The sequence below is a fragment of the Ahaetulla prasina genome, chromosome 4 (assembly GCF_028640845.1).
Source record: "Ahaetulla prasina isolate Xishuangbanna chromosome 4, ASM2864084v1, whole genome shotgun sequence".
In the NCBI taxonomy this organism is placed as follows: domain Eukaryota; kingdom Metazoa; phylum Chordata; class Lepidosauria; order Squamata; family Colubridae; genus Ahaetulla; species Ahaetulla prasina.
The window spans coordinates 15,052,362-15,109,923 of NC_080542.1; the positions used below are offsets into that span (position 1 = coordinate 15,052,362).

General features: G+C 38.4%; 2 protein-coding genes across 2 annotated transcripts; both read left to right on the forward strand.

Annotated features, from left to right (window-relative positions):
• The first annotated feature begins 1,927 nt into the window (after positions 1–1,927).
• Positions 1,928–44,776, forward strand: LOC131197978 (vomeronasal type-2 receptor 26-like). Its single transcript, XM_058182486.1, has 7 exons — positions 1,928–2,103; positions 6,754–7,045; positions 9,397–10,257; positions 26,583–26,852; positions 30,733–31,587; positions 40,948–41,074; positions 43,875–44,776. The coding sequence occupies exons 1-7, from the start codon at positions 1,928–1,930 to the stop codon at positions 44,774–44,776; spliced, it is 3,483 nt and encodes a 1,160-aa protein (XP_058038469.1).
• Positions 44,777–48,449: 3,673 nt separating this feature from the next.
• Positions 48,450–55,826, forward strand: LOC131197979 (vomeronasal type-2 receptor 26-like). Its single transcript, XM_058182487.1, has 4 exons — positions 48,450–48,734; positions 49,237–50,082; positions 53,924–54,050; positions 54,931–55,826. Exons 1-4 carry the CDS (start codon positions 48,450–48,452, stop codon positions 55,824–55,826), a joined length of 2,154 nt encoding a protein of 717 aa, XP_058038470.1.
• The last annotated feature ends 1,736 nt before the right edge of the window (positions 55,827–57,562 follow it).

A 57,562-nucleotide genomic window follows, 5' to 3' on the forward strand; every position in this document is an offset into this window, starting at 1 on the left:
ATTCACCATTGCCTTAAAGATTAAAAAAAAACCATAAAGAGCAAATCATAAAAAAAATATTGGGAAAGGAGAGCCAACCTTTTACTTCTTTTACTTCTTTTACTTCTTTTACTTTTTTTTCACTTACAATATTAGAATGGCACCAAAAAAGCATCAAAAACAGAAGAAAAAAGAATAGGTTCATTACAGCAGACTACAGAAAGAGGAATTATGCCAGAGGTGTTGCAGAAAATGGTGGAGGATTTGAGAAAGAAATTGTCTGATCAATCAGTCTGTGGCTCAGACTGCTAATGCAGTCTGTTATTAACAGCAGCTGCCTGCAATTACTGCAGGTTCTAGTCCCACCAGGCCCAAGGTTGACTCAGCCTTCCATCCTTTATAAGGTAGGTAAAATGAGGACCCAGATTGTTGGGGGCAATAAGTTGACTTTGTATATAAATATACAAATAGAATGAAGACTATTGCTAACATAGTGTAAGCCGCCCTGAGTCTTCGGAGAAGGGTGGGATATAAATGCAAATTTAAAAATGAATTAATTAAGAACTCCGCAGAACTCCACACTGTTAAGACTGAGTTGTGATCTACATGAGGCATTGCGACAGTAGTGAAATTCATTTTTTTTATTACTGGTTCTATGGGTGTGGTTTGGTGGGCGTGGTGTGGCTTGGTGGGCATGGCACAGTAAGGAAAATCTCCGTCCCCACACCACTCCAGGGGAAGGATACTGCAAAATCTCCATTTCCACCTCACTTTGGTGCCAGCCAGAGGTGGTATTTTCTGGTTCTCCAAACTACTCAAAATTTCCACTACCAGTTCTCCAGAACCTGTCAGAACCTACTGAATTTCACCCCTGCATTAGGAGAAACCAAAACTTCTTCAATGGATATTGTTAGGATATTGGAAGTCTATTCTGCAGCATTACTAATGCCTTTCCAAAAATAGGCATAGACAGCATTAAAGACAGGGGTGATCTGGTAGCGATGGTGGCGGGTGGTTCAGAGAACCAGTAGCAAAAAACCCTCCCCCCCCCATGCCCAGCTGAGCAGGGCGATCATCAGAGATTTTTTTTTTTTTACTTTTAAAATCATTTTTTCTTTGGCCAAAAAAAATGCTTTTAAAAGTTAAAAAAAGCCTCTGATGATCGTGCAGCTCAGCTGGGATCATCAGAGGCTTTTAAAAGCCCTTTTTTACAACCACTTCAACCGAAGAGGTTGTAGAAAAAATGCTTTTAAAAGTTAAAAAAAAAAGTTGGCCACGCCCACCCAGTCACATTACCCCACCACCACAAAGCCACACCCACGGAACCGGTAGTAACAAATTTTACATTTCGCCACTGCTTAAAGATGATATTTGGCAATTTGTAATGAGTGTAATCAGTTATAATCCTAATCCATACCACTGAATCCTGACCAGTTCAAACCCTTTTTAAGTGGGAATTGGCTTTCTCTCTGAAAAATCTTGAGGGATTTGAAGGATGGAAATTTTAGTATCCCTTATGTGCCTTTGCTATTGGACAGTTCTGAATCATACTTCTAAAGTTCTTATATTGAAATGTATGTTCTGAAAATGGTTACCCATGTTTTCTTTTTTTGACATTTTATAAAGAAGCCATGACTTTAAGTATGCCATTATCGCCCCTGTAATTATAGAATTAAGTATAATTCTCATTCATCATTCAAGGGAATTCAATAGTTAGATTAAAATATTACATTGATACTTGTTCCGAAACCACAGAGACGGAGGTAGAGCAAAAAATTGGATTCAGCTGCATGAACTCTTCTTTATTTTATGTTATATTAATGAGTTGCTGATTAATTCAGGCTCTGTTAGGATGGGAGATACTGTTGGTTGCCCTAAATGCAAAATTATTACATTTTACATTGAGGTGCTGATAGTCAGTGCAGTCATTTTAGAGTTTCTTCCGAAGATGATGTGCATTTTTACTTTCCCCATTTGCAACATCACTGGGCCTCTTCCAATTGTTCACAAGTATTATCAGTCTGGATATATCATCATTGCTGCCATTATTTTTCAGCTCTTTTTCCTTTCACCTGAAATCACTTTCCAAAGTCTTCCTGCTCATGAATTGCTCGATCAATATCTGTAAGTGTTTTCAACATTACCTCCTTCATCGTCTTCATCATCATTATCTTCTAGGTGATATTTTTTCATCGTATTTGGTTTCTTTCACATTTTGTGCTCACTATGTTGTACTACTGCTATTAGCGATTGCCTATTTAGATGCCTCTGAATTCCAGATTCTTCCAATGTTTTCACCTAAAATGGAACCAATAGCTTGGTACACTTCTTTGCCTCATTTTCCCCCCTGAATATGGCCAAAGGAAAATGGAATCATTATAGTGGAACATCTCTGAAGGTAATCCATAAGGATGCCATAGATAAGAAATGAAAGAGTTCTGTAAAATTGCGGATGAATATCTTCAACAAGACCTAAGTTTAACTCACAGAATCATCTATTGTAATGTCCTTCCTGTCAAAGACTACTTCAGCTTTAATTGCAATAATACTAGAGCAACTAATAGATTTAAACTTAATGTCAACCGCTTTAATCTAGATTGCACAAAATATGACTTCTGTAACAGAATCATCAGTGCTTGGAATACTTTACCTGACTCTGTGGTCTCTTCTCATAATCCTAAAAGCTTTAACCAAAAACTTTCTACTATTGACCTCACCCCATTCCTAGAGGACCATAAGGGGCGTGCATAAGCGCACAAACGTGCCTACCGTTCCTGTCCTATTGTTTTTCTTTTCTTTTTCCTATATATATGCTTATACCTTTATATACTATATAACCTTTCTGTATGATAGTTACATATATTGTTGTGACAAAATAAAAAAAAAAAAATAAATATCACCATATCCCCATCAAGATTTCTTGGGTAGGACAAAATTAAGGTGAATGAACGTTACTAAGTTGTATTACGTAGTAATATACAAACTTACTTGAAATTGTTTGAGAACGTTAGGATCCTATAGATATCTGGGTGTATGAGTTCCCATATCTTTTCTATTGTTGGAAAGCGGTGGCTCAGGGGCTAGGACGTTGAGCTTGTCAATCGAAAGGTCGGCAGCTTGGTGATTTGAAGCCCTAGTGCTGCCATGTAATGGGGTGAGCTCCCGTTACTTGTCCCAGCTTCTGCCAACCTAGCAGTTTCAAAAGCACATAAAAATGCAAGTAGAAAAAAATAGGGACCACCTTTGGTGGGAAGGTAACAGCGTTCCGTGCGCCTTTGGCATTGAGTCATGCTGGCCACATGACCACAGAGATGTCTTTGGACAGTGCTGGCTCTTTGGCTTTGAAACGGAGATGAGCACCACCCCCTAGAGTCGGCAACGGCTAGCACGTATGTGCGAGGGGAACCTTTACCATTATCTTTTCTATTACTTTGTAAAAAAGGTTTTCTTTGGTTAAAAAAAAAATCTTGCAAAAATCAAATCAAATGAAGAAACAGCTGCCAAACTGACCTCCTTTGACATTGGCATTTACATCGAGACAAATATTATTGATTTTATACATGCAATTATATGATATTTTTCCCACGGAGAAATTAAAATTATTTTATATAGTCTTCCCTGCTACCTTATTCATAAATTGATGATGCATACCGTGCAGATAACCTCAAAGTAATTTACATTTTGATTCACCCCAGGTTTTCCTTTCTTTGATCTCATCAAGAAATGAAACAGAAAACTCTCAGGTGCATTTGAGAAGCAGGTGTATGGTGGGGGCAGGGGGGGAAGGAGGACACGACATCTGAACTGATGTACAATCTTTGAAATCGAGACAAAACTCTAATTCAAGATAACTGAGGAATGCTATGTTCTAACACAGTGGTCACCAACCAGTGGTCCGTGGACCACTGGTGGTGTGCGAGAAAATTTTGGTGGTCCGCAGGAAAAATTATTTGCATTTTTTATATTGCACTAAATACTATTTATCTTTTTAAAAAAATCATATTAGTGGTCCTCGGGATTTAAAATTATGAATTTAGTGGTCCCTGAGGTCCGAAAGGTTGGTGACCCCTCTAATCTAACATGTAACTGCTTCACTTCATTCTTCTTTGGGGTGTTATTTCAAATGTGGCACCCCGATTTTTATCGTGAATTTGAAATTCACCAAATTAAGAATGATAAAGCGATCACAGAACAGGTTGAAAAGGCTCTCTTTTCTTAACAGCTAGGCCCGTTCTTTGAATCTCATACACTTTGATTATGATTGGTAACCACAAGAGTTTAAGTGTCCACAGCTACCTGTAATGTCAAGCACAAAACTAAGTATGTTGGTTTGATTCTCCCAATGGTGCTTTTCAAAAGGCAGTTGGACTCCCCCGGTTTATTTAAGAGTTAACAGTAACAGACATGGAAGGGACCTTGAAGGTCATCTAGTCCAACCCCCAGCTCATGCAGGAGAACTGTACTAGGGAACTGCCGAACTGCCGACTTTTCTGATCGACAAGCTCAGTGTCTTAGCCACTGAGCCACCGAGTCAGGTTATTCCTTGAAAACATTTTGCCTCTTAGCCAAGAAGCTTCTTCAGTTCTGACTGAATGGTGAGGAATAGAAGAATTTATATTTTTTGCAGTCATCTGTTTGTTAGCACTCTGAAGGTCAGTCAGAATAGTCACTGAAGTTCTACCTTCAGAGTAAAAGGTAAAGGTAAAAGTTTCCCTCGCACATATGTGCTAGTCATTCCTGACTCTAGGGGGCAGTGCCCATCTCCATTTCAAAGCCAAAGAGCCAGCGCTGTCTGAAGATGTCTCCGTGGTCATGTGGCTGGTGTGACTCAATGCCAAAGGCACACGGAACATTGTTACCTTCCTACCAAAGGTGGTCCCTATTTTTCTACTTGCTTTTTTATGTGCTTTCGAACTGCTAGGTTGGCAGAAGCCGGGACAAGTAATAGGAGCTCACCCTGTTTGGCGGCACTAGGGATTCGAACCCCTGAACTGCCGACCTTTTGATCAGGAAGCTCAGTGTTTTATCCACTGAGCCACTGTGTCCCTACCTTCACAGTACTAACTAGCAGATGACTGCAAAAAATATAAATCCTCCTATTCCCCACCATTCAGTCAGAACCTTATTGGATGAGAAGTGAAATGTTTTCAAGGGAAAAAAACCCCCAAGAAAGTCCAGTTGCCTTTTGAAAAACACCTTCCGGACAACCATGACTTGGATGATTGAGAATTTGATATAATGAAAGGAACAATAGGACAGGAACGGTAGGCACATTTGTGCTCTTATGCACGCCCTTTATAGTCCTCTTAGGAATGGGGTGAGGTCAAAAGTAGACAGACAGTAGACAGTTTGGTTGAAGATTTTGGGATTTTGAGTAGAGACTATGGAGTCAGGTAATGAGTTCCAAGCGTTAACAACTCTGTTACAGAAGTCATATTTTCTGCAATCAAGTTTGAAGCGGTTGACATTAAGTTTGAATCTATTGTTTGCTCTTGTATTATTGTGATTGAAGCTGAAGTAGTCTTTTACAGGAAGGATATTGCAATAGATGATTTTGTGTGTTAAACACAGATCATGTCGGAGTTGGCGGAGTTCTAAGTTTTCTAAACCCAGGATTGCAAGCCTGGTGGTATAAGGTATTTTGTTGTTTTCGGAGGAGCGAAGAACTCTTCTAGTAAAATATATCTGGACGCATTCGATTGTATTAATGTCAGAGATGTGGTATGGGTTCCAGACGGATGAGCTGTATTCAAGAATAGGTCTGGCAAATGTTTTGTATGCTCTAGTTAGTAGTGTAGAGTTTTTGGAAAAGAAGCTGCCTAAAATTAGGTTTACAACTCTTAAAGCCTATTTTACTACGTAGTTGCAGTGGATTTTGGCATTAAGGTCATTTGATATGAAAACTCCAAGATCTTTGACGGTGGGGGTCGTCAGTAAGGTAATGACCATCAAGTTTGTACTTGTTGATAGGGTTCTTTTTTTCCAATATGTAAGACTGAGCATTTGCTGGTTGAGATTTGGAGTTGCTAAGTTTTAGACCAATTGGAAACAAAGTCGAGGTCTTCTTGAAGGGTAGAAGTATTGTTAGTGGTATTAAATAGTTTGACATTGTCAGCAAAGAGAACACAATAACTAGAGCTAAGGTCACAGAGATCATTTATGTATAGTATGAAGAGTGTTGGTCCAAGAACACTACCTTGGGGAACACCACATTTGACAGGAACAGGAGTTGATATAGCGTTGCCAATTTTGACCACTTGTTGTCTGATGGACAGGAAGGCATTTATCCAATTGTGAAGAGGTCCTGAAATGCCGTAGGATTTTAGTTTGAGGAGAAGTTTATCATGTATTACTGAGTCAAAAGCTTTGCAGAAGTCTATGTAGATTGCATCTATTGCTTTTCCTTGATCAAGGTTGGTAGTCCATATGTTTTTGCAATGGAGAAGTTGCAAGTTACAAGACAATTTTTTTCTGAAACCAAATTGTTTATTAGAGAGAAGGTTGTTTGTTTCAAGGTAGAGTATAATGGATTGGTTAGATTCTATTACTTTGCATGAGACACAACATAGAGAGATAGGTCTGTAATTTTCAACTAGGCTGGGATCTCCTTTTTTGAAGATGGGGATGACTGTGGCTAGAGACCAGAGTTTTGGAAGGGAACTAGTTGTGAATCTCCATTGACATATTGATGAGACTGTATAAAACAAGAGAATGGAATTGTTTTTGGGTTCTAAAGAAAGCATATACCAATATGTTTTATTACTCTTGCTGAAGGTTCCTTACTCATAATTACCAACACACATTGGCTCTGGCATTTGCTATAAAAGAGATCAATGAACATACTAGAATTTTACCCAACGTCACCCTTGGTTTCCACATTGCTACTGACAATTCTGAGGAAAGCTCAACGTATCTTTTAGCAATGGAACTTCTCTCTACCAGAGACAGATTTATCCCAAACTACAAGTGTGATATCCAGAACAGTGCAGTAGCTGTGATAGGAGGACCACAGAGAAAGACCTGTCTCAAGATGGCAATTATGCTGTACAACTATAAATTTCCGCAGGTGAGGAAAAAATGTGAAACAAAATTAATTTATTCTTTTCTAAAAAAAACCAACTTTATTGTTAAAACAAAAATTGGACATGGTGGAACCATCTTGGTGATATCTCCGCCATACAAAATATAAATGTATACAAATCATGGCCTTATATTATTATTATTATTATTATTATTATTATTATTATTATTATTATTATTATTATTATTATTATTATTATTATTATTATTATTATTATTTAATTTGTATACCACCCTTCTACCGAAGGACTCAGGGCGGTTTACAGCCAAGTAAAAACAGCAATCAATGACATAATACAAATAAAACAATAACTAAAAAACTTATTCAAATTTGGCCCAATTTAAAATACATTTAAAAAAACCATAAAACCTAACTAAATATTAAAAACCCAATAATAAAATTTAAAAATTCTATGCCAGTCCTGCACGGAAAAATAGATAGGTCTTCAGTTCGCAGCGAAAGGTCCGAAGATCAAGGAGTTGTCGAAGTCCAGGGGGAAGTTCGTTCCATAGGGTAGGGCATAGGGCATATATCTTCAATATACGTTACTACTTATGAATTCTATACACATACTGTACTTAACTTCTTTTACATATTTACAGATACATACTATATTACATATATTACATCTTATTTCAATCTATACCTCCTTGTTCTTATCTGTTGGAAGTCTTCTAGTCTAACCTCCTATACCAATCTGAACAAATGGCTGTCCAGTCTCTTCTTAAATATCTCCAGCGATGGAGCACCCACAGCTTCTGGAGGCAAGTTGTTCCACTTATTAATTGTTCTAACTGTCAGGAAATTTCTTCTTAGTTCTAAGTTGCTTCTCTCTTTGATTAGTTTCCATCCATTGCTTCTTTTCCTGCCTTCTGGTGCTCTGGGAAATAGGTTGACCCTTTCGTTTCGTGTATCATTTCACACAATTATTTCAGATGCCATTTCAGAAAGCAGCATGGTAGAAATGAAGTATTGTAATGTTTTTGTTCTTCTGAAAATTCTTGGAATGTTTCATTAATATAATACAGTGGTAGTCAGCCTGGTCCCTACCGTCCACTAGTGGGCGTTCCAGCTTTCATGGTGGGCGGTAGGGGTTTTGTCCGATATTGAAGCACTTTCCTTTTTTTTTAATTTAATTGACTTTTTAAAAACATTTCATAGCATTATTTAAAAACATTTTCATTAGGTTTTCATAAAATTCCCCGTGACAATTTAAATTTCTGAAAATATACTATTTGTATCGCCCGCGCATAAGTTTAGTTCATATTATGTAAGTGAAACTAAATGGCACTATAGTACGACCGCAAACAAAAGAGCCTCATCCCAGAATAGCTCACGCATCTCCCCCCACACCACCCAGCTGTAACAGACAAGCAGAACTGGTAGCCGGTGCCCCCCACAAACCCAATCCACGATGCATGAGAGGCATGCACAGATGACGATACATGGTGCATTACTGTGGAACCAGTGGGCGGTTAGAAAATTTTACTACTAACAGAGATACAAAAGTGGGCAGTAGGTATAAAAAGGTTGACTACCCCTGATATAATACATTCCTCTTGGGATGGAATAGGCCTCCTACTTCTTTCATTTAGGACTTCAGTGCTCAGTTCTTTTCTGTCTTTTTCAAATTCTTCTTCCAATGTTCTCTCCTCCCATACCACACTGCTCATTTACAACTACCAATGGTCTTCATGATACCCTTTTTCCCAGAAGTATTTCAAATGCATAGACTGATGGTAGGATCAATTTATAAGTGGGAAAGAAATATGCTACTGTTTTTAATGCTCAACATACAGCCTTTCCAGATCCATACTGTAAAGCTGATAAGGAGAAGTTTGGTACCAATCCCACTCAAATTATTAACCCAAAATTGGGTTATATAGAGATGTGGCTCAGTGGCTAAAACGCTGAGCTTGTCGATTGAAAAGTCGGCAGTTCAGCGGTTCAAATCCCTAGTGCCGCATAATGGGGTGAGCTCCTGTTACTTGTACCAGCTTCTGCCAACCTAGCAGTTCGAAAACACACAAAAAATGCAAGTAGAAAAATAGGGACCACCTTTGGTGGGAAGGTAACAGCGTTCTGTGCACCTTTGACATTTAGTCATGCCAGCCATATGACCACAGAGATGTCTTCAGACAGCGCTGCCTCTTTGGCTTTGAAACAGAGATGAGCACCGCCCTTAGAGCCGGAAATGACTAGTACATACGTGTGGGGGAACTTTTACCTTCTACTAGAGGTTCCACATATTAAGCCAGAGTCCCAATAATCATGCAGATATTCAAATTATTTCTTTGATTATCTTTGTTTGCCTGTATTATTATTTTTTAATTTAGATCTCATATGGAACAGTTCCATCAATGAATAATGAAGCAGATGCAGTTTTCTTCAGCTGGATGTTCCCAAATGAGATCTATCAGTTTAATGGAATACTATATTTATTGTTACATTTTGAATGGACGTGGGTAGGGATAGTTTCCATGGATGAGGGCAATAAACAGAAGTTCATTCAAAATAGTCTTCCCATGTTTTCCGAGAAAGGAATCTGCTTTGACTTTATAGAATCTTTCACTAAAATGATGTATGGTAATGAAGCTGCTGAAATGATTGAAGAGGCAGATAAATTATATCAAGTGATCATGAGGAGTACTGTCAGTGCAGTGATCTTGAATGGTGAAATCTGGACCATAACAACTTTGAGAATTATGATCTACTTGTTAGACTCTGAGGATATTCCCAAAGAGAGAAAAACCAAAATTTGGATCATGACAGCTCAGATGGAATTCACCTCCATTCTGATGCAAAGACAGTTGCCCATTGATTTTCTCCATGGTACACTTTCCTTTGCCATTCATTCAAAGGATGTGATAGGGTTCCAACAATTTATTCAGAACAGAAACCCAAACTTTGAAAAAGAAGATGGTTTTATTAGAGAATTCTGGAAAGATGCATTTGAATGCTCATTCTCCAGCGATGTTACAGATGGGAATGCTGAAAGGATCTGCACTGGAGAAGAGAAGCTGGCGACTCTTCCTAATTCTGTCTTTGAGACCACCATGAATGGACATAGTTACAGCATCTACAATGCAGTCTATGCTGTGGCACATGCTCTGAAGGCCATGCGCTCCTCCAAACTCAAAGCGGGCCGAATAATTGATGACAGGAGATGGAAGCTCTTCCTTCAATCACCATGGCAGGTAGTGCTAATTTTGCTAATGCAAAATTTCAGAAAGACAGAATGCAGCAAAAATATAAATCAGGGAGAAAAAGCTGCAATCTTAAACTGGTTAAATCATAGTCAAACTTTTAAAAAAGAGTTATATTTTTTGCATATAATATGAAATGTAATTTTGAGTGCCACCTGGTAATGTTACATGAAATATACACATATATGCATATAGTAAAGGTAAAGGTTCCCCTCGCACATACGTGCTACTCGTTGCCGACTCTAGGGGGCAGTGCTCATCTCCGTTTCAAAGCCGAAGAGCCAGCGCTGTCCGAAGACATCTCCATGGTCATGTGGCTGGCATGACTCAATGCCAAAGGCACACGGAACGTTGTTACCTTCCCACCAAAGGTGGTCCCTATTTTTTCTACTTGCATTTTTACGTGCTTTCGAAACTGCTAGGTTGTCAGAAGCTGGGACAAGTAATGGGAGCTCACCATGGGTGAAATGCTCCCGATTCGCACCGGCTCTCCCGATTAGGTAGCGATGGCAGCTGTTGGTTCGGAGGACCGGTAGCAAAAATCCCTGGCCCCGACCCCCCTGCCTCTGCTGAGCCCCACCATCTGCAGAGAATTTTTTTTTAACTTTTAAAAGCCGGTTTTGCTTCAGCCAAAACATACCTTTAAAAGTAAAAAAAAAGCCTTTGAGGATCCCGCCCTCAGCTGAGATCGGCAAAGGCTTTAAACTTTAAAAAAAATAAAAATTTAAAGGCTACTCTGGGGATCTCACCTGAGTTCCACATCAGCAGAACCTTAAAAAACATTTTTCTGTGGAAAACATGTAGAAAACCTCCTTTTAAAAGAGTCTAAGCCACTTACATGATTACTGATCGACCTGTAGGATAACGATCTGTAGGATTTTTCCTTTTGTGATGGAATCCTCATCTGAAAAGTTGTCAAGTAGTGTAGATTTGACTGGTTATTGTTCATTGAGCACAGACCAAACTGAGAAAAACCAGTGTGCTAGTGATGAAATCCTCTATGGATTGCCATTCGTTGCCCACGCATGTGCGGTGTGTGTCAAAAGCATGCTGCACAGGCTTATGCATGGGTATGTGCCAAAAGCACTCTGCGCACGAGTGCATCTGCAGTGCATGGCAAATGCATGCTGTGTGCGCATGCACAGTATGCACCAACTGCATGCTGCGTGCATGTACATGTGCAGTGCACACCAAATGTGTGCTTCCATGGAAAAAGAAGGTTTCAAAGGTAAGTAGAACAGCGAAGGAGGGCGTAACAGCTGTGCTGCATGATTTAGATTCACTAGAAAGCAGCGAATATAAATTGTGTGGCACAGCTGATTGTCGGAAATACCAGTTCAGATGAACCGGGAGCTTTTTTTTTTACTTCAAGTTCGCCCGAACCAGTGTGAACCGGTAGCATTTAGAATAGAATAGAATAGAATAGAATAGAATAGAATAGAATAGAATAGAATAGAATAGAATAGAATAGAATTTTTATTGGCCAAGTGTGATTGGACACACAAGGAATTTGTCTTGGTGCATAAAAGAAATTTGTCAGTGTACATAAAAGAAAGGATATTTCACCCCTGATCTGTGCTATTCAATGAATCCTGATATATATATATATTTCATTCAGCTACACCATTTTTTGAGGCAACTCTCCTTCAACAACAATTTTGGAGAGCAGGTTTCTTTTGGTCCTAATGGAGAATTACTGACTGGATTTGATATTCTCAATTGGGTCATTTTCCCAAACAAATCATTTCTGAGAGTCCAGGTTGGAAAGATTGACCCCATGGCTCCCCCAGAGAAGTTCCTCACCATTTCTGAGAAGGAGATTATTTGGCCCCACATATTGAATCAGGTGTGTTTCATAGTTTACTTTTTGTAACCATTGATGTTGTAAATGACGTAAAAAAATATCTTAATTGTTTAACAGGCTAATTTTTTTTTATTTGCATTTATATCCTGCCTTTCTCCAAAGACTCAGGGCGGCTTACACTATGTTAAGCAATAGTCTTCATCCATTTGTATAGTATATACAAAGTCAACTTATTGCCCCCAACTCATCTTTCTTTTGAATGAGATACAAACAGAACCAACTGTTGTTAGGTCCACTGCAAAACTCTGCCAATCTGCAGGTTTATATATTTTAAGACATTTCTACATGAAACAATCCTTCTGTTGAAACAGAATTGGATGTTTGGATTTGGATGTATTGAAATATATTTGCAATAAAAGAAAGTATCGTTAGAAAAGATTTATTTTTATAATTTCTCTCTCGCTTAAGTAATCCAAGTGGTGCAGTTTTTTAAAATGAACATTATTCTTAACATGACAACATATAATTCAATAAAAAACTAGGAAGCAGTGAAAACTAGGAAGCAGATTTTTTTTTAGAAAAATAAAGAGAGACATATAAATGTGGGAAAGAATATGGCAAGATGATATGTTTTCTGAACTTTTCCTAAGGGAGAACCCTGTAATGTTTATTTATACATTTATTTCTTCTTAATAATTATTATTGATTATTATTTAATATTATTTCATAATAATAATAATATATACATATATTCATATAAGAGCCAAGGTGGAACAGTGGTTAGAGCGCAGCACTGCAGGCTACTTCAGCTGACTGCTAGGTGCCGTTTGGCAGTTCAAATCTCACCGGCTCAAGGTTGACCCAACCTTCCATCCTTCCAAGGTTGGTAAAATGAGGACCCAGATCGTTGGGGGCAATATGCTGACTCTGTAAACCACTTAGAGAGGGCTGTAAAAGCATTATGAAGCGATATATAAGTCTAAGTGCTATTGATGTGTGTGTTTGTATGTGTGTGTGTTAATGAGGAAATCATTGAGTGTTGTACCTTATGATTCTTGACGAATGTATCTTGTCTTTTTATGTACACTGAGAGCATATGCACCAAAGACAAATTCATTTTGTGTTCAATCACACTTCGCCAATAAAGAATCCTATCCTATCCTATCCTATCCTATCCTATCCTATCCTATCCTATCCTATCCTATCCTATCCTATCCTATCCTATCTTATCCTACCATTCAGAACAGAAGAAAAGTGTACATTTCTGTTCCAAGTCTCTTTTTTGTTTTTTGCTATAATTGTATCAAGGGAAAAAAAACTTTTCTTTTTTTATATATCACATTTCTAAACCTCCCATCTCCCTCAAAGAGAGGCTCTGGGCTCTGTACAATATAATATAATCCTGCAGATTAGCAGACAGTTGCAGACAGTTTAGCAGACAGATTAGCAGACAGTTGGGTAGCTCACTGTGGAAAATCAGATGAATGTCATCATTTCACAAGACTTCAGATAAAGTATAGCTTATAATTTCTGTACCGTCTCTAGAAAAATTACATAGGAAATATAAAGTATTAAAAGATTCATCGTCCCAACAATTATTTATCAGTAACATCAATGTGTATATTTTATTAATAAATATATATTTTAGTGAAGATCCCTATCAACTTAAGCATTTTTCTTGTTATTTAATCTGTATTTAATGTTGATTTCTTGTTACTTTGTTTGATAATGACTATTGTATAAAATTGTTTTTAAAAATAAAAAATATGAGGAAAACAGCACTTTAGAGTTCTAAAATTAATAATATTTCAATAGATGAGTAGAGCCAGCATTTCAGACAAGTGGTTATTTTTGAAGTGGCAAGAGACTAGGATAAAGTTACCTGAGGAAAATTTACTTCTCAAAATACTATGCGGCATAGGCCATTTTTTGAATGTGTGAAAACCAATACTGCTGTTAGACTGGACCAAAGAACAAGCATTCTGGTATATATTTGTCTTCAAGAATCCATTCATTACCATTAATCTGATTATTAAGTAAAGCAAGTGCATCTTGGAGATAGAAAGAGGCCAGCTTCCTTTACTAAATAGCAGAGAGGTGCTGTGTTCACAATCACACTAAATGCATATGATACTGAGGAGATCCACAGAAAGTAGCTTCTGATACTTCCAGATTTGTTTTAAATATAGCATGCTGTATCCAGTGGTGGGATTCAATTAATTTAACAACTGGTTCTCTGCCCTAATGACTGGCTGTGTGGGTATGTCCATGGTGGGCGTGACCAGGGGGTGTGACAGGCAGCACTCAGCCTCCTACACCCCCCTGGGAGCAAAAACGGGCCACGGAGGGGGGATGTGCCACCCCTCCTGCCCCATTTTAGGCCTAGTAGGCCTCCCTGCACTTACCTGGGAGCCAAAATGAGGTGCATGGGGACTCCTGGAAGGAGAGAGGGAGGGGAGGGGCCAGCCAGAAATTTAACTACTGATTCTCCTGAACAGCCAGAACTGGATGAATCCAACTACTGGTGGTATCCATGCACCTTGGCATACAGTCATGCTGGCCACATGACCGTGGAAATGCGTTTGACAACACTGTCTCTCTTGGGTAGGAAATGGAGTTGAGCAGCAGTTTCTAGAGTCAGACCCAACTGGAGAGGAGAAACCTTTCTCTTTTTATAGCAGGCCCCAAGTAGGATATATTCACACATGATAAACCTAACCAGGATGACTTAAACAACTGCACTAAACATTGAGCTTGCTAAGCAACACAATCACTGATTCTGCGTGAACTTCATTGCAATGCACTATATCTAGAAAGTATTCTAGTAAGAGTAGAACCCAGTCACAAGTTTCTTTTAACAATATATATTTCCAATATCCAGTATCAGATTAAGTTCACACTTGATCTTCCCTGTATGGAAATCAAATTAAATATGGATGTGTTCCAGTGGTGGGTTCCACTTACCTTCGCTACTGGTTCATAATTGTGACCATGATTGTCCATGATGATTGTCCATGATGTTGTCCGGGCAGGTGGGTGGAACCTCCCACCACCGCCACTGCCAGTTTGCACAAACCAGGGTGAACTGGTAGAAACCCACCACTGATGTGTCCATTCATTGATGAAACATTTTAAGATAACATCTGTGAGATAATGGTTAAAGGATTCAGTGGCAAAATCTTAAAAAAGAAAGAGAACTGGAAAATGATTTTTCAGTGTTGTATTTACATGCAAACATTTTATTTATATAGATAAAGAAAAGAACAATCCCCAAATATCATTTATTTATGGGAAAGAATTCCAAATATATATATATATATATTTTATTAACAGGCATTGCCTCTTTCCATATGTAATGACAAATGTCTCTTAGGCTATAACAAGATAAAAGTGGAAGGGAAATTATCTTGTTGCTATGACTGTGCGCTGTGTCCAGAAGGGAAAATTGCCGACCAAATTGGTAAGAGAAAGAAAATATGGATTATTTAATTAATATTACAGTAACTGCAATCTTGAGTTTTGCATCATGCTTATATAATTCAGCTTTTCTTAAAAAAAAAAAAGATCCGTAATTGTTTCTAGTTCAGTGCTAGAGGTAGTTGATGACAAAGCCAATGTGATTACCCTAAAATATGTTACCTTTCTTAAGGATTATTGGATTCAGATGGTTCTTCCTTATGTTTTCCTGGAAAAGAAAGTATTGTAAGAAAGCAATATTTATTAGTGGAATATTCAGAATGCTTCCTTTGTACCTTCCTTTCAGAGGTACAGTTTTACATCAGACTCAATTCCTAGTAATTTTTTATCCACGCCATTGCTTGCAATTACATTAATGTTTTGCCACTGCTTTCTACTCAGATTTGTTCTTACTTCCTATTGTATACATTTTCTCTCTATTTGTTAAATAATTTAAAGCGGTGATGCGTTTCAATTTAGAGATAGCTATACAAGAGCTTTTTAAAAATTAAGAATGTGTTCTGTCCTCCTTCGCCTCCATCCGAATGATGGCTTAATTAGCCGTCACTATCAGCTCTGGCAGCAGAATAGCCAGCGTCTGCCAAGAGCCTCCGTTACCTTCCACGACGCTGGTGAGTCACCTAGAAACAAACTTCAGCTCTTAATCAGTGGATTTGCCTGTTACAAAGAGACACAGCAGCTCTTGCTGCCTTTTATATCCTGTGGGGTGTGGCTCCATGACTCAGCACTTCCTAGGCCTGCCCCACCCTTGCTTCTGTTGTTCCTTCCTCTCCTGCCTACGAAACCAAGCCTGATTGCCGTCAGCTGGGTCTGCAGGCGTGGCCTTGTGGGGGGGGATGGAGGCCTTGTTATCTCTTCCACCTGGCCTGTTTCTGGCTCCTGGAGCTGAGCCAGGCAAGCCGGTGGGCCCGAGATAAGTCCTGACGGCTCTTCCCCCTCACTGTCCAAGTCACTTTCTGGCAGCAGGCCTGGCTCGGGGAGCACAGACACAACAGAATGGCAGCACATTATGAATTGTAATTTGCTCTAAAATAGTCTTTAGAAAAAGTTTAGAAGGAAAATATATGTGAGAAGAATTTAGGGAGACAGAACGAATAGCCACAGACTATGCAATTGTCAGATTAAAAAAAATAATAATACAAAAGAAATGGGAGCATGGCAAATAACTCAGAAAGAACCTTCCCCGGTTTCTTAAATTGTGAATGCAATGGCTTTCCCCATAATAATGTATGACTGTGAGAGTTGGACCATAAGGAAGGTTGACTGCCAAAGAATTTATGCTTTCAAATCAGTGGTGGGTTGCTCCCAGTTCAGTCCAGTTCTTGCGAACCCGTAGTAATGGCTGCAGGAGGCTCTGCCCACCTGCCTGGATGTCATCACGAATGATCTACGTATGCACAGAAGCTCCTATTGCAAACCAGTAAAGGTAAGTGGACTTTTGAGAGTCCCTTGGACCGCAGTCAATCAGTCGAATCAGTCAATCCTAAAGGAAATAAATCCTGACTGTTTTTTGGAAGGACAGATACCGAAACTGAAGCTCAAATACTTTGGCCACCTATTGAGAAGAAAGGATTCATTGGAAAAGACCCTGATGTTGGGAAAGATTGAAGGCAAAAAGACGTCTTCGAACAGTGCTGGCTGTTTGATATTGAAATGGAGATGAGCACCGCCCCCTAGAGTCAGGAACAACTAGCACATATGTGCGAGGGGAACCTTTACCTTTATAGATGAAATGAATCCAGGATTTTAATGGATTTTTTTATTTTTTTATTTTGTCAAACACAACAATATATATAAATATAAACATGAAATAACCACACAAAATGAATACAACCAAAGGGAACATTAGGACAGGAATGGCAAGCACACTGATGCTCTTATGTACACCCCTTACAGACCTCTTAGGAATGGGGTGAGGTCAACAGTAGACAGTCTTAGGTTAAAGTTTTGGGGATTTTGGGATGAGACCATGGAGTCAGGTAGTGCTGTTACTGAAGTCATATTTTCTACAATCAAGATTAGAGCAGTTCACTTCAAGTTTGAATCTATTGTGTGCACGTGTATTGTTGTGGTTGAAGTTGAAGTAGTCTTCAACAGGAAGGACATTGTAGCAGATGATTTTATGAGTTATGGTCAGGTCATGCCTAAGGCAGCGTAGTTCTAAATTTTCTAAATCCAGAATTTCAAGTCTGGTGGCATAAGGTTAATAAGATTAACTGCATTTAATCTTTTTATGGTTAAAATTAATAATGTTTCTATGAACAGGCTTTTGTTTTATTTTTAGATTCACATGACTGTTTCTCGTGTCCAGAGGACCAATATCCAAGCAAAGACCTGGACAGATGCCTTCAAAAAAAGATACAATTCTTAAATTATCAAGAGCCTTTGGGGATTTCTTTGGGGATTATTGCAGTCTCCTTGTCTTTCATTTCAGCTTTAATTCTGGGGACCTTCATTAAATACCAGGACACTCCCATTGTCAAAGCCAACAACAGGAACCTCACTTACACCCTTCTCATTGCTCTCAGCCTCTCCTTCCTTTGCACTTTGCTTTTCATTGGGCAACCTGACCAAGTCAAATGTCTCATGCGACAAACTGCTTTTGGCATCATCTTCTCTGTAGCGCTTTCTTGCATATTGGGGAAAACAACCATTGTTGTTCTTGCTTTCATGGCCACTAAGCCAGGCTCCAAAATGAGGAAATGGGTGGGAAAAAGAATAGCCAATACGATTGTCCTTTCTTGCTCCCTGTCACAATGCACCATTTGTGCAGTATGGCTGGCAATTTCTCCCCCATTCCCAGATTCTGACACACATTCAGCGGTTGAAGACATTATCCTAGAATGTAATGAAGGTTCAACACCTATGTTTTATATTGTTCTTGGTGTCATGGGGTTCTTGACAGCTACCAGTTTCATAGTGGCTTTCCTGGCTAGAAATTTACCTGATATCTTTAATGAAGCCAAATTTATCACCTTCAGCATGCTAGTTTTTTGCAGTGTCTGGGCATCATTTGTTCCCACCTATTTGAGCACCAAGGGGAAGTACATGGTGGCTGTGGAGATCTTCTCCATTTTGGCTTCAGCAGCTGGATTACTGGGCTGCATCTTTTTCCCCAAATGTTACATCATTATTTTGAGGCCTGATTTTAATAAAAAGGATCGACTACTACAGATTAATTAAAATGTTTACTTGGCATTTTGAATGAAGTTAAATACTGTATGTTGTTTACAGCATGTGGGTCATTTAGCTGTATTTGCCTTTCCTTAAATTTTTTATCTTTCCTTGAATCCTTTCTTTAAACACTGTTTGTCTTTCCTTAAATCAATTAAAAAGCATAATATTTTTCTGACTTGTATGTTTAATTGGATTCTCTTTATCTAGTTTTAGGATTTGTGTGGAAAAAAGATTTTTAGATCATATTCATGCAGGAATATTTAAAATTCAAAATGTTTCGCGATTTTTTAAATCACACTGGAAACCATCAGCATGGTGGAAAAACAACATTCCTGCTTACATTTTAAAATTATTGAAGCCATTATTGTGTTTGTGTGAATGTATGTGTGTGTAGCATGTATGTGGCAAGGTTTTCCAGAAATGAATTTTCATTGCCTGTTTCTTAAAGCTGGGAAAAGAGACTGGCCAAAGTCATTCAGCTGGCTTTATACTTAAGGTGAACTAGAATTTGCAGGCTCCTGGTTTCTAGCCTAGTCAAATTCAAATGCAAACCTTTATTGTTGGAGTACAACATGTGTACTATGAGATTGGTGGAGCTTCCCTTCGTACACCCCCTCCAACACAATACAACTCAGAGTGAAAGACAGAAAATCCCTATCCCAGTGAATCCTGCTAACGAACACCCAATCCTATTGCAACATGTGAACTTATTGCATGTCGTGCCAGCCCCGCAAATCAATCATACTCTATTCTTGTCATTATTTTTCATTCAGGAGTCTGACAGCCCATGGATTCAAGTCTGTTTGTGCAGGTGCCTATGCTCCTATATCTCCTTCCTAATGGTAAGAGAATAAAGAAGTGCTGACCATGGAGTGGGTCGTCCCTAAGGATTTTCCTCACTCTTCTAATGCAGCGAGCCCTAGCGATGTCTAGTGATATCAGGGGACAGCCCAATATGTTTTGTGCTGTGCTCACCACCCTCTGTAAGGTTTTTCTCTCCATGGCTGTCAAGCTAGCATACCACACTGTATGTTCTGTCCTCCTCACCTCTGTCTGAACGATAGCTTAATTAGCCGGCTCTTATCAGCTCTGGCAGCAAAAGAGCCAGTGTCTGCCAAGAGCCCTCGTTAGCTGCCAAGATGCTGGTGAGTCACAACCTTCAGTTCTAGTCAACCAGTGGATTTGCCTGATACAAAGAGACACACCAGCTCTTGCTGCCTTTTATATCCTGTGGGGTGTGGCTCCATGATTCAGCACTTCCTAGGCCTGCCCCACCCTTGCTTCTGTTGTTCCCTCCTCTCCTGCCTACGAAACCAAGCCTGATTGCCATCAGCTGGGTCTGCAGGCGTGGCCTGGGGGGGGGGGAAAGAGTCAGGAGAAGGAGGCCTCATTATCTCTTTCACTTGGCCTGCTTCTGGTTCCTGGAGCTGAGCCAGGGAGGCCTGTGCTTCTGAGGTAAGTCCTGATGGCCCTTCCCCCTCATTGTCCAAGTCACTTTCTGGCAGCAGGCCCAGCTCCAAGGCACTTTCGGGCATGGGGCCAGGTTCGGGGACTGGAGCCACAACACTGTAATGCACTGAGTGAGGATGCTTTCTATTGTAGACCGATAAAAGGTGGTCTTGTTCTTGCTCCACTTTGTTGTTGTTGTTTTTTTGCAAAACTCTAAGGAAGTGGATAGAGAAGGCAAAAGAGAAGGCCCATAAATTATTCTTTCTTGCTCTCTAGTGCAAGCCACCATTAGTAGTGTGTGGTTGACAATTTCTCCCACATTCAGACATTTACTCTATGGCTGAAGAAATTGTTCTGGAATGTAATGAAGGTTCAGCCATCATGTTTTATACTGCCATTGGTTTTATGGATTTCTTAACTGCTATCCATTTAACAGTACTTTTCCTTGCTAGAAAGCTACCTAATAGTTTCAATGAAGCCAAATTTATCACCTTCACATGTTGGTCTTTTGCAGTGTCTGGATATGCTACCAACAAATGCTCTGTCTTGCACATTGGCAAAAAAAAATCAAAACATAAAATACAAATTAGATGGACATGACCTTATAGATGACCCTCACTCTGGCAGGTCAGAAAGAGTTAGGAGACGCCCTGTCTACCTGCGTGACTACATGGAAAAATAACATGCAAATTCCATGCAAAGAAGTGGCTCAATGCATTCTGGGAGGGGAAGAGTGTTATGTATGTAAACTTTAGGAGGGAAGTTTGGGCGGGAACAAGCACGTTGCTGATTGGCTGATGCCTCATCCAAAATAGTATTTAAAGAGGGGTTTTTGCTGTTGGTCTTTTGCTGGGTCACAATAAACTAAAGAGCTGTTGTCACTCGTGTGCTCTCCTGACTCGTTATTGCCCAAACTTAACACCTAGAGTGGGCTGTAAAGCACTGTGAAGTGGTATATAAGTCTAAGTACTATTGTTATTGCTACTATTCAAAAGAGACAATCAAAAAGCCAAAAAGGGGGGGGAAAGTCCAAAATACCTCTGTACCAACAATAATACCAATAAATAAATACCAATATTAATGCTAGACCGACACTCTAGTAAGCAACAGGTCCAATCAAGAAACAACTAATGCAGACAAACAAGCTAACAGTAAACAACAGCCTAATCAAGGAACCACTGACATCATTCCCAGTAACACTGACAGGGCAAGCCATTATTATACAATGAGAGCAAACACCACCTCCATTCCAGCACCAATGATGTTACCTACTAATGTAATGAAATGTCTGCAGAAAAATGACCAAGCTCAGATATCACTAAAGTTTCAACAATTCAAGTCTTAGCTACAAATATTCTCTTCCATTGAAACAGCCAAGTCTGGAAAAGACTTTGTACGGTACAATTATGTTTATGTGTATGTACATAGAAATAAAGTGTATGTGTCTCAAAAAGAGAGAGAAAGAGATATGGAAGGGAGGGAGAGAGATAGGAGGGAGGGAGGGGAAGAGAGAGAGAGAAATGGGAAGGAGGGAGGGAGAGAAAGAGAGAGAGAGAGATAATATAATTCTTTGAAGGGATTAGCAAATCTCAGTTTTTATTCCTTTCAATTTAAGGTCTTGACTTAAGGTCAATGGGTATTTGCATTTTCATCACTCTACTCCATTTAAAATGGGTAGAGAAATATGTCCTTTACCACATGCATTTTCTACCTAACTTTATTTTCAACTGAAATATTTTCAGATGAGAACTCTATAACAAAATTGAGAAAGAGAAATCTGATAGATCACACTGTGTTGATAAATTGAGCAATCTAGGAATTAGGAATTCACTTTGCTTCTATAAAATAAAATTAAAAACTTCAACATAGAGAATTCCAGGCTATTTCTTCCATTGGTCTTCAATCACGGATCCATGTAGAAGAGGGGAAAATGTTCCAAATGTACCAAGAAATAGAAGTTATTCTACTTCTATTACTGATTTCCCAAAAAGGGAAAACCTGCATTGAAGAATTATGTATGCAATACAACTGTTCTATGAAATGCTAATAATATTATAATAACTGTGACCCAAATAAACACATTGGTGAGCAACAGCATATCAAACAAAATTCAGAGAATACCAGTACTTTGATTAATTATATTAGTTTAGAATATCTGAAGTGAAATATGCTTCATAAAAAACCCTTATTTAAAAAACTATTCTAGGACCTACCTAGTGGCAATGAGGGAAGCGAGGCGTTTCTACGCCTCCACCCTCATTGCGTCGGCAGATAACCGCCCGGCCGCCCTGTTTCGGGTGACCCGCTCTCTCCTACATCAGGAGGTGCGGGATGACCCGTTGCAGGGACGAGCCGAGGAGTTTAGCGGTTATCTATACGATAAAATCGCTCAGCTGAGGGACGGTCTGGACCGAAATTGGGATGATCCAAGCGAGGGAGAGGAGGCACGTCTTGTTGAGTCCATTTGGGATGAGTTTGACCCTGTGGCTCCCGAGGACGTCGACAGGTTGTTGGGGAGGCTGCACGGCACGACATGTTTACTGGACCCGTGCCCTTCCTGGCTGGTACTGGCCACTCAGGCGGTGACACGAGGCTGGCTCCAGAGGATTATCAACGCTTTATTGGAAGGGTTTTCCTGCCGCCTTGAAAGAGGCGGTGGTGAGACCCTCCTTAAGAAGCCCTCCTGACCCAGCTATTTTGGGTAATTATCGCCCAGTTCCAACCTTCGCTTTGTTGCGAAGGTTGTAGAGAGTGCCGTGGCGACAGCTACCCCAATACCTGGATGAAGATGTCTATCTAGACCCGTTCCAGTCCGGCTTCCGACGCGGATACAGCACGGAGACAGCTTTGGTCGCATTGGTGGATGATCTCTGGAGGGCCAGGGACAGGGGTTATTCCTCTGCCCTGGTCCTATTAGACCTCTCGGCGGCGTTCGATACCATCGACCATGGTATCTTGCTGCGCCGGCTAGGGGGATTGGGAGTGGAAGGCACCGTATATCGGTGGTTCTCCTCCTATCTCTCCGACCGGACGCAGACGGTGTTGACGGGGGGGCAGAGGTCGACCGCGAGGGGCCTCACCTGTGGGGTCCCGCAGGGGTCGATTCTCTCGCCCCTGTTGTTCAACATCTACATGAAGCCGTTGGGTGAGATCATCAGTGGTTTCGGGGTGAGATACCAGCAGTACGCTGATGATACTCAGCTGTACTTCTCCACCCCGGGCCACCCCAATGAAGTTGTTGAAGTGCTGTCCCGGTGTTTGGAAGCCGTACGGGTCTGGATGGGGAGAAACAGGCTCAAGCTTAATCCCTCCAAGACGGAGTGGCTGGGGATGCCGGCATCCCGATTCAGTCAGCTGCAGCCGCAGCTGGCTGTCGGAGGCGAGTTATTGGCCCCAAAGGATAGGGTGCGCAACTTAGGCGTCCTCCTGGATGATCGGCTGTCGTTTGAAGATCATTTGACGGCCGTCTCCAGGAGGGCCTTCTACCAGGTTCGCCTGGTCCGGCAGTTGCGCCCCTTCCTTGATCGGGATGCCTTATGCACAGTCACTCATGCCCTCGTTACCTCTCGCTTGGATTACTGTAATGCTCTCTACATGGGGCTCCCCTTGAAGTGCACTCGGAGGCTTCAGTTAGTCCAGAATGCAGCTGCGCTGGTGATAGAGGAGCTACGCGTAGCTCCCATGTAACACCGCTCCTGCGCAGACTGCACTGGCTGCCTGTGGCCTTTCGAGTGCACTTTAAGGTGTTGGTTACGACCTTTAAAGCGCTCCATGGCTTAGGACCTGGGTACTTACGGGACCGCCTGCTGTTACCACATGCCTCCCACCGACCTGTACGCTCCCATAGAGAGGGACTTCTCAGGGTGCCGTCCGCCAAACAATGTCGGCTGGCGGCCCCCAGGGGAAGGGCCTTCTCTGTGGGGGCTCCCACTCTCTGGAACGAGCTTCCCCCTGGTTTACGTCAAATACCTGGCCTTCGGACATTCCGTCGCGAACTGAAGACCCATCTTTTTATTCGCGCAGGGCTGGCTTAATTGGATTTTAAAAGGGAATTTTACCAATTTTAAATGGGGTTTTAATTGACGATGATTTTTAACATCAGGCTAATTTTGAATAAGTTTTTTAAGGGTATTTAAATTGTGTATATTTGTATTGTTGGTTTTATTTTGCCTGTACACCGCTCTGAGTCCTTCGGGAGAAGGGCGGTATAAAAATTAAATTAAATAAATAAATAAATAAATAAATAACAGTGAGATCCAAATTTCATTTAATAGCAATAGCACTAACACTTAGATTTATATACCACTCAGTAGAGCTCTTTGAGCAGTTTACAATGTCAGCATATTGCTCCCAGCAATCTAGGTCCTCATTTTACCAAACTCAGAAGGATGGAAGACTGAATCAATCTTGAACCGGTCAAAATAAAATTAAAAAAAAAAAAATCCTTATGCCGCCAGACTTGAAATCCTGGGTTTAGAAAATTTAGAACTACGCCACCTTTGACATGACCTGAGTTTAACTCATAGAATCATCTGTTACAATGTCCTTCCTGTCGAAGACTACTTCAGCTTCAATTGCAACAATATACGAGCACACAATAGATTTAAGCTTAATGTTAACCGCTCCAATCTTGATTGCAGAAAATATGACTTCAGTAACAGAGTTGTTAATGCTTGGAATACACTACCTGACTCTGCGGTCTCTTCCGAAAATCCCAAAATCTTCAACCAAAAACTATTTAGCATTGACCTCACCCCATTCCTAAGAGGTCTGTAAGGGGCATGCATAAGAGCACAAACGTGCCTACCGTTCCTGTCCTATTGTTTCCTTTCGTTATATCCAATTAATATAGTTATTACATACTCAGATATATGCTTATATATTGTATAATTATTTCATGCTTATGCTTATATATACTGTGTGACAAAATAAAATAAATAAAATAAATAAATAGATAGATCAAATTCCTGACAGTGGCAGAGTTAGCCTGCAATACTGCATTTTAACCACTACACCACCACGGCTCTTAATACAACTTAATTTGATTTACTCTGTTGTTTAATTCATCATAGCTGAAATTTCCATTTAAATTCATCTGATTTCTCAGTTGGAAAACCAATTGCAGAGACTTGAGAAGAAAACTTTTTCACATTTCTCATTTAGTTCTTTCTATCCCCTGGCCACTGTTATTTTGTCCTTAATTCCAGGTTACAATTCCCTGTGTACCTCTGATTGTAAAGCAACCTCATGGAATAATGTATATTAGGCTGTTCTATTTCAAATGCTTCATTCTTACGGAGTGAACAGGTGGCCGAGAGATCAAACTGATCTGCAAGATGACATTATTCTTTGCATCCGTAACAATATTGTCATCCTATATAGAAGCTGAAGCAGCTCTTGATAGATGTTCTATAGGAAACCATCCTTTTATTAAGCACAAGCATTATCATTCAGAAGATTTAGTCATTGCTGGCATTTATTTTCTAATTTACATCATGTCTGACAAATTAACATTCACAAGAAATCCATCAGATGAACTGGTTGATGATTTCCTGTATGTAATTAGTTTTAAGCAATGAAATACAGAAATAATTACAATCTGTGTCATGTCTGAGTTAGAGAGAGAGATGAATTCTAGATTGCCTACGTTGCAGTATTATTTTTCTCTTTTAATAATATTACCTTAATTATCATGTGATTCCTCATATGCAAAGCAAAGTTGTATATATTTCTATTTCAATATTAGTTTCATTTTAGTTGGCTTCTTTATCAGGTGGGAATAGCCAGGGAAACTACGAACAAATAACAGTGTTTATTTGTAGTATGCAACTGCAGTTAGTCCTACATACAGATATTGTATCAAATACTCTCATAAATTTACAGTGTTTGAAAGTACAATACTGTGAGAATTGAATTCCTTTTTTAAATACCTGAGAAACATAATTATATGGAAGAAGAGCAAGGAAGAGAAGCTGGAAATGGTGGAGTAGAATATTAGAATAGGAGCTAGAAATAAACTGGGGTCCCTAAATTAAAGAAACATCCTTTAGTAATTATTTAATTATTTAAAGTAGTTATTTATGATTATTTCATTTTGAATTCAGTCCACTGAATGTATTGCCACTATTTATAGCCATCTCCAAAGGATAAAACGAAATGAAGTCTTCCAGCGTGGTATCCCAGGGAAAATTTTTTTATCAGTTGTGATATAACTTTGCCCTACAACTTTGAGGTTATTGCATTAAGCACTCAAATAGATGCCTTAATATACCTCCTTGTTTCAGTGCTCATGGGCTGTATAATATTGAGTAATATAAAATAAGAAAACATAAATTAGGATGCAGCCAATTCCAACTTAGTGAACAGATGCTCTAATACTCATTTCAGGCTGTATACGCAAAACTACCAGCACATCTTGGCTTTAGAATTTGCAATCAAGGAAATCAATCAGAATTCCAGGATCTTGCCTAACATCACCCTTGGTATCCATATCTTCAATAGCTATGCCCTGGCAAGATATATCTATCTGGCTTCCATGGAACTTCTTTCTACAAAAGGAGAGTTCATTCCAAACTACAAGTGTGATTTCAAGGACAATGTAATATCTGTGATTGCAGGACATAATGCTTACATTGCTCAGTTCATGTCAAATATTCTAAGCATTTACAAGATCCCACAGGTAAGAGCTACCCCAGAAAGAAAAAGAAAAAGTCCTTTCAACAACCCATTTATGTGACTTGTGTATAGTGGCTTGTGTATAGTGATGTACAAAATAGAAATAAAAACTACGTAATGTTCATCTGGGAGTTTGCTCCATCTAAGTATATATGTGGTACCTTGCTCAATAGTAGTAACTGTGACAGGGATCTTGAAGTCCTAGTGGACAACCCTTTAGATATGACCCAGCAGTGTGCAGCAGCTGCTAAAAAAGCCAACACAGTTCTGGGCTCCATAAACAGAGGGATAGAATCAAGATCATGTGAAGTGTTAATACCACTTTATAATGCCTTGGTAAGGCCACACTTGGAATACTGCATATCAGTTTTGGTCGCCGCAATGTAAAAAAGATGCTGAGAGTCTAGAAAGAGTGCAGAGAAGAGCCACAAAGATGATTAGGTGACTGGAGGCTAAAACATATGAAGAACGGTTGCAGGAACTGGGTATGTCTAGTTTAATGAGAAGAAGGATTAGGGGAGACATGATAGCAGTGTTCCAATATCTCAGGGATTGCCACAAAGAAGAGGGAGTCGGGCTGTTCTCCAAAGCACCTGAGGGTAGAACAAGAAGCAACGGGTGGAAACTGATCAAGGAAAGAAGCAACTTAGAACTAAGGAGAAATTTCCTGACAGTTAGAACAATTAATAAGTGGAATGACTTGCCTGCAGAAGTTGTGAATGCTGCAACACTGGAAATTTTTAAGAAAATCTTGGATAACCATCTGACTGAGATGGTGTAGGGTTTCCTGCCTGGGCAGGGGGTTGGACTAGAAGGCCTCCAAGGTCCCTTCCAACTCTGTTGTTATTATTATTATTATTAAATGTAGATCTAGCCCAGGGGTGGGTTTCACTTACCTTTGCTACCGGTTGCTCTTGCGTGTGCCCTGTCTGCGCATGGGCAGAAGCTTCTGGGCATACACAGATCATATTTGATGATGTCCGGGCAGGTGGGCAGAGCCTCCCACCACCACTGCTACCGGTTCGCCCTAACCGGGGCGAACTGGTAGCAACCCACCATTGATCTAGGCCAAATTCAAGGCACAGATATTCTTTTCTTAATCTGAGCGTACATGGATATAAAATAGAGAAAATTCATACACTTTATCATTTAATTTAATTTCATGGAGGATTACATTTATTTATTCACTAAAATATGAAGGAGGTACAAATCTTTAGCTGTCAGAATACAATATTATACCCTAGTTTATATGTTAATATACAGGTAATACTCTGGTTATAACAGTTCAGTTAGTGACCATTCAAAGTTATGCAATAACTCGCTCAAGTGTTTGTCTATGGATTTTCTCAATCATCCAGGTCATGGTTATCCTAAAGGTGCATTTTCGGGAAGCAACTGGACTTTCTTGTTTTTTTCTTTGAAGATGTTTCACTTCTCACCCAAGAAGCTTTTTCAGCTCTGACTGGATGGTGGGGAATGGAAGGATTTATATTCTTTACAGACTGCTGGACATTTGCATTTTTTTAGCAGGTTGTTAAGGTCACCTGGAGGTTTATCTGTGTCATCAGGGTCACCTGAGTGGTTCAAATTGGTGTGGAGCTTTCTTGGAATTGTTGGTTGGAACACTTCTTGAGGTGTTGTAGATTGGGGATAGATGATGTCATTCCTCCCCATCTGTTGAGAGAGGGCTGTTCAATTTTGATGTAGATGGCCTCTTTGAATGTTGAAAGAGGGTTAAAGAGGCCATATGTATCAAAATTGAACAAGTCCAGTTGCCTCTTGGAAAAAAAAAAAGCACCTTTAGGCCTCTCAAGTCCCAAAATTATGAATGTTGCAGCACCCCAGTAGTCATTTGCCCTTATGAACAACCTCAGAGACACTATTCACCCTAAGCCCTCTGCTTTCCACAACTGCTTCCTCCTCCCATCCTGCTGCACCGAACTCACTTACCTTGCAAAGATCTGTCGCCTCTCAGCCACAGTTTCTTTGCCTTTGAGGGAGAGGAAAGTAAGACGATTTCCATTCCATCCTACAAGTCGGCTTGCAAATGCTTTTCATACCCAGAGCAAAATGTTCTGGGGGCCTTGATCTCATGCAACTTCAGGCACCCATTCTCTACAAAAGGAGATGGGTGCCTGAAGTTGCATGAGATCACAGCCCCCAGAATAGCATAGCATAGCATAGCATAGCATAGCATAGCATAGCATAGCATAGCATAGCATAGCATAGCATAGCATAGCATAGCATAGCATAGCATAGCATAGCATAGCATAGCATAGAATATTTTATTGGCCAAGTGTGATTGGACACACAAGGAATTTGTCTTGGTGCATATGCTCTCAGTGTACATAAAAGAAAAGATACCTTCATCAAGGTACAACACTTACAACACTTAATGATGGTCATAGGGTACAAATTTAACACTTAATGATACAACACTTAATGATAGTCATAGGGTACAAATAAGCAATCAGGAAACAGTATCAGTATAAATCGTAAGGATACAAGCAACAAAGTTACAGTCATACAGTCATAAGTGGAAGGAGATGGGTGATGGGAACGATGAGAAAATTAATAGTAGTGCAGATTTAGTAAATAGTTTGTCAGTGTTGAGGGAATTATTTGTTTAGCAGAGTGATGGCATTCGGGGGAAAAACTGTTCTTGTGTTTAGTTGTTCTGGTGTGCAGTGCTCAATAGTGTCGTTTTGAGGGTAGGAGTTGAAACAGTTCATGTTCAGGAAGCGAGAGGTCTGTAAGTATTTTCACAGCCCTCTTTTTGACTGGTGCAGTATACAGGTCCTCAATGGAAGGCAGGTTGGTAGCAATTATTTTTTCTGCAGTTCTAATGATCCTCTGAAGTCTTTGTCTGTCTTGTTGGGTTGCAGAACCAAACCAGACAGTTATAGAGGTGCAGATGACACACTCAATAATTCCTCTGTAGAACTGGACAGAATTCTACAGAGTTTGAGTAGTTTGAGTTTTCTGGGCAGTTTGAGTTTTCTGAGTTGGCGCAGAAAGAACATTCTTTGTTGTCCTTTTTTGGTTATGTTTTTGATGTTAGGTCTCCATTTTAGATCTTGCAAAATGGTAGAACCTAGAAATTTGAAGGTTTCTACTGTTGATACTGTGTTGTCTAGTATTGTCAGAGGTGGAAGTATGGAGGGTTTCTCCTAAAGTCTACCACCATTTCTACGGTTTTGAGTGTGTTCAATTCCAGATTGTTTCAGTTGCATCATGAGGCTAGTCGTTCAACCTCCCATCTGTATGCGGATTCATCATTGTCTCGAATGAGACCGATCACTGTTGTGTCATCTGTGAACTCCAGTAGTTTGACAGATGGATCGTTGGAGATGCAGACATTGGTATACAGAGAGAAGAAAAGTGGGGAGAGCACACAACCTTTAACTCTCAGCGTGAAAAGCATTTGCAAGTCAATCAGACACTGGAAGTGAAATCCTGTCGCTTTCAGCATCCCATCAACTTGCAATTGCTTTTCACACTGAGAGTGAAATATTCTGGGACCTGTGAACCGATGCGACTTCAGACACCCATTTTCTGCAAAAGTGGATGGGTGCCTGAAGTCATGTGCGATAATTCACTCCTACGAATCTTTCAGTCACAAATAGAATTGGCAGGCTCCATTACATTCTTATGTCAAAGATTCCCTGTAATTAAGTAAAATATAAGAGCATTGTTGATATTGGATAACAACAGAAGACTTGTAATTAAAGTATATTGATCCCCTTTCTATTAAAATATTTCTGATAATATGATTGATTTAATTTTTATTTCAAAGTTTCATCTAGATAATGAATGTATTCCTTAAAAATGGATAAGTATTTGGCTCTGAAAAGATATGCTCCAATTTCTTTCTTTTTTCTTAGCTCCTATATGGTTCTGCTATGCAGACAGATGACAACCTACAAGCTGCTTACTTCCATCAATTATTTCCAGATGAAGATCTTCAACTTATGGGAATCATCCAATTGTTGCTTCACTTCAAATGGAAATGGATTGGCCTCATTATACAAAACCCTGAAAGAGGAAAGAGTTTCATACAGAATAGGCTTGATATGTTTTCAAAGAAAGGCATCTGTTTTGACTTCATAGAAGAAATGCCAAGGGAAACTGTTACCAATGAAATTGAGGTTCAACTTAATGGCTATTTTATGATATACCGGGTCATTATGAGAGGTACTGCCAATGTTGTGATCATATATTGTGAAAATGAGGACATAACCGCTTTTAGAATGTTGCCCTTTGTTTCGGAATTCGTTGACCTGCCAGTGAAGAGAAAAGATAAAGTTTGGATAATGCCAGCACAGATGGAATTCACATCAATCCCCTTTCAAAGAACCAGAGGCATGGACTTCATCCATGGTGCGCTATCGTTGGCAGTTTCCTCCAAGGAAATGTTAGGGTTTCAGAAATTTATTCAGATGAGAAAGCCTTCTTCTTCAGAAGAAGACAGTTTGACCACTCTGTTTTGGGAATATGCATTTGAATGTTCTTTCCCAAATGCTAGGTTAGATGAGGACGATGACAATCAATGCACTGGTGAGGAGTCATTGGAGACCCTTCCCAAATGTCTATTTGAAACTAGTATAACTGGGCAAAGTTACAGCATTTACAATGCTGTCTATGCAGTGGCCCATGCTCTGCAAGCCATGCTTTCATCTAAGAGCAGAAAAAGAGGAAATGCTTGGGAACTCAAGACTCTAAATCAACAATCATGGCAGGTAAAAATGAAATGAATGTAAATATCCCTTTATATAAGTTCCAGTCATATAAATGTTTGGCTAATATTCTAGAATTGTATAGCTAATAGGATCAAAGCAGTGGTGAAATCCATTTTTTTTAACTACCAATTCTGTGGTCATGGTTTGGTGGGCGTGGTGTGGCTTGGTGGGCGTGGCTTGGTGGGCATGGCAGGGGAAGGATACTGCAAAATCTTCATTTCCACCCCCTCCTGGGGGAAGGATATTTCAAATTTTCCATTCCCAGTCCACTCTGGGGCCAGCCAGAGGTGGTATTTGCTGGTTTTCCAAACTACTCAGAATTTCCGCTACCGGTTCTAACCTGTCAGAACCTGCTGGATTTCACCCCTGGATCAAAGTGATTTGTCACATATTTAAAGGGGGTAGATTTTGCTCTAATAATTCAGGATAACATTAAATGTGGTGTGCAACAATGCTGAGGAGGCAATAGCAAATGTTTACTTAAGAGGAAAAGCAGTTCTTGGAAGAAGACAAAGCTGACATCAGAGGGTGGTGCTGTGCAAAAAAAAAACACGTTTCCAGATAAATGAGGCTGTTTAATAGACAAATTGAAACATAACTAATATGTCCTTGAATCTCACTGTGGATTGTGGTGGTTTTATCAGAGTATTCTCCTGGCAATCACTGAATCTTATGATGCAAATGTTTCTTTTAAGCTATAAAACCACTGTATCCTGAGATCTATTATGTTTTTTGTTATGAATATGTATGCAAGGATCACTTTGCCCTCCTTTTTGAAATATTTAAATATGAATGCATCCTTTGGTCTGCAGGAATTATCCCCCTCACACACAATTTATGTACTGAATTCCTCCATTACACAAGGCTAACAATAAATATTTATTTATTTTATTTATTTATTTTGTCACACAGTATATATGAGCGTAAGCATGAAATAACTATATAGTATATAAGTATATATATATATATGAGTATGTAATAACTAAATTAATTGAATATAAAGAAAGGAAACAATAGGACAAGAACGGTAGGCACTCTTGTGCTCTTATGCACGCCCCTTATAGACCTCTTAGGAATGGGGTGAGGTCAATAGTAGACAGTTTTTGTTTGAAGATTTTGGGATTTTGGGAAGAGACCACATAGTCAGGTAGTGTATTCCAGGCATTAACAACTCTGTTACTGAAGTCATATTTTCTGCAATCAAGATTGGAGTGGTTAACATTAAGCTTAAATCTATTGTGTGCTCGTGTATTGTTGCAATTGAAGCTGAAGCAGTCTTTGACAGGAAGGACATTGTAATAGATGATTCTGTGAGTTAAACTCAAGTCATGTCGAAGCCGGCGTAGTTCTAAATTTTCTAAACCCAGGATTTCAAGTCTGGTGGCATAAGGTATTTTGTTGTATTCTGAGGAGTGGAGAACTCTTCTTGTAAAATATTTCCGGACACGTTCAATTGTACTGATGTCAGAAATGTGGTATGGGTTCGAGACAGTCGATCTGTATTCAAGAATTGGTCTAGCAAATGTTTTATATGCTCTGATTACTCTGGTTAGTAGAGTACTGCAATGATCTTTGATGATTTGCTTTGGGTTCTGCGTTTTAATTCCACAGCGAGGAGAAGATTATGAGATGTGAAAAAGAAAGGAAGGAAGGAAAAAAGGAAGGAAGGAAGGAAGGAAGGAAGGAAGGAAGGAAGGAAGGAAGGAGGAAGGAAGTGAGTGAGTGAGTGAGTGAGTGAGGGTGGAAGATCATTTAGCAGTGAAGAAAGGCAGATCACAGCAAGAGGGTTAAAAGTTGTTTGTTCTTCATAGATAAGACACCAATGTCATTTTTAACACACCACAGTTCTGAAGCAATAGAATTTAAACAAGATTTCAGAAAGGGCTATGTTAGCACTTTTCATAAAATATTATCAGCTGTTTGAAAATATTGCTTCTTGCATGATGGGAATGCCAAAGGAGTTATAAAATAATGTATAGACATTCCGTTTGGAAAGGATGCATAAGCCTTTAGAAGGACTGTTAATAGAAGAAAAATGGTGATTCATTCATGCAAAAGAGGGAATGTGAAATACACACACACACACACACACACACACACACACACAAACACAAACACATTACAAACAATGTTTGCTGATTAATCTGCCTCAAAAGGGTAATATCTATCTTATTAAAGTGCCTTCATTCATACTTGCTTATTATTTGCAATTCTTAAAATTTGCTTCCAATTTTTTCTATGTAGTTACATTGGTATCTGAGGGCTGTTTCATTCAACAACAGTGCAGGGGAAATGGTTTCCTTTGATGAAAGAGGCAAACTAGCAACTGGGTTTGATGTTATTAACTGGGTCACGTTCTCCAACCAATCATTCCATCGAATCAAAATTGGAAACATAGCTCCAGTCAATATCCCCCAAGAACTTCTAACTATTTCTGCAAAGGAGACAATCTGGCCTATCATGTTTAATCAGGTAATTTTTGCAACAATATCATGTCACAGGGAATAATTATTATTGTTTCTGTTATTTTCACTTGCTGGTTCAATATTCAGGCAGTTTCTTACAGGCACATTATTCCAGTTTCGGCTTTGCCATTTGAAGGCCTTCAGTTTGAGGCTCTGCAGCATGAAGAAAACACCTCAGCCCACCACAGGAGTGGTGAGATTCAAAAAATTTTATTACCGGTTCTGTGGGCATGGAGTGGCTTGGTGGGCATGGCAGGAGAAGGATACTGTAAAATCTCCATTCCTACCTCACTCCAGGGGAAGGATACTGTAAAATCTCTATTCCCTCCCCACTCTAGGAGAAGGTTACTGCAAAATCCCTATTTCCTCTCGATCAGCTGGGACTCGGGAGGCAGAGAATAACAATAACAATATAACAACAACAGAGTTGGAAGGGACCTTGGAGGCCTTCTAGTCCAATCCCCTGCCCAGGCAGGAAACCCTACACCATCTCAGTCAGATGGTTATCCAACATTTTCTTAAAAATTTCCAGTGTTGGAGCATTCACAACTTCTGCAGGCAAGAATAAATGGGGGTGGGGTCAGTCAGAGGTGGTATTGACCAGTTCTCCAAACTTCTCAAAATTTCTGCTACTGGTTCTCCAGAACTGGTCAGAACCTGCTGAATACCACCTCTGCACGGCAGAGAATGTTGATGAAGCAGGTCAAATAGATCAAGGAGAAACTACCAACTTCCTGGATAGCTGCTCCTTGCAAGCGAACCATGGAGTGAAAGCTTTAGTAATCAGCAAATGAGTTGAACTTTGGACAATCCAGCACTGTTGGAACTCTGAGGAAATGAAAATTGGGACTTAGAGCCATTCCAGATTCAGATGAAGATATTCATGAAATGGTAGTTCAGGTTCTTCAGATTTGTTAGATTGGTGATTGGATAAATAAATAAGAAATAGATAAAATATATTCAATCAATACATACTAAGTTATGCTAAGAAAAGTTCTAAGATTTTATTTAGTTCACATGGCGTAACAGAATATATCATTAACCATTGTTTTTTTTTTCAGTATTTGGTTTGCTTCTTCTTTCTGAAAGATACTTGTAAGGTCTAGCAGCCAGAATATGTAGATTATTTAGCCATGACAAAGTCATGATGCTTGGATGCAGCATGAGGAGGCTAGTCTACATTGAACCCCAGTTCTGAGACAGTTCATAGTGTACATTGTAAGGAAAATAACAAGACAACAAATGTTGTCATTTTAAATTAGTCACCAATTGATACCACAATTAATAAAAGTTACTCAGGATGGCAGATATATGGGGTAGAACTAGATGTTCTAAAAACCTTTCTGCTAGGAATGTAAGCACCTAATGTCTGTAAGTTACTTTTTATAAGCATATGATGGATCAAATGTTATGTTAATCACATCAGATTTGGTGTCTTAAGGAATGCTGTGGTGTTTTAAGTAGAAGTTCTACAGTTAACTATCTGAGAAGATAATTCAAACTACCCAAGGGTTACTACCAAAGTCTTTTTTTTTTTTTTTATGAAAACTTTAACTAACATTTGGAAAAAAAATGGCAATTCTAGAGAACATATTTTTCATAAAGAAATCAATCATTTTCAAGCACAGATATGACATAGGATTTTAGAAATTTAGCTATTGTGGCTAACTGTACCCCTAATTTTAAGGGTACAGATCTTACTGAAGACTTTTACTTATCACAATCTGATGGAATTTTTTTAAAAAAGAAATCAATATATTTTAGATGGAAACTTAAATATAGACTTTACTATATAAAGACTGAATAGTGAAAGAATGTTGAGAGATTATTAGAATGTGTTGAGAACAGTTTAAATAAAGGTATAAATATATGGGATATAAGCAAACCTATAATTAGGGTCTATTTTATACAACACAACAATGAATTGAAAAAGAAAACTCGAGAAAAATTGCATGTGATCTTATACGAAATTATAGGAAATAATTAAGGAAACCACCCATAAAGACAAATATTTTAAATCAAATTAAACTTGTTCAGCAGCAATTATCTATGCACAGAGTAACAGAATCAGAGATTAAATCGAACTATCTTGAACAAGAGAATTTTGAATATACAAATACACAGGAAGGTGACTATCTTATAAACTACAAAATGGGGTGTGTGTGTGTGTCAAAGTGGGTTTCCACCCAAAAGCCAATTAAAGAATGATGTGAGGACAACTTTGATTAGAAAAACAAGCTGCCTTAATTTTGTTTGTTTGTTTGTTTGTTTTGTTTGTTTACATTTATACCCCGCCCTTCTCTGAAGACTCAGGGCGGCTTACAGTGTATAAGGCAATAGTCTCATTCTATTTTGTATATTTTTTACAAAGTCAACTTATTGCCCCCCCAACAATCTAGGTCCTCATTTTACCTACCTTATAAAGGATGGAAGGCTGAGTCAACCTTGGGCGGGGCTCGAACCTGCAGTAATTGCAGGCTACTGTGTTCTTAATAACAGGCTTTACCAGCGTGAGCTAAACCGGCCCAATAAATGCATCCTTTTAGATGCAAAGGAAGCATTTGACAACCTCAACCACCCACCCACCCCCGCAAAGAGCTAGAATTTATGGATTTTGGTGAGGATTTTGTAAAATGGGTTACATTGATGCATCACAAAATGTACAGATTATGTAAATGTTGATCTGATAAATCTTGTGTTATTTTAAAGGACCTGTGACAAGGACATCTGCTGTACTCACTTTTATGTCTATTAGATTTGGAAATCCTGAATAGGGGGAAAAAAGGAGGGGATAAAGTAATTAAAGGTTAAAAATGAGATAGATAAATTAAGGGCATTTGCAAATTATGTGGTATTGGTGGTGAGATAAGATCCAAGTTAACATTAATTTTAGCAATCACTTTATTAGACATACCATTTTGAGAATCTGAAATGGTTTTATGCCCCAAAATACCTTTATGGTTCTTTCCCCTTGAAGCATATTATAGAAAGGAAATGATGGTTGGACAGAAATGGTGAAGGTACGCTGATTTATTCAACAATTTTCAGGGCAATATCAATATCTAGAAAAATCCTGGCGTCAAGTGCCAGTGGTTCCTGTATCTGCAACTTACTGAAAGATTTAAAGTTGATAAAAGATTTATGATTTTGAACAAGGCACAACCAATTTTGAAATAGAACTATGTACAAATAATGAGCACCTCATTATTTGTATAAACAAAATGTATAAACATTTGTTAAAATAGAAGTGGAAGAGGAATTAGTCAAAATGGGATTAATGGGCCTCTGGTGGCTCAGACTGGTAAAACAGTCTGTTATTAACACAGCTGCTTGCAATTACTGCAGGTTCAAGTCCCACCAGGCCCAAGGTTGACTCAGCCTTCCATCCTTTATAAGGTAGGTAAAATGAGGACCCAGATTGTTGGGGGGCAATAAGTTGACTTTGTATATAATATACAAATGGATGAAGACTATTGCTTGACATAGTGTAAGCTGCCCTGAGTCTTCGGAGAAGGGCGAGATATAAATGCAAATAAAAAAAAATTGTATGATACATTGGACAAAAATATTTCAGCATAATATACAAATTGTTCAACAGGAAAACATATGGATCAATAGATTGAAATTTGCAACAAGCTATAATCTAAGAGAGAATTGCTACAGAATAATATCTAGATGTATTTATCCCAAGAAAGAAAAAAACTGGATAATGAGCATGAGACTAACAAAGCAAAGCATCAGTCTGGCAACCAAATGTAAATTAGTCCTCTAATAATTGTGAAAGTTCCACCTTTTTTTAGGTAGGAAAATATCCTATCTTGAGCAACAGTGATGCTTGAACTGTGTATCCCTTTGACACCAAAAGTAATCAACAATCAAATGCTGAAGCGCATTTATCTTTGATGAAGGTTTTTTTTCCTTTCTTTTTCTTTTTCTTTTCTTTTATGTACACTGAGAGCATATGCACCAAAACAAATTCCTTTTGTGTCCAATCACACTTGGCCAATAAATTCTATTCGATTCTATAACACCAGACATTTCACTAGAAGGCAAAATGACAAAACTGCATCTCACTTATTTTGGCCATGTCATGTAGGGGAATTCACTGGAAAAAAACAATTATAGTAGTGGCCAAAATTGTGGAAACCTTTTTAGGAAAAGTGTATTTTTGAGGTTTGATGACTAATAACACTCCTTTTTTTTAGTAGTACCATAAAATCATATATCAATGGAAAGATAATTTAATCAAGAATGCAATGCAAGAAAGTTTGCTCAATTATCTGTATTCTATGAAAAGTTATAGCCAAATAACCAGAAAAAGGAAGCACAACTTGCTTAGGTTGATATCAGGTAGCTTTCCTTCATCTGACTGTAGTCAATGAGCATGAGTGTTTAGAGAGCCAATCAGGTGTCATCTTGTTTTGGCAATCAGCCAATCAGTTCACAGTAGGATTCAGTTATTGATGTATTGAAGCTGAGTATTGAAGCTGAGAGGAGGACATTTGTCAGTGTGATATGTGATTGCTATCAAGTTGGTTGGGTTTTTTTTGTGTGTGTATGTTCTTTCATTTAGTGAGCTTGTAAAACATAATAAAATTAAAGTAATGGTGCAAAGAGTTGACTGGTCGCCCAGAAAGTGATGTAAAATAGTATTATTAAGTGAACAAGGCTACAATTATAAAGAAATTAGAAGAAAAATTGGTGGAAACTTAACCAAAAGTGGCATTTCTAAGTTTTTGAAAAGGTATAAGGAGACTCAGTCACTACAAAATCACACTGGTAAGGGCATGAAAAGGTGCACAACAGCAAGTGATATGGAAGAATTAAGAGACTGTGTCTATGTGACAAAAAAAAAATCATCTGGGTATATACAAGATGAAATGGTGCAATGCAATGCAATGTGAAGTTGAGTGCAAGGACTGTTTGGCTCAGACTGTAGGAATTTGGCCTAAAATCTAGAATTCCATGAAAAAAGCCACTTTTATCTCTCAGACAAAGGTTGAAAAGCATTACATTCTTGATTAAATTATCTTTACATTGATATATATTTTTATGGTCCTACTCCAAAAAAAAGTGGTGTTAGCCATCAAACCTCAAAAATACACTACTACTACTACTACTACTACTACTACTACTACTACTACTAATAATAATAATAATAATAATAATAATAATAATAATAATAATAAATCCAGCATAATTATCTCATTTGCTGTGTATGCTGTCATTTTGTGTAAATAAAATAACAACAACAACAACAACAACAACAGAGTTGGAAGGGACCTTGGAGGTTCTAGTCCAACCCCCTGCCCAGGCAGGAAACCCTACACCATTTCAGACAAATGGTTATCCAACATTTTCTTAAAAATTTCCAGTGTTGGAGCATTCACAACTTCTCCAGGCAAGTTGTTCCACTGGTTAATTGTTCTGTCAGGAAATTTCTCCTTAGTTCTAAGTTGCTTCTCTCTTTGATTAGTTTCCACTCATTGCTTCTTGTTCTATCCTCAGGTGCTTTGGAGAACAGCCCGACTCCCTCTTCTTTGTGGCAACCCCTGAGATATTGGAACACTGCTATCATGTCTTCCCTAGTCCTTCTTTTCATTAAACTAGGCATACTGAGTTCCTGCAACCGTTCTTCATATGTTTTAGCCTCCCGTCCCCTAATCGTCTTTGTTGCTCTTCTCTGCAATCTTTCTAGAGTCTCAACATCTTTTTTACATCGTGGCGACCAAAACTGAATGCAATATTCCAAGTGTGGCCTTACCAAGGCATTATAAAGTGGTATTAACACTTCACGTGATCTTGATTCTATCCCTCTGTTTATGCAGCCCAGAACTGTATTGGCTTTTTTGGCAGCTGCTGCACACTGCTGGCTCATATCTAAATGGTTGTCCACTAGGATTCCAAGATCCCTCCCACAGTTACTACTGTTGAGCAAGATACCATATATACGGTACCTGTGCATTTTGGTTTTTTGGCCTAAATGTAGAACCTTACTTTTTTCATTGTTGAATTTCATTTTGTTAGATAGCGCCCAATGTTCTAGCCTATCAAGATCTTTCTGTATCTTGAGACTATCTTCTGGAGTGTTGGCTATTCCTGCCGGCTTGGTGTCATCTGCAAATTTGATGAGTTCCCCATCTATCCCCTCGTCCCAACAGGAGACAACTTTTCCCAACAGGTTTCCACAATTTTGGCCATTGCTATATATGGGAAATAGTTAGTGGTAAAAGTAAATCAGGCCATCAAAGAACATGATGGCTGGACACCATCATCAAAGCTGACACTAGCCAGAATATTGAAAAACACAAAGAAATAGTGCAAGATCAGAAGATGTGGAGAGACTTTGTCCATTGAATCATCAAGAATTGGAAATGCCTTCATCATGATCATCATCATCATCCTGGCTAAAATGGACAAAGGGGCTTCAAATACTTGCTGAAAGTGTAAAACTCAACCAAGAACTCTAACCACCTTTGATAGATTTCCAAAAAAGCTAAACAATGTTGGATTAAAAATGTTAATTTAAAACTTTGAAAATTAATATAGAGTTTAGATATGATATTTTAAATGTTGGGGTTTATGGACAAAGTATATAAATATACTGTTAAAAGACGGGTTGAATTTAAGAGCTTTTTATATCCTTTGGATGTAAAGATGTTGTATGTCATTTTTGAATATACTTTTGTTTTTTTGAATTAGCAAGTATCTTTTTGCATCCCTTTCTTACTGTCATTTTCTTCTTTCTGATTGTTAATTTTGGTTAGTTCTTATGTTTTATAATATGTAAATATTTATATGTCTAAAATGCTAGTGAAATCCCAAACTCTTTAGATGCAAGAATTCCTAAATGTTAAAGGCTCATTTCTCAGTTTTCTTTCTTAATGTCCAATAGGTACAGCCATTTTCTCTGTGCAATCCTCCATGCTTATCAGGTTGGAGCAAAATCAAAATTGAAGAAAAGCCCTTTTGCTGCTTTGATTGCCTTCCATGTCCAGAAGGGAAAATTTCAAACAAGACAGGTAAGAGATCTAAAGCACAGATTTAATTGTATGTACTTTATGCAACCTCTTAGGCTTTCTTTTTATATATAAAGAGTAGTTTACCATTACTTTAAAACTTTGTCAATAATACAGGAGAAATGTTGATTACTTAGGAATCCATTCAATCTATTTCATTATCATATCATCCTTTTATTTATTTTATTTTATTATTTATTTATTTATTTTATCACAACAATATATGTAGGTATCATACAAAAAGATTATATAGTATATAAACACATATATAGGTATATATATATGTAGGTATCATACAAAAAGATTATATAGTATATAAACACACCCTTTCCTTGACCGGGATGCCTTATGCCCGGTCACTCATGCTCTGGTTACCTCTCGCTTGGATCACTGCAATGCTCTCTACATGGGGCTCCCCTTGAAGAGCACCCGGAGGCTCCAGTTGGTTCAGAATGCAGCTGCGCAGGTGATAGAGGGAGCCTCTCATGGCTCCCATGTGACACCACTCCTGCGCAGGCTGCACTGGCTACCTGTGGTCTTCCGGGTGCACTTCAAGGTGTTGATTACTACCTTTAAAGCGCTCCATGGCTTAGGGCCGGGCTATTTACGGGATCGCCTACTGCCACCGATTGCCTCTCACTGACCCGTGCGCTCTCACAGAGAGGGACTCCACCCTATGGAATGAACTTCCCCCAGGACTTCGCCAACTTCTGGACCTTCGAACCTTCCGCCGCAAGCTGAAGACATATTTGTTTATCCGCGCAGGGCTGGCATAGGGTTGTAGTTTTTATTTGGTTTTAATTTGAGTGGGTTTTATTCTTTTAATGATATTTTAATATGGGCCAAATTGAATTAGTTTTTTAGCTTGTATTTTATTCTGTATTTATTGTGTTTGGTGTTTTTATCTGGCTGTAAACCACCCTGAGTCCTTCGGGAGAAGGGCGGTATAAAAATTTGATTAATAAATAAATAAATAAATAAATATATGAGTAAATAAAAGGAGGTATAAGCATATATATATATATATATATATATATATATATATATATATATATATATATATATATATATATATATATATATATATATATGAAGAAGAAAAGAAAAACAATTGGACAGGAATGGTAGGCACGTTTGTGCGCTTATGCACGCCCCTTATGGTCCTCTTAGGAATGGGGTGAGGTCAATAGTAGAAAGTTTTTGGTTAAAGCTTTTAGGATTATGAGAAGAGACCACAGAGTCAGGTAAAGTATTCCAAGCACTGATGATTCTGTTACAGAAGTCATATTTTCTGCAATCTAGATTAAAGCGGTTGACATTAAGTTTAAATCTATTGGTTGCTCTAGTATTATTGCAATTAAAGCTGAAGTAGTCTTTAACAGGAAGGACATTACAATAGATGATTCTGTGAGTTAAACTTAGGTCTTGTCGAAGGCGACGGAGTTCCAAGTTTTCTAAGCCTAGGATTTCAAGTCTGGTGGGATAAGGTATTTTGTTGTTTTCAGAGGAATGGAGAACTCTTCTTGTAAAATATTTCTGGACACATTCAATTTTACTCTAAGAAAGATAAACCAGACCATAAAAATACATATTTTCATCTTTTGTTTCTATGAAAGTAAAGAGGTTACAAGACTATGGTGAAGGGAACCTACTAACATTTTGGAAATTCTAGTTTAGAAGCAGATTTAATGAAATGCTAAAGGGAAGATCCCACTTAATTTATCCTAATCTAGGAAGTAAACTATTGATAGTATATTCTTGGAAGTATAGATACATTTAAACATTAATATATCTCAAGACTTTTCTTATTGCAGGTTTACTGTAAAAAAAGTGAATTCTTTAATGATCATTAGAAGATATTAAGTAATGGTTTCTTAATCATAGAAAACTAATAAAATAAACCAACAAATAAACAATGTGGACAAACAAATCTGAAATTAGTTATGTATTACAGATTTTAAAAATATTGTTGATTTTAAGTGGTGCTGTGTTGTTTCCTGGAATGGGTAGCAGAATGGGTAGCAATAAGAAAAGAGTTAAAACTAATAGTTGATCTGCCTTAATTATATTCTTCTACTTTATAGAACAAAAATCTTTTGGTATTTCTTTCAGTTTCAGAGCTCCCAAGTAGCATACAAGACAATAGACATTTTCTACATTAAACCAATCAGAATTTCTCTTTGCTTTTTGCTTTATACATCATCATAAGAGAATAACAGAATTGGAAGGAACCTTAGATGACATCTAGTCCAAATCCCTGCTCAGGCAGGGAACCCTATACTATTTCAGACAAATGGTTGTCCAATCTCTTTTTAAAGAGTTAGAACATTCAAAACTTCTGGAGGCAGATTAATTATTCTAATTGTCAGGAAATTTATTTTAATTTTAGGTTGCTTTTCTCCTTGATTAGTTTTCCATCCGTTGCTTCTTTTCCTGCCTTCAGGTGGTTTGGAGAATAGCTTGACTTCCTCTTCTTTGTGGCAACCCCTCAGATATTGGAACACTGTTATGTCACCACTAGTCCTTCTTTTCATCAAACTAGGCATACCTGATTCCAGCAACTGCTCTTTATATGTTTTAGCATTGAGTTCCCTAATAATCTTAGTTGCACTTATCTGCACTCTTTCTAGAGTCTCAACATCTTTTTTATCATACAAATGTTGACAACACGCACGTTAAACCTCCTTGATTCAATGCTATCAAAACAAATTGAAAACATATTGCTTAGAAAGTTGCATTAGTTATCTTTCCTCCCATTCGATCAAAACATTTATAAACATGAGTGCTATAATTTCTTTTTCAGATGCTGATGACTGTTTCCCATGTTCAGAATATGAATATACGAATGAACCTCACAATTTTTGCATTCCAAAACGCATCATATTTTTGTCTTATGAGGAAGCTCTGGGAGTTAGCCTGACGACAACTGCTTTCTTCTTTTCTTTCACCTCAGGTTTGGTGCTGCATATCTTCATTAAACACCGAGACACTCCCATTGTCAAAGCCAACAATAGAAACCTCACCTACCTTCTTCTCATTGCTCTCCTGCTCTCCTTCCTTTGCACTTTGTTTTTCATTGGGGAACCTGACCAAGTAAAGTGTCCCATGCGACACACTACTTTTGGTATCATCTTCTCTGTAGCCCTTTCTTGTATATTGGCCAAAACAATCATAGTGGTTCTTGCTTTCATGGCCACCAAGCCAGGCTCCAAAATGAGGAAATGGGTGGGGAAAAGGCTGGCCAATGTTATCGTTCTTTCTTGCTCCCTAGTGCAAGTCACCATCAGTAGTATATGGTTGGGAATTTCTCCCCCATTCCCAGATTCAGACATGTATTCCATGGCCGAAGAAATTGTCCTAGAATGTAATGAAGGTTCAGCCTTCATGTTTTATACTGTCCTTGGTTTTATGGGGTTTTTGACTGCTATCAGTTTTACAGTGGCTTTCTTTGCTAGGAAGCTACCTGACAGTTTCAATGAAGCCAAATTTATCACCTTCAGCATGTTGGTTTTTTGCAGTGTCTGGATATCATTTGTTCCCACCTATCTCAGCAGCAAGGGGAAGTATATGGTGGCTGTGGAGATCTTCTCTATTTTGGCTTCTGCAGCTGGATTACTGTGCTGTATTTTTGCCCCAAAATGCTACATTATTGTTCTGAGACCTAATCTGAACAGAAAGGAACAGTTGGTAAAGAAACAAAACTGACTCATCAGATCCAGTATGCTATAAAGTCTGCAAATTGTGATAGAAATTTTCTCCTTAAGAGATTGCTGTCCATCTTGTAGAATTGATTGAAAACAAGTGTGCAGGAATAAAATATGGAATGTAGTCCTTATCGATTGGTTTCTTTTCACATCAGATTGGGGAATATTTTGTGAGAAATAAAGAAATGTAATGTAGCTGCTACAATAATTATTTAAGTTTGTCATAGAAAAAAGAGACCCATAGGAAAACTAGAAGGTAAAAGCTAATGGAAAAATGAAGGGAAAGAAGGAGAAATGTTGGATAACCATTTGTCTGAAATGGTGTAGGGTTTCCTGCCTGGGCAGGGGGTTGGACTGGAAGACCTCCAAGGTCCCTTCCAACTCTGTTATTGTTATTATTAAATGTGAGAAATAAAATTTGAGCCTGGTTTTTGCCATTTTTTACAACCATTAAAAAAACTTGATAACCCAAAGACATAAGAAAAGAGAGAAAAAGATGTATTTGGAAAAATGATGATAAATCTTTTGGCAATAGGTAAACATCTAAAACAGAATTGAGAAAATAAAAAGGGGATATATGTGTAAGTATTTCTAGGATTAGGGATTGAAGTCTTTCAGCAGTTTTGACATTTCCATAATATTATCTACTTGTCAATGTAAATTTCATAAAACAAATCACTAACACAACTTACAATTACTTACAAGAGTAAATAATATATAGCAAAATGCAAACCAGGTGGCTTTACTGTATCTTATAAGCCAGTTAAAGCCCCCCAAAGCATCCAAAGTAAAGCAAAAGACCCAGCAGTCCCAGAGTAGAAATGCAACGTATAGTACATACAACATATAGTGTAACAGGCCCTGTCTAGAACAAAAGTCAGAAGACTAGTAGAGTGCATCCATGAACACCAACTAACAATCATCATCAGAAGACATGATCAAAGTGCCTTAATTTCCATATTAATTTCTGTCAGAATATTCATGACTGGGAAGACATGGTAACAAGGTTAGCCAATGAATAGACATGGTAACAAGGTCAGCCAATGAATAGGCATGGCAACTGGGTCAGCCAATGAGGCCATGGAAGGAGTCTGGACATGGCTTAGCTCTCTGCTCAGCTCTGAGTCTAGCAAACAAGTTTGGTCTTGTCTCTCTGCTGAACTACCACGTTGAAAGAAATCTGCTGTTGGTATTGTAAATTATTTGTTATGTATGTAAAGAAGGTAATGAATCCTGCTGCATCAGTCTGCCGTATGTGCTTTCTGGATTTGATTTTTGCAATAAACTCTTAATGATTTCCATGTCACAACACATGGAATGACTTAAACATAGTTTCAAGAGGGAAACCATAGTTTCAACTGAGAATCAGAGACCAAGCAAGTCCAAACATGCATAGAGAGGTAACAACAAATATATATCATTCAAAAGAGACAATCAAAAAGCCAAAAAGAAAACAATAAGTTTAAAATACCTTGTCACCAACAATCAACAGAAAGATTAATGCTAGACCAACAATCAAGTAAACAAGTCCAATCAAGAAACTAGTAATGCAGTCAAACAAGCTAACAATAAACAACAACCTAATCAAGGAATCATGAAGGTCTCACTGACAGGGCTAGCCACTTTATACAATGAGAGCAAACCCCACTTTTTAGTAGTACAGATCACTAATTTAATGAAAAATCTGCAAGAAAATAACCTAGTTCAGAGAGCACTAAGGTCCACAGTTCAACCCTTGGCTACAAATATTCTCTTTTACTGAAGCAGCAAAGTTTGGAAAAGATCTATGTATGTATAGTACATTTATATTTATCTGTATGTATATAAACATAAAATATATATATATATACATATATACTCTCTCTCTTTCTCCCTCCCTCCCTCCCTCCCTCCCTCTCCCTCCCTCTCTGTCTCTCTGAAATTGGACTTCAATCAAGGACCCAGATAGTAGAGAAGGAAATGCCCGAAATGTGCCAAGAAATAGAAGCAAATTCTACTTCTGTTATTGATTTCCCCAAAAGGGAAAATCTGCATTAAAGAATTATGTATGCAGTGCTAATGCTCATAATGTAAGTGTGACACAAATAAACATATTGGTGACCAAAAGGGATATCAAACAAAAATTAGACAATACCAGTACTTTGATTAATTTTATTATTTTTAGAATATCCGAAGAGAAAGATGATTCGTAATAGTGAGATCCAAATTTCATTGAATACAATTTGATTTGATTTACTTTGTTGTTTAATTAATCATGACTGAAATTTTCATTTGAATTCAGCTGTTTTCTCAGTTGGAAGCCAAACTGGTATCCTCAAATAATGTTTTCTCATTTTCTCCCATATTAACAATAGTGCATTTCTTATGTAACGTCTTTGAAAGCAACCATGGGTCTTACTTTTCTCATACCACAAGAAGGCATGCCAACCCAGTTGTAAATCATGGACCTCCAGAGTCAATAGTCTGAGAACAAAACTTTTTACGCTTCTCAATTAGTTCTTTCTGTCCCTATCACTATTATTGTGTCCTTAATTCCAGGTTACAATACCCTGTGTATCACAAGTTGGTTTGGGCATGCCTTTATCTGTACAATCATTATTAATTATGCATTCTTATTTTCAATCTCTAAAGAGTTGCGGAAAATATTAAACGTAATGTATTTCCACAGCAGCAAAAATGCAATATTCTTTTTTCTCCAAGGATAAAGACAAAGTCCTGTCATTCTGATTTTTTTTAAAAAGTAAACCTCTACTTTAAAGCAGCTTCATGGAACACTGTATCTCAGACTGTGAAATGAACAGATGGCTCAGAGATAAATTGGTCTGCAAAATGATATTATTCTTTGCATCTGTAGCAATATTGTCCTTCTATTTAGAAGCTGATGCAACCCTTTCTAAATGTTCGGTAGGAAAGCAGCCTTTTATTATGCACAAGCGATATCATTCAGAAGATTTGGTTATTGCAGGCATTTCGTCTCAAATTTACATGATATCTGATGAAGTAACATTCAGAAGAAGTCCATCAGATGAACTGGTTGATGATTTCATGTATGGAATTCCTTTTTTTTTTAAGTAATGCAAATACAGAAAGTAGTTAAAGCCTGTGACATGATTGAATTAGGATGGAGGGTGAATGTTGAATTGCCTATCCAGCACTATTATTTCTCAATAATATTGCTTCAATTTCCATCTCTTACACAAGTTATTTTCCAACATGTTTTTATTTCTATGGCTTTGGTACCATTCTAGCAGGTATCAGTTTAATTTTAATACACTTTTTTCATATGGCTGTAACTTGATGAAGTACACATGAAATAAATCCCTGCAGAGCTTTGCTTCATACCAGTGATATGTTAAGGGGTGCATGCTTGCAGTTAGTCCTGCCTGCAGATATTATATCAAATATTCCTGAGAAATTTCCAGTGTATTGAATAAGTAAAATAGAAAATTAGGGTAGGAAGTAAAATTAAATATAGATCTCCAAATTAAGGGGGAAAAAATACCCCACTAATTATTGATTTTTACTGCATTTTGCAATTGAGCTGCCTGAATACATATGGATTGTTATATTGCTTTGATCTCTTTCTTGAATATTTTAAACGTGTGAGATACAATTAGAATGCAGCCAATTCCAGATTTGACTACAGTTGTCCTATAACTCATTTCAGGTTTAATATGCAAAACTACCAGCACATCTTGGCTTTAGAATTTGCAATAAAAGAAATCAATGAGAACTCCAGGATCTTGCCAAACATCACCCTGGGTATCCATATCTCCAATAGTTATGTCCTGGCAAGATGGATCTATCTGGCTTCCATGGAGCTTCTCTCTACAGAGGGAAGATTCACCCCAAACTACAAATGTGACCTCAAGGACAATGTAATATCTATGATTGCAGGACATAATGCTTTCATTGGTCAGTTCATGTTAAACATTCTGAATATATATAAAATCCCACAGGTAAGAGCCATCCCATAAAGAAAGGAGTCAAATCTAAATACAGTATTTCTTGCTTCAATTTAATTTCTATTCCAAATTTTATCTTTATGAATGCTATTACTGTCAGAAACGTTCAAAACAAAGGGATAACCAACATCGCCTCATATAGTTAAAATCACAGTCAAGCTAAACTTCAAAATATATTTCATCCAGGGTGGGATAGAGAGAAATGATTCAAAATGCTAGAAAGTTCCGTATATCTAATCTACAGGGTAAATCATGTCATTGAAATATGTGTAAACATAGCATAATCCAGAATTCATATTCATTCTTTCGAGTTCATATATTTCTGGAGCTTTGTTTATTAAAACGAAAAGAAACAATTGTCACAGAAATTGTACTGGAATATACAAATGGTAATCAACTCTGCCCTTGCCTGGAGAATAGTAATATTTAAATAAAATCCTTAAAATAGACATCAGTGATTTGGAAGTATATCATCTAATTTCTTCTTTCTTCTTAGCTCATATATGGTTCAACTGCAGAGATAGATGACAACATACAAGCTGCTTTCTTCCATCAATTATTTCCAAATGAAGACCTCCAAATTACAGGGCTGGTCCAATTATTGCTTCACTTCCAGTGGAAATGGATTGGGCTCATTGTCCCAAACCCTGAAAATGGAAAGAGGTTCATACAGAATAGGCTTGATATATTTTCTAAGAAAGGCATCTGCTTTGATTTCATAGAAGAAATGCCAAAGGAATCTGTTGCCAATGATGTTGAAATTCAACTTAATGGTTATGTTTTGCTGTATAAGGCTATTATGAGAAGTACTGCCAACGTTGTAATCATATATTGTGAAAATGAGGACATGGCTGTTCTTAGAATGTTGCCATTTATTTCAGAATATGAAGACATGCCAATGAAGAGAAAAGATAAAGTTTGGGTCATGCCAGCACAGATGGAATTCACATCAGTCCCCTTTCAAAGATACAGGAGCCTGGATTTCATCCATGGTGCACTATCGTTGGCAGTTTTCTCAAAGGAAATATTAGGGTTTAAGAAATTTATTCAGATGAGAAAGCCTTCTTCAGAAGAAGAGGACAGTTTGACAAGAGTGTTTTGGGAAAATGCATTTGAATGTTCTTTCCCAAATGCTGGGTTAGATGAGGACAGTGACAATCAATGCACTGGTGAGGAGTCACTGGAGACCCTTCCTGAATCTGTGCTTGAGTCTAGTATAACTGGACAAAGTTATAGCATTTATAATGCTGTCTATGCAGTGGCTCATGCTCTGCAAGCCATGCTTTCAGCTAAGAGCAGAAAAAGAGGAAATGCTTGGGAACTCAGTCAACAGTCGTGGGAGGTAAAAATGATATGAATGAAAGTACACCTTTATACAATGGCCAGTCATGAAAGTGTTCAGCTAGTATTTTGGAGTTGTATACCTAATAAGAGCATTATGAGGCTGAACTAACTCATAAGTGATATGTCAGCACTTCAAATAATAATTTCAGATAACACTAAACAATGCACAATGAGAAGAAGGTTATGTGAAATGTTAATTCAAGAGGAGTTTTGGAAGAGTGTGGGGTAAAACAGTTTCCAAATAAATGGGGCTGTTTAATAGGATATAAGGAATGTGTCTTTGTGTCCCACAGTGGTTTGTGATAGTTCTATCAAAACATTCCACTAGGAACCTCTGAAACGTTTGATGGAAATGCTTCTTCTAAGTAAGACCATTATTCTCTTTAAATAGTAGGAGAGCTGGAAGTAACTTGAGATCTATTATGTAATTATTTATGAATAGATATGCATACATCATTTTGCCTTCCTTTTTGAAATATAAGCTCTGCAGAAATTCCCTTCATTAGTTTCTGGATGTAATTTTTTCAGTGTCCAACAAAGGAAGGAAGGAAGGAAGGAAGGAAGGAAGGAAGGAAGGAAGGAAGGAAGGAAGGAAGGAAGGAAGGAAGGAAGGAAGGAAGAAAGAGCATTGACTTGCAGTGAGTCTTGATTATTTGCTTTGGGTCCTGATTTTTGAATCACTGTGAAGAGAGGAGTATGAGATACATAAGAAAAAAAGAAAGGATGGCATTGAAGAATGATCAATAAGCAGACCACAACAATTTTTGTTGGTTCTTCATAGAGCAAATGCTCACAATATTTTAGTACACCAGAGCTTGTGAACAACAGCAAGTAACCAGGATCCCATTAAGAATCAACATTATTGGTCCAACTGACATAGGTTATAATATTGCTTCCAACAGGCATGGGAATACTAAAGGAATTCTAAATACCTAAATGCTTTCTAGAAAAGATGAAAAAGACATTAGAAAGACTGTTAAGAGAAAGTAAATGCCAATTTAGTCCCGGGAAAGAAGAGAGAGTGTGATAGAGACTAATTCTGCCATAAAAGGAAATTCCTGCAGGTATTCAAGTTTCTGTTATCATACCCCATAACAATAAATATTCCTCATATTATATTTGCTGATTGGTCTGCCTTAAAAGGATAACACCTAATTTATGAAAGATCCTTCATTCATACTTGCTCATTACTTCCTATTGTTATAAATCTCTTTTAATGATTTCCATTTAGTTCCATTGGTATCTGAAAGCTGTTTCATTTAATAACAGTGCTGGAGAAATAGTTTCCTTTGATGAAAGAGGAGAGCTAGCAACTGGATTTGATATTATCAATTGGATAACCTTCCCCAACCAATCATTTCATCGAATCAAAATTGGAAACATAGCTCCAGTGACTCTCCCTGAAAATCTTCTTACTATTTCTGCAGATGAGATCCTCTGGCCCACCATGTTTAACCAGGTAGTTTTGGTTCTCTGAATGGTTAATTTATGCTAAAACTGAAGAAAGAAACTATTTTGAAATGGTGACCTGGGATGGTTGAATTTTCATAGCATATTTGAATATAGATGTTTGGGTTCCAAATAATACACCCATAGCCCAAAAATAAAAATAATAATTACTAGGCAAGTAGATTCCTCAAAGAACAGTTTTACTGGAAATATTACATTGGCACAGTTCTGGTGAAAACCAATTCTGAAGATTCCAGAGGTTTTCACCTAATTAAAAGTTTTTCCCCTTCCCCAAACAATCAGTCACATGGCTCAATGAAGATGCTGTCCGGTCACCTGGTAACATCGCTCTTCCTCTCTCTGGCCAAGTGTTAGAATGTCTTTGGTTCCCAGGGGAAAGTATTTTATTTTGGCTATAAAACACCAGCTATCTCTATTTCCCCCTCCCTATCCCTCAGCTCCGTGTGGCAATGCTGAAGCATCAAAATGGCTATGGGCAGGTCAGCTTCAGGGTTGACAATAGAATGGTTTGCAACTTAATCTGCTTCAAAGACATTTCTAGAAGGGGAGACTACACTCATCTTTCAGGGTTCTGATTTGACTTGGTAGGTAGATCCAGATTCAGCATTAGCAGAAATTACCATGAACTTCAAAGAAGACTAGATTCCAAACCCAATAGAAATATTTAATTAAGATGTGATGACTGGATGATTAAACGATACCTTATTATTTCTTAATTTAAAACACTTTAGAAAAATCTATATGCAAAAGTAGTGTAAAAAAAGTAAAATAACAAAGGAAAGATAATGAGATGCATCTTGATAGCCAAAGGTAAAATATCTACTATTTATAAATATGCCATGAATCATGTTATTGTAAAATATCTGTCTGTAACTTATTTGGAGCTTTAAACTGAAACTATCTAGTTAACATAATATAAATCACCAAGTAAAGCTATAAATGCAATGCATGAAATCAAAACTGGACATCTAATTTTACGTAAAATTCAAAGATAGACTTTTGGTTGTGATATAACTTCTTTTATAATTTTACAGTGCAAGAATGATTTCTAGTTAGAATGAACTTGAAATTTTGAAATACAAAGTTATTCTGGATATGGAAGAATACCTTCACAATTTAGTTAGCCATTCTTCAAAAGAAGCAATTAAGCATTCATTCAAGTAGACAGTATAGAACAGTGATGGCTAAACTTTTCCAGACCGAGGACCCAAAGCGTGCATGCACTAATGTGTGCGCACTTGCCTGAACCCCCAAAATGCAATGTGCACATGGCACTGCACATGAGCCCCATCCCATGCATGTGTGCGCCCCCCTGCACATGCCCCACCCCCGCACATGAGCAGCTTTGACCCAATGATCAGCTGGCTAGTGGGAGGCACGTGGACATGTGTAGAGTAGCTGAACTGGGGTGATGGCTCCCATGCTCACCATCACAGGTATAAAAGATACTTGGAGCCATTAAGACATGATTTTATTTTAGAAATGAATCTTTTCTGGGGATTCTGTTTGCAGTCCCACCAATTGCGGCTAAGGACGTAGTGCTTGATTATACGAAAAACAAAAGAGTCTTAAACCAATATGGCTGCACTTCCTAAATTATACTACTTTCTGTCACTTGGTTACTTAAGGATGTATGCTTGGTACAACATGGCCAACCCAGTATACAACCTGTGGACTTATTTAATTGGTAAACATTTACCCATTTTTGCAATAGAGTTGCATTTCCCATATTTTAAGTTTTCTTGGTAAGATGACTAAGGCTGGTTGCTTCTCCCAATGTCTGTTTCTGGCCTGCTTGAAAATACTTTGTTCATACAGTGATAGCTTGGTGGCAGGGATGAAATGCTACCGGTTCAGACAAACCGGTAGCAACGGCGGCTCATGGTTCAGAGAACTGGTAGCGACAGCAGTGCGTGGGTCCATCCACTGCCCGGATGTCGTTACTTCCTAGTTTTAACCAGGAATAACCTTTTTTTGACCCTCTGCACATGGGCAGAAGGCTTTGTGCATGTGCAGAGGGTCCAAGTGTACACTTACGAACTGGTAGGGAAGGTTAAGTAGATTTCACCCTGAAAGGTAGTCATTGTTAATTGCTTCCAGGAGGCATAATGAGCACCAAAAACGATGAATACCAAACAAATTGTTCTCATAAGAAATGAGATTGTGAGTCACAAGGTAGCTGATATCAACAAGTTCTAGCTTCTTCATTGAGTCCCAAACAATTGATGAATTCAATGACTTTCAAAGCATCTGAGTTCCAAGGTACCACTGTATATGCCTTAAATACTGGTCAAATCCAATTCTTCAGATGCAAGAATTTCTGAAATGTTAAGTAATAATTTCTTATTTTCCTTCTTAATGTCCAATAGGTACAGCCATTTTCTATGTGCAATCCTCCATGCTTATCAGGTTGGAGCAAAATAAAAATAGAAGGAAAGCCCTTTTGCTGCTATGATTGCCTTAAATGTCCAGAAGGAAAAATTTCAAGCAAGACAGGTAAGAGATCTAAAGCAGAGATTACATTGCTATATATTTTGTGCAATGCCTTATATTACTCTTTAATTATAAACCATAGTATGTCTTTACAAATGTGTCCATAATTCAGTACGTTGATTACTTAGGAGTCTATTCAAATATCATGTCATCTTTTTTTACTTTGGGAAAGATAAATCAGACCATAAAAATAAATCTGTTCATCTATGCTTTCTATGAAAGTAAAGAGATTTCAAGTTTGGGTGGAATGAATATACTATCGTTTTGGGAATTGCAGTTCAGGAAGACTTAAAATAAATGGTAAAGGAGAGATCTCAGTTAGTTCAGCAAGCATAATTTCTTGACAGTGTATTTTGGGGGGAAAACAATAATTTAAATTTAGATTATGTTTTTATGTATTCATCACATTTCTCTACCATCCTCTGAATTAAGGGAATCTGGACAGCTTACAGGTTTTTACATACTTTCTCCATTCCTGTTCAACATTTGTATGAAGCTACTGGGTGAGATCATCCATCACCATGGACTAAGGTATCAATATGCTGATGATACTCAGCTATATATCTCAGCCCATGATGAGTTAAGCGATGCTGTGTCCTCCCTCTGACAGTGCCTGAAGGCTGTTAGGGGCTGGATGGGGAGCCATCCAGGTTGAAACTAAACCCTTGCAAGTGGCTCTGGAAGGAAGAAAGGAAGGGAGGGAAGGAGGGAGGGAGGGAGGGAGGGAGGAAGGAAGGAAGGAAAGAAGGAAGGAAGGAAGGAAGGAAGGTTGGTTTCAAATGCTCACTGTCAGGAAAGGAAATATCTCTGAAATGATGACCAATTGCGTAATGGGTTGTTGTCTATAACATTAAACACATGAGTGCAATAATTTCTTTTCCAGATGCAGATGACTGCTTCCCATGTTCAGAAGATCAGTATCCAAACAAAGCTCACAACCTTTGTATTCCAAAACACATCACATTTTTGTCTCATGAAGAGTCTCTGGGAATTAGCCTGACAGCTACAGCTTCCTTCTTTTCTTTCATCTCAGTTATGGTCCTGGGAATCTTCATTAAGCAACGGGACTCCCCCATTGTCAAAGCCAACAACCAGAACCTCACCTACATTCTTCTCATTGCTCTCCTCCTCTCCTTCCTTTGCACTTTGCTCTTCATAGGGCAACCTGACCAAGTAAAATGTCTCATGAGACAAACTTCTTTTGGCATAATCTTTTCTGTTGCCCTTTCTTGTATATTGGGAAAAACAACCATAGTAGTCCTTGCTTTCATGGCCACCAAGCCCGGATCCAAAATGAGGAAATGGGTGGGGCAAAGGCTGGCCAACACTATAGTTCTTTCATGCTCCTTGACACAATTCTCCATTTGTGCAGTGTGGTTGGCAATTTCCCCCCCATTCCCAGATTCTGACATGCACTCCATGGCTGAAGAAATTGTCCTAGAATGTAAAGAAGGTTCAACCATTATGTTTTATACTGTCCTTGGCTTTATGGGGTTCTTGACTTCTGTCAGCTTTATAGTTGCTTTCCTAGCTAGGAATTTACCCGACAGCTTTAATGAAGCCAAATTTATCACTTTCAGCATGTTGGTCTTTTGCAGTGTCTGGATATCCTTTGTTCCCACCTATCTGAGCACCAAGGGAAAATACATGGTAGCTGTGGAGATCTTTTCCATTTTGGCTTCTGCAGCTGGATTACTGGGTTGCATCTTTTCCCCCAAATGTTACATTATTTTTCTGAGGCCTGATTTGAACAGAAAAGAACAGCTGGTAAAGAAATGAAACTGATTTATTTGGTCCACTATAAATTCTCTAAATTGTGACAGAATCCTCATTTGCCTCATTGATATCTTTGCCTACTGACCATCTTGAAGAACTGATTGAAAACTAGTTTTTTGGGTTTAAAACCAAAAATATGCAGTTGTGAAACATAACATTTTGAATCCAATCCTTATACCATGTTTCCTATATAACCCTGGCAAAACTGAGTGGCTTTGAGTACAGGGAGCTCCAGGATCTGAGATGTTTTCATCGCTAGTTCTGCATTATCTGTTCAAACCCAGTTTGCAAGCTGGGGGTTATCCTGAAGTCACAACTCCAGTCCAAAGTGCAGATGGCAGGTGTAAGCATGGGAGCTTTTGCACAGCTCCAGTTTGTGCACCATTGTGACTTTTCCTGGATCATGACTCCCTCTGCTTAGTTATTCAAACCCTGGTGATCTCACATCTGGACTACTGCATCTACATAAAGCTACTCTTGAAGTCTACTCAAAAGCTTTAGCTGGTGCATAGTGCAGCAGCAGTAGTAGTCTTTGGGGCTTCTAGGATGATCTATCTCAGTTCCACAAACTTCATTGGCTACCAATGTGCTTCTGGGTGCACTTCAAGGTGTTGGTTATGAACATGAAAGTCCATAATGGCATAGGTCCAGGCTATCTCATGAACTGCCTCATCCTGTTAGGACAAGCTTGTCCTACTTGTGCCAGCAGAGAGGGCCTTTTTTGGATCCCGTGGTTCAAAAAACTCTGGATCCTGAAGAAGACTCTTCTGTGCTGCAGCACCTACCCTTTCAAATTTCTTACCCTATAAGGTAAGATCCACCCATACTGTCCTTTCATAAAAGTTTTAAAACATGACTTTGCCAATTGGCTTTGGGACCAAATGGGAGAGCTTCACACAGGAGGTAGATTGATGGCAGACTCCATCTTCCCACTGCTGGTCTCTGTTCTCCACTCATCCATCTTTTCAGTTTTCGTATTGATGTATTATTACCCTATGTTCCTTTGTCATTGTTTATTTTATTTTACTTCTGTTCTATTTACATTCTTTTCATTTTCCTTCTGTTTCATTATTGTAAGCTGCCTAGGTTAGGCCCACAACAAGATAAGTGCCAAATAAATGTAATATATAAGTAAGTAGATAAGTAAGAAAGTTAGTCTAGGTGGCTTTTTGTGAGAAACAGTGAATTATACCTGCCGTAAGAGATATTAAAGGCTGTCACAGAAAACAGGGACTGTAGGAACATGAGCTGTGACATATTAATGAAAAAAATAAAGTAGGGAGGGGGAAGGTAAGGAGGAGGAAATGTGACAAAGTCTGAACTTCAATTTCTCATTTTGTTCTACTTTAGAAAATAACAATAGCCCCAAAATAAGGGGGGAAATAGGAAATGGTTGAGAAATACGTAGATCACAGAAAAACTTTGGTGATAGGTTAACAACTAAAAGTGAACTCAGAGGAATGAAAAGAGGATATAAATGCCAAGAGCAATAGCACTTAGACTTATATACCACTTCACAGTGCTTTCCAGCCCTCTCTAAGCGGTTTATCGACTCAGCATATTACCCCCAAAAACCTGGGTCCTCATTTTACCTACCTTGGAGGGATGGAAGGCTGAGTAAGCCTTGAGCCTAGTGAGATTTGAACTGCCAAATTGCAGGCAGCCAGTAGTCAGCAGAAGTAGCCTGCAGTACTGCACTCTAACCACTGCTTCAACGTGGCTCAATATATGTAAGTATC

Excerpts from the sequence above, each read along its gene's own strand:
- LOC131197978 (XM_058182486.1), top strand. The coding sequence starts at position 1,928 with ATGATGTGCATTTTTACTTTCCCCATTTGCAACATCACTGGGCCTCTT. Across the intron at positions 7,046-9,396 it reads ACAACTATAAATTTCCGCAG|ATCTCATATGGAACAGTTCC; the intron begins GTGAGGAAAAAA and ends TTTTTAATTTAG. Across the intron at positions 41,075-43,874 it reads GAAAATTTCAAACAAGACAG|ATGCTGATGACTGTTTCCCA; the intron begins GTAAGAGATCTA and ends TTTCTTTTTCAG.
- LOC131197979 (XM_058182487.1), top strand. The coding sequence starts at position 48,450 with ATGCAAAACTACCAGCACATCTTGGCTTTAGAATTTGCAATAAAAGAA. Across the intron at positions 50,083-53,923 it reads TCAGTCAACAGTCGTGGGAG|GTACAGCCATTTTCTATGTG; the intron begins GTAAAAATGATA and ends AATGTCCAATAG. Across the intron at positions 54,051-54,930 it reads AAAAATTTCAAGCAAGACAG|ATGCAGATGACTGCTTCCCA; the intron begins GTAAGAGATCTA and ends TTTCTTTTCCAG.